Here is a 72,089-nt window from a genome sequence, read left to right on the forward strand (position 1 = left end):
TTAGGAACAAACTGTCGCCATCCTAAAAAAGAAGGTATTGAAACATAGAGCAGGCAAAGAAAAGAATGACATTCTTAGAGACCTGATTAGAAAATAAAAACGTAAAAACATTCTTTCTCTTGACCATAATGTCAGACTGTAGCATGGGTGAGGAGGACGATGCTTTTTCCAGCTCAGCACAATAAGAACTGATGCACAGAGAATATCACTATGAGTATAGCATAGAGGATGTCAGAGGATAAGTCTTCCAATGAACAGAAGAAAGCCAGATGGAAGCATGATGGACAATTCTGCCCCATTTTCCTGCCACTTGAACCATAAAAGGGAATTTAGGGGGCCAGGGTTCCAGTGATTGACTTGGATGTGATGAATTTTGGTTATTGGTTATCAACTGTTATGTAATAATTTGCCCCAAAACTTTGTGGCATAACTTAGCAAATATTTATTTATTTATTATTTATTTTTAAATTTTTTACAGACTACATTTTCATTCATCATATACAAGTGGAGTACATCATTTGGTTTCCATGGTTGTACACAATGTAGATTTATACCTTCGTGTAATCATACATGTACATAGGGTAATTATGTCTATCTCGTTCCACCATTTTGCATACCCACTCTCATTTCCTTTTACATAATCCAAAGGTTCTCCATTCTTCTCTCACTTTCCGCATCCCCCACCCCCATTATATATCATTCTCCACTTATCAGGGAAAACATTTGGCCTTTGGCTTTTTTGGTATTGGCTTATTTCACTTAGCATGATATTCTCCAGTTCCATCCATTTATTTGCAAATGCCATAATATTATTCTTTATGACTGAATAATATTCCATTGTGTATATATACCATATTTTCTTTATCCATACATTTGTTGAGGGGTACCTAGGTTCATTCCACAATCTATCTATTGTGAACTGAGCTGCTATAAACATTGATGTGACTGCGTTACTGTAGTTTGCTGATTGTAAGTCCTTTGTATACAAACTGAGGAGTGGGATAACTGGGTCAAAAGGTAAGTCCATTCCAAGTTTTCTGAGGATTCTCCACACTGCTTTCCAGAGTGGCTGCACAAATTTGCAACTCCACCAGCAATGTAAAAGTGTGCCTTTTTCTCCACATCCATGCCAACATCTATTACTGTTTGTGTTCTTGATAATAGCCATTCTAATTGGAGTAAGATGAAATCTTAGAGTTGTTTTAATTTGCATTTCTCTAATTACTAGAGATGTTGAACACTTTTTCATATATTTTTTAATTGCCTGAGTGTCATCTTCTGTAAAGTGTCTGTCCAGTTCCTTGGCCATTTATTGATTGGGTTCTTTGTATTTTTGGTGTAAAGTTTTGTTAAGTTCTTTATAAATTTTGGAGATAAGTGTTCTATCTGAAGTGCATGTGGAAAAGATTTTCTCCCACTCTATAAGGTCTCTCTTCACATTCTTGATTGTATCCTTTGCTGAGAAAAAGCTTTTTAGTTTGAGTCCATCCCATTTATTGATCCTTGCTTTGATTTCTTGTGCTTTGGGAGTCTTGTTGAGGAAGTCTGATCCTAAGCCAACATGATGAAGATTTGGGCCTAATTTGTCTTCTATTAGGTGCAGGGTCTCTGGTCTAATTTCCTTTATCTTTGATCCATTTTGAGTTGAGTTTTGTGCAAGGTGAGAGATAGAGGTTTAATTTCATTTTACTGCATATGAACTTCCAGTTTTGCCAGCACCATTTGTTGAACAGGCTATTTTTTCTCCATTTTATGTTTTTGGCTCCTTGGTCTAGTATGAGGTGACTGTATTCATGAGGTTTTGTCTCTGTGTCTTGTATTCTGTGCCATTGGTCTGCCCGTCTATTTTAGTGTCAGTACCATGCCATTTTTGTTACTATTGCTCTGTAGTATAGTTTAAGGTCTGGTATTGTGATACCTCCTGTTTCACTTTTTCTCCTCAGGATTGTTTTTGCTATTTGACGTCTGGTATTCTTCCAAATGAAGTTCATGATTACTTTCTCTATTTCTATGAGGAATGTCAATTTAATTGGAATTGCACTGAATCTGTATAACACCTTTGGTAGAATGGCCATTTTGACAATGTTAATTCTGCCTATCCAAGAACATGGGAGATCTTTCCATCTTCTAAGGTTTTCTTCAATTTCTTTAATGTTCTGTAGTTTTCATTATAGAGATCTTTCACCTCTTTTGTTAGATTAATTTCCAAGTTTTTTTATTTTTTTTGAGGCTACTGTGAATGGAGTGGTTTTCCTAATTTCTGTTTCAGAGAATTCACCATTTATGAATAGAAATGCATTATATTTATGTATATTGATTTTATATCCTGTTACTTTGCTGAATTCATTTATTAGTTCTAGAAATATTCTAGTGGAGTTTTTTGGATCTTCTAAATATAGGATCATGTCATCAGCAAATAGAGACAGCTTTAGTTCTTTTCCTGTTCATATCCCTTTAATTTATTTGGTCTGTCTAATTGCTCTGGCAAGTGTTTCAAGGATGATGTTGAATAAAAGTGGTGAAAGAGGGCATCCCTGTCTTGTTCTAGTTTTTAGAGAGAATGCTTTCAGTTTTTTCCATTAAGAATAATTTTGGCTTTGGGCTTAGCATAGATAGCCTTTACAATGTTGAGTTAATTTCCTACTATTCCAATCTTTTCCAGTGTTTTAAGCATGAAGGGGTGCTGTATTTTATCAAATGCTTTCTCAGTCTCAGTTGAAATAATCATGTGATTCTTAACTTTAAGTCTGTTGATGTGGTGAATTACATTTAATGATTTCTGGATGTTGAACCAACCTTGCATCCCTGGGATAAACCCCATTTGATCATGTTGTATTATCTTTTTAATATATTTTTGTATGCAATTTGTCAGTATTTTGTTAAGGATTTTTGCATCTATGTTCAGCAGAGATATTGGTCTAAAGTTTTCTTTCCTTGCTGTGTCTTCGTCTGGTTTTGGTATCAGAGTGGTACCAAAGAATGAATTTTGATATCAGAATGAATTTGGGAGGGTTCCGTCCTTTTCTATTTCCTGAAATACTTTGAGGAGTATTGGTATTAGTTGTTGTTTAAGAATTCAGCTGAGAATCCATCTGGTCCTGGGCTTTTCGTGGTTGGTAGGCTTTTGATGGCTTCTTCTATTTTGGTGCTTGAAATTGATCTGTTTAAATTGTGTGTGTCTTCCTGATTCAGTTTGGGAGGATCATATGTGTCTGAAAATTTGTCACTGTCTTCAATATTTTCTATTTTGTTGGAGTATAGATTTTCAAAATAACTTCTAATTACGTATTTCAATGGTATCTGTCATCATCTTTCCTTTTTCATCACAAATTTTAGTAATTTGAGTTTTCTCTCTCCTTCTCTTTATTAGTGTGGCTATGGGTTTATCAATTTTGATTGCTTTTTCAAAGAAACAACTTTTTGTTTTGTCAATTTTTTTAATTGTTTCTTTTGTTTCAATTTCATTAATTTCAGCTCTGATTTTAAATATTTCCTGTCTTCTATTTTTAGTGTTGATCTGTTCTTCTCTCTCTAGGGCTTCGTGATGTATTTTTAGTTCATTTAGTTGTTGACTTTTAATTTTTTTAATGTATGAACTCAATGCAATGAACTTTCCTCTTAGTATTGCTTTCATAGTGTCCCAGAGATTTTGATATGTTGTGCCATTGTTCTCATTTACCTCTGAGAATTTTTTTTTATTTCTTCCCTGATGTCTTCTGTTATCATTGCATCATTCAATAGCATATTATTTAGTCTCCAGGTGTATGAGTAGTTTTTGTTTGTTATTTTATAATTAATTTCTAATTGCATTCCATTATGATCTGATAGGATACAAGGTGGTATCTCTATTTTTTTGTATTTACTAATGACTTCTTTGTGGCATAGCATATGGTCTGTTTTGGAGAAGGATCTATGAGCTGCTGAGAAGGAATTATATTTGCTTGATGATGGATGAAATACTCTATAAATGTTCATTAAGTCTATATCATTGATTATATTATTTAGTTCTATAGTTTCTTTGTTCAGATTTTGTTTGGAGGATCTGTCCAGTGATGAGAGCAGTGTGTTAAAGTCCCCCACTATTATTATGTTTTGTTCTATTTGTTTCTTAAAATTAAGAAGGGTTTATTTGATGTACATAGATGCTCCATTGTTTGGGGCTTAAATATTTAAAATCATTATGTCTTTCTGTTTTATGCTTCCCTTAAGCAGTATAAAATGTCCTTCTTTATCCCTTCTGATTAACTTAGGTTTGAACTCCACTTTATCTGATATGAGGATGGAGACCCCTGCTTTATTACTGGGTCCATGTGCATGGTATGTTTTTCCCCATCCTTTCATCTTTAGTCTGTGGATGTCTTTTTCTGAAATGAGTCTCTTGAAGGCAGCATATTGTTGGGTCTTTCTTTTTAATCCAATCTGCCAGTCTATGTCTTTTGATTATTGAGTTTAGGCCATTGACATTCAGGTTTATTATTGAGATATGATTTGTATTCCTGTTCATTTTGGCTTTTTTTTTTTTTTTAACTTGACTTGGTTTCTCCTTTGATTGGCTTTTCCTTTACGGTAGTTCCTCCCTTTTCTGACTTGTATTGTTGTTTTTCACTTCCTCCTTATAAAATATTTTGCTGAGAGTGTTCTGTAGTGCAAACTTTCCATTTGTAAATTCTTTTAACTTTTGTTTATCTTGGATTTTATTTCATCCTCGAATTTGTAGGTTAGTTTTGCTGGTATAGGATTCTTGGTTAGCATCCATGTTCTTTCAGAGCTTGAAATAAATTTTCCCAGGCCCTTCTTGCTTTTAGAGTCTGGGCTAAGAAATCTGCTGACATCCATATTGGTTTCCCTTTATATTTAATCTGACGCTTTTCTCTTGTAGCCTTTAAAATCCTATCTTTATCTTGTATGTGAGGTATTTTCATTATAATGTGTCTTGGTGTGGATCTGTTGTAATTTTTTGGACCTGGTATTCTGTAAGCCTCTTGTATTTGAATTTCCATTTCATTTTTCATGTTTGGGAAATTTTTTGATAGTAGTTCATTGAACAGATTGTTCATTCCTTTGGTTTGTATCTCTGTGCCTTCCTCAATCCCAGTAATTCTTAAATTTGGTCTTTTCATGATATTCCATAATTCTTGGAGGTTTGGTTCATTACTTCTTAATATCTCCTCAGTTTGTTCAACTTTATTTTTAAGATTAATTATTTTGTCTTTATTGTCTGAGATTCTGTCTTCCACAAGATCTATTCTGTTGTTGATGCTTTCTGTTAAGTTTTTAATTTGGTTTATTGTTTCATTTCAGGTGTTTCCATTTGGTTATTTTTTCAGTATCTCTAACTCTTTATTGAAGTGTTCTTTTGCTTCCTGCATTTGCTCTTTTAACTCTTTACTGGAATGATCATGCATTGCCTGCATTTGCTCTCTTATCTTGTCTTTTGTTTCATGGATCATTTTAATTATGCAGATTCTAAATTCTTTTTCTGTCATTTCTACTGTCATGCTGTCATTGGATTTTATCAAAATAGCATCTTGGTTTGTTAGGGTCACTTTCTTCCCCTGTTTTTTCATTTTGTTTCTGAATATTCCCCTCTAGCAGTGAAGATCAGAGGTATTGAAGTTTCCCCCTGCGGGCTTATTGTGACCCTGCAGTTTTCCAGTACCTCTCCTTTGAAGGGGAGATCAACAATAGCAGCACCCAATACAGAGAAATTGCAACCCTGAACCACACCGCCCCTATAAAGACTTTAACATTATTGTAATAAACAGGATGAGTTCGATTCTATTTACAGTATTTCTAGTTGTGAACAAAGAATATGGGGAAGGGTGTAGGATGTAACTGAGTAAATAGAGATATCTGTCAAAGGGCCTCCAGTCTCATGTAGGTGCCTCGGGAAGGCAGTCGCCCTTCCAATGATGATGGCCACACACTCAGGAATAATTCAAAATGCCTTCACCAGCCTTCAAAGAAGCTGGGGATTCCCAGCAAGGGTGCTCTGAGTCAGCACACGTGGCAGGTGCAGTGTCCCTCTGCAGTGGGTGGGGGTGCGCTGGGCGGGCTCAGCAACCGGCGTCTGTCTGTATTGTGTGCAAATATTTATTATCTCATAGTTTCTGTAGAACATGAATTTCAGTGGTATGGAACAGTGTCTCTCATGAGGTTTCAATAAGCATCCCCGTTGAGGGCTCAGCAGGTGGACAATATTAATCCTGCCTATTCAAGTACATGGGAGGCCTTTCCATCTTTAAGGCCTTCTTCAGTTTCTTTTTAATTGTGTAGATATTTCACCTCCTTGGTTAGAATTATTCCCAAGTATTTCATTTTATTTTTTGAGGTTCTTCTGAATGGGATAGTTTTTCTTTCTCAGAAGATCCTTATTGGACTATAGGAAAGCTATTGATTTATGAATGTTGACCCTGCATACTGCTATTCAGTGAATTTGTTTGTCAGCTGTAGACGTCTTCTGGTAAAGTTTTTTAGTTCTTCTAGATATAGGATTATGTCATTAGCAAACAGATATTTGGACTTCTTTTTTTCTATTCCTTTAATTTTCTTCTCTTTCTTGATTGCTGTAATTAGAATTTCAAGAACAATATTGAATAAGAATGGTGAGAGTAGACATCCTCCTCTTGCTCCTGGTTTTAGAGAAAATGCTTTCAGTTTTTCTCCACTCAGGATTATGTCAGCTTTGGATTTGTCATATATAGCCATTATAATGCTGAGATAAACTTCTATCCCTGGTTTCTCCAACATTTTTAACATGAATAGGTGCTGGATTTTGTCAAAGATTTTTGCTGGATCCATTCAGATTCTTTTCCTTATTTTCTTTGTTAGGCATTTTGCTTATGATGAAGAGGTCATTTTTTGACCTTGTTTATTTGGGTTTCCATTTGAGTCCATAGTATGTAGATATCCACCTCATTTTTAAGGTTTGAAAATTTTTACGCTTTTATTTCACTGAAAACTTTTTGATGCCTTTAGTCTGCATCACCATTTCTCTTCTATCCCAGTGACTCTCAGATTTGGTAGCACTCTCGTATATTCTTATCATGGTCTTTAACTGTTTTTTCTTGTATTACATATTGAGTATTCAGGTTTGTATACCCTGTCTTCAAGATCCTAAGGTCTGTCTTCAAGGCCTGACATTCTATTTTCTACATAATTTAATCTGTTGGTAGTACTTACAAAAGACTTTTTTATTTGATTCATTGTGTCTTTCATTTCCAGGAGTTCTGATTAGTTTCTTTTCAGTATCTCCATTTCTTTATGGAAATGGTCTTTCACCTCCTGTGTTTACTGTCTTAATTCATTCCTTAATTTTTCTTTGAGCTCATTGAACATTTTAGTAATCATTTTTTGTGTCTTCCTCTGGTATTTCATCCACTTCCATATCTGTGGTTTCCTTTGTTGGGGGATTATAAATTTTGATAGGGGAAGGGAAACATTTGCCTATTTCCTCATGTTTTCAGAAGCCTTGGATTAGCACATCTGTTAGATGGATTTATCTTCCTCTTTTACATGTGTGTCCTTTGGTATGTAGTTGTCTTATTTTTCTTGACATTTTTGTTTTTGCTGTCTAAGCTGATGTCAGGAATGGGACCTGAGATCACACTCTGACCATTCCTCTGTGATGTCATCATTGGTTTGGGGGTTTTGCCTCCTCTATTCTATATGTTGAAGTATTGTTGGAGTTTGAGTGGGGCAAGTTTGTGCATGGAGTGAGGTTCACTGTCACTTGACTGAGTTGTAATTATAACTCACTAGAAGTATCTCTAACCTATGAACTTGTATTATCCCAATCACTTCCTAGGCCCTCTTAGCAAAAAGGGTAGCAAGAATAGGAGTAATGTTAGCAACCTGTATATAGCCTTAAAATAAATGTCTAGAGCATACTATGGCATCTATAATATTGATTGTCATCTAAAGAGGAATGGGGGATCAGCATTTAACCTCACCACCAACAATAAACAGCCATGAACTAGATCTAGTATTAAATAGCAGGTTTCATCTATGTCATCCACTATATTAATAACCTCTACAATATGAATGGTAGGGGTAGAAATTATATGAACTAAATAATTCTAGCACATATTAAAAGCATAGTTCCTTAAGTGAGGAGAAAATGAGGTAGAAAGCCAAAAGAAAGTTTGAAATATTTAGAAAGTGAACAGAGAAGAAGCAAAAGAAAAGTAGCAAATGACAGCTATGAGGTAGGAGGAAGAAGACATGAATAAAAGTAATTAAAGGGAGAGAAAGAGGTAACAAGATAATTTGGCAGGCGATTAGAAGGGAAAGAAAGTGAAGACAGAGTAAAAAGAACAAAAATAAAGGTAATAACAAATAAAAAATTAAACGAGAACAAACCCACATAAAATTTTACCTCTTCAAAGTCAAAACAAGGCTAAATAACAAATGGGTAAAGAAAAAAAGCATTAAAATGAAAGAAAAAACATATGTATGTATATATATTTTGGAACCTATCAGTGCACCAAGAAAACACACACACACACACACACACACACACACACATAGAATGAAAAAAGGGGAAAAAAGGAAAAAAATCTTCTTGAAAAATGGAGGGCTTATTTCTCATGAAGTGGTCAAAACAGTTGGCAAGATGAAATGTCCATTGCTTATTCTACTGTGCAGTTCTTTGCACTTGCCTTTGGGCTATGTACCTCTTGGATCAAGGGCTAGGGTTGTTAAATCTGACCTCTGTTTTTCTCACCAAGCTGCCTATCAGTATGGCTTGGAATGTAAGTTGCTTGTCGTTGCTCTCAGCTTCCTATCTCACGGTATAGGGTAAGATAGACTGGGGAGTACTGAAATTGAAGTTTAGTCCGGATGGAGTAGATGTGTGTACTCCCAGAGCAGCAATGATGTAGAGTTCTAAATGGGAAGTTCCAGCAACTGGGATTTACTTCTCTATCCTTTGGAATTTGTCTGGGTCTCAGGGACCTCCTGAAATTTTCACTTAGAATGGGTAATCCAAGTTTCCACGGGGCTCATATATTTCACTGTGGATGTAAATTTTTCAGGATCAGAATTAAAGTGCAGATGTGCCTGTCTGACCAGTTTCTCTCTTCTCTCCTGCTGGTTGCATGGGCTGCCATTATTAAAGGACACTCAGACCCTGTCTCCCCTTGGTATACCCAGCCTGGATCACCCTGGTGGCAATCCTCTCTGATCCAAGGACACTTTGGTCACTCTATTCCAAGGATACTCTGGACCCTAAAACAGGTGTCTGCTGGGGCAAGCTGGCAATATCCTTTAAGAACTTTCAATCTCCTGCCTCTGCAAGCTGCCACACAGCCACTTACAGATGGTCCTGCCATGACTATCCAGAGATTCTGATCTCTTCAATTATTGACTTGCCCCGCTGTCAGTGCGTCAATTAAGATCAGCCCCGCCTCTGTATTTCACAGGTTCTTCCAAGTCAAATTTTTTTGCAGTACTTTCCTCTCTTTCTGTCTGTGTTGCTGCTCTTCTCTGCAGTGGGCTAAACTGGCATGTCTCTAACATATTATTTATTGCTCTATGTTCAAAGTTTCTGAATTTCTGTGTCTCTATGATTATTTTACTGTTCAGTGAATTTCAGTAAATTCCCTCAGTCACCCACCTTGTTGAGAAGCAATACTGCTGCTCAAATCTTCAACTGAGCAAATATATTACTTCTATCTACAAAATAAACATATTGACCACTTTTTACAAGCTCTAGAAGTCCCACTGTGGTCCAAGCCACCAGTTTTTGTCTCCTGGATTACCGCAGCAACTTTTTAATTGCCCACATGTGGTGCCCTTTGACCCTTGCCCCATACAGTGTATTGTTAGCACATCCTGCAGTAATCCTGTTAAACAAACCAATTTATATCACTTCTCTGCTTTAACTTCCCAATGCTCTCTGTTTCACTCAGAGGAAGAGTCTTGGCCCTTAAAGTGATGCAAGTTGTCCTGCACTGTCTGGCTTTTACCTCTTCACTGACCCAATCCCCTACAGTTCTCCCTTTTGCTCATCCTGCTTCAGCAGTATTTCCCTGTTACACATGTTCAGTCATACTAGGCTGGTTTTACCTCAGCATGTGATCCTGCTGCCTAATATTCTGCTCTTAGTGCTCTATGTTCTCCCTCATTTCCTTCAGATCTGACTCCAGTACCATGTTCTAAGTGAGACCTACCCTAGTTACTTTATTTAAAATTGTTCCCCTGAGAATCCCAAGGTATCTCTCTTCAGCTTTGTTTTCTCTAAAGCAATTATCTATCATCATCTAGCAAATCATTTTACTTATTTTTATAGAATGTTACTATGAGGAAAGAATTTTTTATTGTTTTATTTTTAGTATCAAGGATTATTTTTGACACACAACCATCATTTAATAAATGCCCCATTAGTTTCTTCATCCTCATCTTTGTGGAAAGCTCTCTTTCTCTTCTCAGAGCATACAAATCCTCAGTTAACTCCTACAACCTTACTAATCAAGACTAGTCTATTCAGAAGCCTCTGAGCCTTACACAAATCTTTCTCACTTCGAATTTGCTTAGCACTCATAGTCATAGCACGGGTTACATTATTACACACTATCTCTGTCCATTTTCCTCCACTTCACTCCTACATTGTGTCTCACTTGCCTAAACAGATCCTTAAGAAATCATATTCACTTCCTTTTTTTTGTCTACTCTTTTGCCCCTTTGCAATTATGCAACATGTACTTTATAGACTCTGTTTCACAAACAACTATTAACCCACAGAAATGAACTTCCTAACCCCACACTTCTAATGGAAGATGCTACATCAGAACAACACAATGTTTTGTAGAGGACATACAATCATTTTCGATTTGTACAGTAATAAGTTCCAGGAAAAACCAGCTGAGCTACACAAGCAACTCTGTTCTAATATTCAAACAGTTATTATATTCTCTTTAGGAAATGGAATTCACTTTTCCACATGGGCTGGAAACCCTAAGATGTAAAAAAATATTTAAAATTCTCCCCTGAGATTTAGCTCCTTGCCATTATATTCTCAATTATTTCAGCATTGTGTAAGGCATTATAAAATGCTACAATTTATATATTCCTGCAAGCATCTCTCAGAGTGTTTGCCAATTAGTTCTTTTCTGAACCTGCTTATGATACCCCTGAAAGTAAGAAAGAAAAATGCCTTTATATGCATCCTAAGTATAAGACAGTATCAAAATCATTCATGTCAGCTAAATGTTATCATAAGAACAGCTCTAAATTTTCTGATATTTTGAAATGTAGAGAGCTCATCAAATGATTGTACGAAGGCTACACATAGATTATTTTTCCTTCTATGAATTTAACATAATTCTGTACTTTATTCTAAGTTAATCTCCTTATTAGATCATGACTCAGATTTTGCTTAGGGATGATATAGATTGAAATTACCTCAATCAACTAATCTTTATCTCTCTTATCTTGCCTTGAATACATACCATACATGTCTATTTTGATTCCCATCAGTTTTTTTTAGGTTTTAAAAACTTATGTAACTACAAATCCTAAACACTGAATCAAGAATACTAGTGCTTATGACTAACTCATCTTGGGGCAAGAAAATTTGTATTTTAAAAAGAAAGCGGAGGTTTTATAAAGATATAGTCACATGTTAACACTGTCATTTGATAGCATCTGACTCTAGGTCAGAGTTCCTCTCATTTGTAAATAATCTCAAATACAATCTTCTTTGTGATTTCTCTCACCCCCCATAGACACACAAACTCCTTTACCTGCTTATGTTAAAACGTTTGTTAACTTACTCTTTTAAATAATTTTACAGAATGGATATAAGAATAAAAAATATTAACCCTACAAACCAATTTTATTTAATTTTACTGTAAGTTTCTGAGATATAATTGGAATTTGTTGCTTTGTCTTCATTTTTACCATTAGTAAAGCATAATATTAAGGACTGTCAAGACAAGAATTCATCACACATAACTACACACACACACACATTTATATATATATATATATATATATATATATATATGAATGATTGAGAGCTTAAAGGATCTCAGAGGTAGTCTAACCCATTGATTTATGACTTTCTGCATGCCAGCATACCTGAAAAACATGAGTCATCGATAGAAGTCATAAGGGCAGTACATTAGCTTATTATTGCTGCTATAATAAACTACTGCAAATTTTGTGGCTTAGTGCATCATCAAATTATCATCTTACAGTTCTATAGGTCAGGAGTCTGAAATACACCCCATGGATCCATACTGCATTCCTTCTGAACTATCTGGCAGGTAATCTGTTCTTGCCTTTGCCAGCTTCCAGAGGCTTTCCCCCTGCTTTCTTTGGCTTGTGATCATAGCACTTGGACTGCTCCTTCTCTTACTGTGATACTACTGACTTCCTCTTATAGGGACCCATGTAATTACTTTGGACCAACATGTATGATCCTGGATAATCTGCCCTTTTTAAGATTCTTAAACATGTCTGCAAGTCCCTCTTGCAATGTATAGTAGAATTCAATTAGAAAACTTGACATATTAAAATTATTAAGTAGAGTTCAATCAGCATCTGATAAATCTGTTTTGAGACTGTAATAAGTACTCTTCTTATAAGTAATAGTTCTTAATTAGCCTGATGATGTCATTAACAGTGCATGCCACTCTCACTCTAGTAACTGGAATCCTGTGAACATATTATATCTCTTTCTCAACATTCTGTAACTTGATAGGGTCATGTTATGTACTGTAAAGGATAAGACATTTTGACACAGCATCACAAATTTGAGAAGACTTAAAGTCCAATTGTTTTATAATGAACTTTCCCTAGACATTTTTTATTTAGTAATTTTAAACCTCCATTGAAAATTTGCTCAAAATTTAAATTTAGTTGTTGTTATTGTGGTACTGGGGATTGAATGCAAGGCAGTTCACCACTGAACTACACCCCAGACTTTTTTAGTGTTTTTTTATTTTGAAGCAAGATCTCATTAAGTTGCCAAGGCTGGTCTCAAATTTTGATCTTCCTGCCTGTGCTTCCAGAGAACTCAGATTACAAGCTTATGCCACCACACCTGGTTCAAAATTTCTCCTTTAATTTAATTTAATTTAATTTAATTTCTCCTTTAATTTTATTTTCTCAGGTATTTTATCACAGCAATAAAGGCTGACTAACAGTTCCTAATTTTAAATATGCTTAAGAATTTTTCCAATCTAGGATTAGGATTCTGAGAGTACATGCTTTGATTCTTCCACTTCCACCTGACCTGAAATTAATGTTTTAAAATCTCTTTTTACTGATAGGCTAAGCACAAAGAACAGAGAAAAAACTATTTCATATGGAACTTATGAGTCAAGAACTTGTTATCATATCATTCTAATTAAATAGAAATTTCCTACTAAGAGTTAAAGTCTCCCTTCATCTCCTCTTCTTAACTACAAAAAATTAATAGATTAATGAAGTTGAAGAACTAGAAAGGACCATAGAGATTATTTGGTCAAAAGCTTTCATTTTATGGGGGTCTAAGAATATAAGAGAAAAATTAAAATGAGTAATGTAATTTTAGGAACCTGAAAATCCTTCAATCCCAGAATTTTCTTTTTACTCTAGACCTAAAACATTTGATATTGAATCACAAAAATAAGATACATTTTCAGTTACTCTAAGCTCTTTCCTCTAACTGCTATATTCCTCAGGAGGAGGCAAGTATGTGTTAATCATCATACAGGCCTTGATGATTACTGTAGCTCTTTTTCTAATTTTTTTTTTTTTTGCTGTTGTTTTGCTGCCAGCTGAAGATAGCCTTATGAACTTAACATATTTGCAATGACTGTTCTACAAGGAATGTTTATGTATTTCTGAACTACTCTGCTTATTCAGTTGACAGACCTCAAGTTCACATCACATTCTTCTTGAGTTGCTATTCTTTTTCTTAAAAAAAATAAATAAATAAAAGCTCTGAAAGAAAAAAATGTAAGCCCTTCCTAGATTTTACAACCATCTCTACTGTTTTTCCCTGTGTGGTCTTGATTAAGTCACTTCAATACTGTGTTTGTCATCACCTGTGAAAGGAGAACTATAGCAAATAGGTAGTGGAATAATAACAAATGAAGGTAGGCTTAATATATAACTATATAATGTCATTACTGTCATTTCCTATTTCCAATTAGAAGCGTTTCCTTTTGGGATGGAGTCCCTATAGATTTTCCACAAGCCTGAAGCCAGGCCCTATCTGATTTTCCAATTTCACTGACTCCTTGCATGCTCAGTGCTCTCCACCATTCCAGGAAGTGATTGCCCTGAAATCACACAATTAAGAAGTATCCCCTTAACTTTTTCTGTCCCTCTGATTTTAAAGTCTTCTAAATTTTAAATTGATTCTCTTTGTTACTTATTAACACATGAGTGTGCAGGTGTGACCCCACATATGTTCAACGTGATTGAGTGCCTTTTTTGTGTTAGGTGATTTTACATAGAACGTCTTGTATAAATCTATGATCCCCATGTAAATCTGGAAGCAGATGTCATTGTATCATATCAATGATGACCAAGGTTCATAGATACTAAGTGAGTTGCCTAGAGTCATTCAAATATCAGCATCATGGTCAGAATGTTAACCTATATTATCAATGGGTTCCTCAAAGTTCTGAACACTAGATTCTGTAGAGTGTTAGCCTATTAGCGACAACACTTTAAACCCTCTTTGGTCCCATTTTTTAAAATTATTTTTTATTTAGCTTTTATTTTTTTACAGACTGCATTTTGATTCATTCTACACAAATAGGGTACATCATTTCATTTCTATGGTTGTACACAATGTAGATTCATACCATTTGTGTAATCGCACATGTACATATGGTAATGATGTCTGTCTCATTCCACCATTTTTAATACCTCCTCCCTCTCATTTCCTTCTACATATTCTAAAATCCCCCATTATTCTCTCATTCTCCACCCCCCCCCACACCCCATCATATATCATTCTCCACTTATCAGGGAAAATATTCAGCCTTTGGTATTTTGGGCTTAGCATGATATTCCCCAATTCCATCTATTTATTTGCAAATGCCATAATATTATTCTTTATGGCTGAATAATATTCCATTGTGTATATATACCACATTTTCTTTATCCATTCATCTGTTGAAGGGCACCTAGGTTGCTTCCACAATCTAGCTATTGTGAACTGAGCTGCTATAAACATTGATGCTGTGTTACTGTACTTTGCTGATTTTAGGTCCTTTGGATATAAACCAAGGAGTGGGATAACTGGGTCAAAAGGTAAGTCCATTCCAAGTTTTCTGAGGATTCTCCACACTGCTTTCCAGAGTGGCTGCACAAATTTGCAACTCCACCAGCAATGTAAAAGTGTGCCTTTTTCTCCACATCCATGCCAACATCTATTACTGTTTGTGTTCTTGATAATAGCCATTCTAATTGGAGTAAGATGAAATCTTAGAGTTGTTTTAATTTGCATTTCTCTAATTACTAGAGATGTTGAACACTTTTTCATATATTTTTTAATTGCCTGTGTGTCATCTTCTGTAAAGTGTCTGTCCAGTTCCTTGGCCATTTATTGATTGGGTTCTTTGTATTTTTGGTGTAAAGTTTTGTTAAGTTCTTTATAAATTTTGGAGATAAGTGTTCTATCTGAAGTGCATGTGGAAAAGATTTTCTCCCACTCTATAAGGTCTCTTTTCACATTCTTGATTGTATCCTTTGCTGAGAAAAAGCTTTTTAGTTTGAGTCCATCCCATTTATTGATCCTTGCTTTGATTTCTTGTGCTTTGGGAGTCTTGTTGAGGAAGTCTGATCCTAAGCCAACATGATGAAGATTTGGGCCTAATTTGTCTTCTATTAGGTGCAGGGTCTCTGGTCTAATTTCCTTTATCTTTGATCCATTTTGAGTTGAGTTTTGTGCAAGGTGAGAGATAGAGGTTTAATTTCATTTTACTGCATATGAACTTCCAGTTTTGCCAGCACCATTTGTTGAACAGGCTATTTTTTCTCCATTTTATGTTTTTGGCTCCTTGGTCTAGTATGAGGTGACTGTATTCATGAGGTTTTGTCTCTGTGTCTTGTATTCTGTGCCATTGGTCTGCCCGTCTATTTTAGTGTCAGTACCATGCCATTTTTGTTACTATTGCTCTGTAGTATAGTTTAAGGTCTGGTATTGTGATACCTCCTGTTTCACTTTTTCTCCTCAGGATTGTTTTTGCTATTTGACGTCTGGTATTCTTCCAAATGAAGTTCATGATTACTTTCTCTATTTCTATGAGGAATGTCAATTTAATTGGAATTGCACTGAATCTGTATAACACCTTTGGTAGAATGGCCATTTTGACAATGTTAATTCTACCTATCCAAGAACATGGGAGATCTTTCCATCTTCTAAGGTTTTCTTCAATTTCTTTAATGTTCTGTAGCTTTCATTATAGAGATCTTTCACCTCTTTTGTTAGATTAATTTCCAAGTTTTTTTATTTTTTTTGAGACTACTGTGAATGGAGTGGTTTTCCTAATTTCTGTTTCAGAGAATTCACCATTTATGAATAGAAATGCTTATATTTATGCATATTGATTTTATATCCTGTTACTTTGCTGAATTCATTTATTAGTTCTAGAAATACTCTAGTGGAGTTTTTTGGATCTTCTAAATATAGGATCATGTCATCAGCAAATAGACACAGCTTTAGTTCTTCTTTTCCTGTTCATATCCCTTTAATTTATTTGGTCTGTCTAATTGCTCTGGCAAGTGTTTCAAGGATGATGTTGAATAGAAGTGGTGAAAGAGGGTATCCCTGTTCTATGTTTTAGAGAGAATACTTTCAGTTTTTTCCATTAAGAATAATTTTGGCTTTGGGCTTAGCATAGATAGCCTTTACAATGTTGAGTTAAGTTCCTACTATTCCAATTTTTTCCAGTGTTTTAAGCATGAAGGGGTGCTGTATTTATCAAATGCTTTCTCAGTCTCAGTTGAAATAATCATGTGATTCTTAACTTTAAGTCTGTCGATGTGGTGAATTATATTTAATGATTTCTGGATGTTGAACCAACCTTGCATCCCTGGGATAAACCCCATTTGATCATGTTGTATTATCTTTTTTTTCATATATTTTAGTACATGATTTGCCAGTATTTTGTTGAGGATTTTTGCATCTATGTTCATCAGAGATATTGGTCTAAAGTTTTCTTTCCTTGCTGTGTCTTTATCTGGTTTCGGTATCAGAGTGATACTAGCCTCATAGAATGAATTTGGAAGGGTTCTCTCCTTTTCTATTTCCTGAAATACTTTGAGGAGTATTGGTATCAGTTCTTCTTTAACGATCTTATAGAATTTGACTGAGAATCCATCTGGTCCTGTGCTTTTCTTGGTTGGTAGGCTTTTGATGGCTTCCTCTATTTTGGTGCTTGAAATTGATCTGTTTAGATTGTGTACACCTTCCTGATTCAGTTTGGGAGGATCATATTTCTCTAAAAATTTGTTGATGTCTTTGATATTTTCTGTTTTGTTGGAGTATACATTTTCAAAGTAGCTTCTAATTATGTTATGTGTGTCTGTCGTGATCTTTCCCTTCTCATCATGAATTCTAGTACTTTGAGTTTTTTCTCTCCTTCTCTTTGTTAGTGTGGCTAGGGGTTTATCAATTTTGTTTACTTTTTCATAGAATCAACTTTTTGTTTTGTCAATTTTTTGAATTGTTTCTCGTTTCAATTTCATTAATTTCAGCTCTGATTTTAATTATTTCCTGTCTTCTACTCTTTTTGGTGTTGATTTGTTCTTCTTTTTCTAGGGCTTTGAGGTGTAATGTTAGGTCATTTAGTTGTTGATTTTTTCATTTTTTAATGTATGAGCTCAGTACACTGAACTTTCCTCTTAGTATTGCTTTCAGAGTGTCCCAGAGATTTTGATGTGTTGTGTCATTGTTCTCATTTACTTCTTATTTTTAAAAATATTAGATTTTTTTAATGTTCATCTAGAATTCTTTTTTTTTCTTTTTTTTATTGTTCAATTTATATTGTAAACAAATGGGGTAGAACTTGTTTCTCGGGTTGTAAATGAAGTAGAGGAATACCATGTCTGTAATCATACATTTACATAGGGTAATGGTGTTTGATTCATTCTGTTATTTTTCCCTTCATTCCCACCGCTCTCACCCCTCTTTTCTCTCTATCTAGTTCCTTCTTTCTCCATTCTTGCCTTTCTCCCACCCCCCATTATGTATCATAATCCACTTATCAACGAGATCATTCTGCCTTTGGTTTTTTGAGATTGGCTTATCTCACTTAGCATGATATTCTCCAGTTTCATCCATTTGCCTGCAAATGCCATAATTTTATCATTCTTTATGGCTGAGTAATATTCCATTGTATATATATATCACAGTTTCTTTATCCATTCATCAATTGAAGGACATCTAGGTTGGTTCCACAATCTTGCTATTATGAATTGAGCAGCTATGAACATTGATGTGGCTGTATCTCTGTATTATGCTGATTTTAAGTCCTTTGGGTATAGGCCAAGGAGTGGGATAGCTGAGTCAAATTGTGGTTCCATTCCAAGTTTTCTAAGGAATCTCCACACTGATTTCCAGAGTGGTTGCACTAATTTGCAACCTCACCAGCAATGTATGAGTGTACCTTTTCTCCCACATCCTCGCCAATACCTATTGTTGCTTGTATTCTTGATAATAGTCATTCTAATTGGGGTGAGATGGAATCTTAGGGTGGTTTTGATTTGCACTTCCCTTATTACTAGAGATGTTGAAAATTTTTTCATAAATCTGTTGATTTCTTGTAGATCTTCTTCTGTGAAGTATATGTTCATTTTCTTAACCCATTTATTGATTGGGTTATTTGTATTCTTGGTGTAAAGTTTTTTAAGTTCTTTATAGATTATGGAGATTAGTGCTCTATCTGAAGTGTGTGTGGCAAAGATTTTCTCCCACTGTGTAGGATCACTCTTCACATTGTTGATTGTTTCCTTTGCTGAGAAAAAGCTTTTTAGTTTGAATCTATCCCAATTATTGATTCCTACTTTTATTTCTTGTGCTTTGGGAGTCATGTTAAGGAAGTCTGGTCCTAAGCCAACATGATGAAGATTTGGACCTACTTTTTCTTCTGTTAGGTGCAGGTTCTCTGGTCTAATTCCAAGTTTCTTGATCCATATTGAGTTGAGTTTTGTGCAGGTGAGAGATAGGGGTTTGGTTTCATTCTGCTGCATATGGAATTTACAGTTTTCCCAGCACTATTTGTTGAGGAGGCTCTTTTCTCCATTGTTTGTTTTTGGCACCTTTGTCTAGTATGAGAAAAGTATATTTATGTGGGTTTGTCTCTGTCCTTTTTTCTGTACCATTGATCTATCTATCTATTTTTGTGCCAATTCCAAGCTGGTTTTTTTTTGCTATTCCTCTGTATTATAGTTGAAGTTCTGGTATGGTGATACCCCCTGCTTCACTCTTCCTGCAAAGTATTACTTTAGCTATTCTGAGTCTCTTATTCTTCCAAATGAATTTCATGATTGCTAGCTCTATTTCTATGAGGAATGTCATTGGGATTTTAATTGGAATTGCATTGAATCTGTATAGTGCTTTTGATAGAATGGCCATTTGGACGATATTAATTCTGCCTATCCAAGAACATGGGAGATCTTTCCATCTTCTAAGGTTTTCTTTAATTTCTTTCTTTAGTGTTTTCTAGTTCTCCTTGTAGAGATCTTTCACCTCTTTTGTTAGATTGATTCCCAAGTTTTTATTTTTTTTTTTTTTGAGGCTATTGTGAATGGGATAGTTTTCCTAATTTCTCTTTCAGAGGATTCATTACTTATGAATAAAAATGCATTAGATTTGTGAGCATTGATTTTATATCCTGCTACTTTACTGAATTCCTTTATGAGTTCTAGATGTTTTCTGGTGGAATTTTTTGACTCCTCTAAATATAGAATCATGTCATTGGCAAATAGACATAGTTTGAGTTCTTCTTTTCCTATTCTTAATCCTTTAATTTTGTTGGTCTTTCTAATTGCTCTGACTAGAGTTTCAAGGATGATGTTGAATAGAAAGTGGTGAAAGAGGTCATCTCTACCTTGTTTCAGGTTTTAGGGGGAGTGCTTTCAGTTTTTCTCCATTTAGAATGATGTTGGCCATGGACTTAGCATAAATAGACTTTACAATGTTGAGGAATGTCCCTACTATCCCTATTTTTTCTAGTGTTTTAAGCATGAAGGGGTGCTCTATTTTATCAAATTCTTTTTCTGCACCTATTGAAATAATCATGTGATTCTTAACTTTAAGTCTGTTGATGTGGTGAATTACCTGTATTGATTTCCAGATGTTGAAACAACATTTCCAGATGCTGAACCAGCTCTCTTTCTTAATATTAGTCATTCTTGGGTCCATCATCCAATCTCATGTCTGTAAAGACAGTCTTTACACTGGAACTACCAAATCAATATTTCCAGACCCATCTGTTCCCTGAACATCAGACTTAGTCCATTGCCTGTTCAACATCTTCACATGGAATGATTGTAGGCATCTTGTATTTAACAAGTCTTAATCTATACCTTATGATCATCCCTAGTACAAACCTTCAATTTCACAATGTAATTGGCTCCCATACTGCATATGATGGAACTCTCTAACGTCCATTGAATTCAACCTATAAAAGCATAGTCACCCTTGATACTTCCCTTTTTCTCATAGCCTACATCCTGCCTGTAAGAAAATCCTACTGGTTCAATCTCGAAATATATTCAGAATCTAACCATTTATTACCTCTTCAGTTATTGTACTGATTATTCCACCATTAGCTGGGAACTATTACTGACATTACTGTAATTGCCTACTAATCCTCCTGCTTCTGTCCCTAACTGACTAGCATCTAATTTCACCAATGTTGCTATCACTGTCATAGTAAAATGTAAATCAGGTCATGTCAGAACACTGCCCAAAACCCCCCAATGTTTTTGTATCTCAGAGTAAAAGCCAAAGAACTGGAAATATATTCCCTACTAAGTCTGGCATTATCTTCATCCCTCCCTCATCACCTCTGAATTTATCTTCACCTACCCTCCTCATGCACTCCCTTCCAACCATCCTGACTTCCTTATAAATCTTAAACATGTTAGACATCGTCTGACCTCAGTCTTGCTCCCAGACATCCATACAGCATACTACTTCCCCTTTTTAAGGTTTTTACACTCTTGTCAAATTCAACTTTCTGGGAAACCTTTACAAATGTTCAGTCTCTGTCCCCTGAAAACTTGACTACCCCACCTACCTGATTTATTTTTCTTATATCTTATGTGTAATTTACATTTTGCACAGGCATTTATCTTCCCATGGGAATGTGTAGGCTCCAACGGAGATGGAAATTTTTGTTGTTGGTCCATTCACTGTTATATTCCAGCAATTAGCACAATGCCTGGTACCCAATACATACATAATTTTATAGTTAAATATTGATTAAGGACATCTTTTTTACCATAACTAATAGGGATCATAAATTTTACATATTACAATATACTGATTCTTTTTGTTAACCAAGGTTTTCTTCATTGAACATTCTTTCACCATATTTTTAATTACTGTTGTGTGTTATGCATACTGTTAGAAGTCAGATATTCTGGGGAGCAAATGGAGACATAGGTTTCCTCTTGTGGAGCTTATATAGAGAAAGACATTAATTAAATAACCCTGTGCAAATTTTCTGTGTTAATTGATCTAGATAGTTTGTGAGAAAGTAGATTTACAATACCTAAAGAAGTCAGACATAGATTGAAGTAGGCAAAACTTAAATTTTATTTGAGCTGACATCAGAAGTTGAATAGTGAAGTAAGATTTCTGGTGCCAGAAACAGTAAGTGCAAAGGCCATGTGGTGGTGAATACATGAAACTAAAAGGAGATCCATGTCTAAAGTGGAACACGAAAACTGAGAGGAAGAATAAGACCATAGCACTAGATCAGAGAGGTTCACAGGTATCATATAGAACATTTTAAGGAGTTAGTCTTTATCCTGAGAGCAATGGGGAATCCATTAAGGACATGTAAGCAAGAGAAACACCCCTTTGGACTTGTATTTTTAGGAAATGATTCTAAATGTAATATGATAAGAGACTGAAGGAGAGCCTGACTGGATATTGGGAGACTATTATAAGAATTATTATTTCTGTATTTCCATATGAGAATTTCTTATAGCAGTCTCAGAAAACTTTTTTCAAATCCCAAGAAAACTCAGTCAAAGGGTCAGAAAAATGGGAAAATATTATCTCCTTTGAGATTAAAGTTTAATGATCAACATAGAGATGGCCAGTTTGAAAGAATCCACTGGCATCAAATACGAGCAAGAGCAGGAAATGCTGACAAACCAAGTAGACAGTGAGAGTTGACATTTCTAAAGCTGGAAGGGGAATCCATAGGGGAGAAGTGGCCACAATCTAATGAGTCTGCCTTCTTGTAGCTCTTGTCACATCATAAGTATGTTTATGTGGCCCTGTCTGCTGATAAGGGTGAGTTTTTTTTACAAACAAAACTATTAATAAATGTAGATTTACAGAATCCTATGTGACATTCTATAACAAGTTTTAGATGCAGATTCCTTAAATTAGTAATTACAAAATGTGATTCTTAATAGTGTCATTAACCTTGTTTGGAGATCCAAATTCATGTTATTTGAATACTTTCTAATAAATGATTCACTGACATTTTCTAGTGTTTGACGATTTGCTTTGGAATAAAGTTCAATGTGAACTCATTAACAGAAGTACAAAGTGAACAAGAGGAGGATGCTGTGGAACATTTCAACACAGAATCAGAAACTAAAGTTTGAATTAGTGAAAACAGTATGGTTTCATGGCCAAACCAAAATTAGTACAAGTGGACACAACACTTTGATTGATAAAAGATAAAATGAGTTTATAAGAAGCATCATGTACCTTAATAGCAATTTGAAAATGCATCTAGACATACTTTTAAAGGTTTGACCACCAGCAGGGCATGGTGGCACACTCCTCTAATCCCAGCTATTCAGGAGGCTGAGGTAGGAGACAAGCAGGTTCAAGGCTGGTCTTGGCAACTTAGTGAGACCCTGTCTCAAGATCTTAAAAAATAAACTTTGGGATGTAACTCAGTGGTAGACCACCCATGGGTTCAATCCCTAGTACCACACACAGACACAGACAAAATGACTCCCATTGAGCAATGTAAAAATAATTTTCAACATCTACAATATTTGTCATGAAAATATTAGATAACTAATACTTTGTGTATTTTTAAATTTCATCTCAAGAACAACCTTTAATTATTGTATATTTATGATTTCATATTTCAATTTTAAAATGATTTTTATTTGGCATTTATTTTACATTACTATTCCCTTTTTTGATGTTTTGTTAGTCAGATGTCTTTATCAGACAGATATCACCATTTACATATTTAAATATAGAATATTTTTACAATATGTTGGGTTCATTATAATCATAAGACATTCATTTATTTTTATTACTTTATAGGACACCTCCAAATCTTGTAACATGTTCCTGACACAGAAAAATGATACACTATTTTTATCATGACCATTTATTATTAAATATATAGAGGTATTATTAAAATTATTATTACAACCTCCTTTCCCCCAAAACCACATAAAGTGTTATAAAGAAAGGTTTCAGAATTTCCAAAGAATTATTATTGACAACTGTTTCTCATTCTCAAATACTGAAGATCACATCTTTTAGAAACTTGGAAACAGCAGAAATGTAGGAAAGAGGCAGTAGTAACTTCAGTGATAATGGTAGCAGTGGAAATGGAAATCGACAAATGCAAGAAATATCCAGGAAGTAAAATTCACAGGAGTGGTAGACAGCTTGACATGGGGAATGAGATAGAAAGAATGTCAAGAATACCGTATAAGTTTCTAATTTTTATGATGGAGCATGCCATTCAATAAGGTAGAGACCCCACAAAATTTCAAGTGTGCATAGAAGAACAATCTTATAAGAGATGTGGATACAGTGCTAATGTCTATCACCACAGGATTGGGGTCAAGAACAAGAGTTCAATTTTAAACACAATGAGTGTGTGATATGCATTTAAAATGTCCAAAGTAATGTGGTAAATGGGCCATTGGATTTGTGAGAGGTCTAGGCTAAAAAAATAAGTAGTCACTGACATAAAGGTGGTTTTTTGAAGTCATGGACAGGGAAGAAACTGCAAAAGGAGATCATGTCTGTAGATATGCTGTAAGATCACATTTCTCTATGATACACACACATGCATGCATACATGACATATTCAGTCATGACTTCTCTCCTGTGCCATCTGAAATTATAAGTATTAAGAGAAATGGAAGAGTGTCAGACTCTCTTCAGTGCCTTAGAAATATTGAAAAGGCAATATTGACTGGAAAGCAATTGGAATTTTATGTCTGTCAAAAGGCCACCTGCCTTTTGAAACCCCTGACATCACATGTGATCTCTCTGCCTTTTGAATTCCATAACATTTTATTTAGCTCTCCTTCATAATATATTTCATATTCTGCTCTAACATTCAAAGTGTTTATATGCTGGATTTATTCCTCCTGGTAAACAGAAAGCCTCTCGAGTGGAGATCTGTTTTCATCGTTTTTATAACCATCATAATACCTACCACCATACCTTCTACAGGGTTATCCAAAAAAAAAGAAAAGTAAAAAGGTTGTTGCATAAACACATTTCCCTAAATAAACTATATGCTCTCTTAGGACAGATAATATGCCTTTTATTTGCTTTGCTTTCTACCTAGCACAGTGGTTTCTATGTAGTTGATAAATGTGTTGATAGGGTAATTCAGAGAAAAAGTTAAAACCTTCAGCCCATTATTTTTAGAAATTATGTTGCTTCCACCTGAAAATATATGTACAGAAACACCTGATGCATGCCCTTCATTTCTCAGTAATACAAACCTAAATGTCCAAAGTTGTTAACTATTACCAGGTACAAATAAAAAATGTCTGCTTTCTCTTATCTCCAAAGTCTCAGAAAAATAAGTTACTGATTTTTAGGATAGTTTATTCTCTGGAAGGTATTCTATGTATCTGGAATCCCATATTCAAAACTTTATAGCTACTGACCAATTATTTCAAAGTGAATTTTGAATGTCTTCATATGTGAAGTACTTGCACATTTATATATATTCTAATATGATCATTATTCAGAGAATCATAAGTAACAGTAATTTATAAACTTTTTATATATAAAAAATATTAGGAATATATAGATTCCAGGTGATTATATGTTATATAGATGTGATATATATGAAGGTATAATATAAATGTATATTTTAACTTTTTAGCACCCCAAATAAATTCTTGAATTGTAGAGTACAAAAATATGATAAGGTGAATATTTAGGTAAAACAACTTACCTTGTAAGATTGTTAAAAGTATCAATGTAAACATGATGCTTAAATGTTATGAAATTGCATAAATATTACAAATATGTGAGAAAAACAATAATATATGAATTATCTAGGCTGAACAGATAAAAACAATAAAGATACTATTTTTATTTGTTTATTTTACAGATTTTGAAATAAAGTCAAAGTTGTAGAACTCAGTGTTGTGGTATTAAAGACACAAAAGTAATTCAGCTAGTTAATAAATATTGCATAATCTTCCAGGCCTATTGATAAATCAGAAATTAATTCCCACCAAATCTGCCTTCTGGGACAGATTTCTACTTTCATTCACATGTCTTCCACCCATTGCTTTATAAGTTCAATATAAATGAATATGTATAAACTAATATGTAAACATGTACTTTAAAATATTTTAAAATTACTATATATAAATAAATGTAGCCACCATTAACAAGTTTAGCATGATAAATTCAACAGCCCTTTAGACATTAACTGGAAGGGAGGTAGGATAAAATAAGACAGTAGTGAAACAAATTCATGAAATTCATCTTTTACCCTTAATTACAAGTTAAAATTTTAAAAATTATACTTTAGTGATATACTGCAAATCTTTATTAAGCTCTTACTATATACCAGTTACTACTCTATGATAAAAAAATGAAAAGTGTTTAGTTCTTACCCTCAAGGAATTTAGACTCTGATCCCACTGGAATGACACATACATTGAGGATTTATTCTTTGCTTTCACCAAAAACTTGTCTTCCTTATTTTTGTAAGGAAATGCTCACTTCCTTAGAAAATGCAAGCCCCTTACAAAATGTCCCCCTTGCACAGTAAGTTAATTGTAGCTCTATGCAGAACATTTTATTTAGCAAGGTAGATAAATTCTGACTTCTTCATTTGGGAAGAAGACAGCCTGAGGTGAATCTGTCATCTTGAAATATGCAGAAATAACCCACTGCCATACGGATCCCAACAACAGACTAGCTGTGTCATTTTTAATTACCTCAGTTTTAGCAGTTTAAAAAAAAAAACAAAACCTCCCCCTTTTTTACATCCATCCTGACTGATATCTCCTGAATGCATTAAGCATGGTTCTCCAGGCCCTCTGAGATATCCAGTCACATATAATGAACTATAATGGAACTAGCTGCTAAACTAAGCCTGATAATCCCAGCCCTTGAGAATTATCCATGCTGGAAAGGCATGGAGTAATTCCTAGTCAGATTCTAGCTCAGCGTTGACTGCTGAAGTAAAATCATTTCCAATTGCCAACAATGTCTAAAGAGAATCACATATGCTCACCTTATCACACCCACGTGCATACATGGAACAGACAGAACATGCACATACACATATGTTATTCCTGGATCAAAGCAGAAATATACTGACTGAACAAGTAAATAAATACCATGAGGCTGAAAGTTGGCAATGAATGCTTACAGAGTTAGAAAGAATTTTGGCTGACAATATAAAACTTAAATGTCTTCATTTCATTTGGTAGATGTTATTTTAAGAATTATTTTTTCCCTGTCCCAGTTCCATCACCCACTCAGCAACCCCTGTCAGTTCTTTACCATCACCTACAGAGATCTTGCAGATATCACAGAGTTAAGCGTTTTGCTGTTGACCACATTTTATTTCCAGGAAGCAATACAGAGAGGTTTGATCTTTGAGTTAGACGTGCTGGGTAGGAGCCTAAGCTTTATTCTTTACAAATTTGGTAAACTTGAGCAAAAAGACTAAGTTTCCTCATCTCTGAAAATGACTTGTACAATAACTAACTGTAAAAGTTGTAGAAGAAGAGGAAAGTAGGTAAAGAATATTTTCATAGCAAAAACTGTCCACAAGGTCATAACTTGGTCCCCACAAGAGTTGTAATGTTACAGAATCTTTCTCTCAGTCTCCAACTTGCAGGCTTAAGCAACACGATGTGATACTGACTGGGTCTTTTAAGATATTTTCGCATTAGTTGTGCATGCAGAAACTGAATTTAATTCCTATTCTTAATTTAAAATGAAAAATTAGAACTACCGGGGGTACTGGAGACCTCTGGCTAGCATACTCCCTCCTAAGCCAGAGTCCATGGGAAGACAGATATTATTAGAAGAGTGCTTTCTAAATATACAGAACACTTAATTATCTGAGACTAGATATTTGAGTACAGCACACTCACACCTGAGAAAACATCCTCATAACAAAGTTACTTTTGCCATGAAGAGTGAATAGGTTAAGTTTTTGGACACTTCCTTTTCTAGATAGCTTTTATGGGTCACGGACAAAGACAGCCTCAGTGATGTTCCTTTGTCTAGGTTTCTCAGTGGCTTAATTCCTTCAAAATTATTTTTTCTTTCCTTATTAAATTTAATCAGGTTGATAATTTTACACTGCAGCCAAGTGTTGTGACCTGGAAACATTTCATACTCTATATGTAGATTTTGCATATCTTTGTTTTGATTTATTGCATGCCAATTTTAAAGGCACTCCTTGGAGGAATACCATATTTCCAAATTTTGTGTACATTTGAGAAGTTTAGAATTAGAGAGGGTTGGCAACTAAAGGTACAGAATCTCTTTGATTTGTTATGAAGATTAAATAAACTGTATGAACATTTTATGAGCTATGTGCTTTGTATGATGAAAAGCACTAAAGGAATATAATTCGGTAACAGTGGTGTTCAGGCATTTGTCCTATGGGATAAAAAAAATCATGTATTTGAGGGGCATGTTTTAGTTTTAAAGGTTTTGTTAATTGAACAAGTTACATGTATTTAAAGTGTGCAGGTGTTAAATTTTGACACATGTATACATCCATGGACTGTGTAATGAAAACGTGTTCAGATATACACATTTATCTGCCACCACTCTAGCACTGCTGTACAATATTTCCCTTCTACCCTTCCCTGCCTTGCCTTCCCCTAGACATATGCTGATCTTTTGTCATAAAAGATTAATTTGCACTTTTGAGAATTTTTTATAAATAGAATCATGCCATATACTATATATTCTATTATTTTGTCCAGCTTCTGTCAGTCAACATAATTTTAAGATTTATCATGTTGTCAAATATAATTAACTTCTTTTTATTGTTGTCTGGTATGCCATTATATGTAGATACTATCTACCTCTTCACTTGTTGATGGACATTTGAATTATTTCCAGTTTTTGTTTATTTCAAATAAGCCTGCTATGTATGGGTACATGTTTTTTATTTTTTAGGAAAATACCTACATGTGACAGGTCACATTTAGGTATGTGCTTAGTAAAGTTTTAAAGAAAATGTCTTAACTATTCTGAAGTGTTTATGTGATTCTTTATTTCCATTTGACATTCCCATTTACCAGCAGTGTATAAGAGTTCTCATTCTCCCGTGTCATTCCTAACACTCAATATTATCAAGTCTATAATTTTAGCCTTTTTAATAGACATATGGTGGTATCTCATTGTAACTTTAATTTGTATTTCCCAAATAATTAATGATGTTTCACCTTATTATTCACCTGCTTTATGTTTGGGGACAGAATATACCTGTTTGTATCTTTTGCCTACCTTGTTCTTGGAATTTTGTTTTCTTACTAGGGTTTGAGAGTTCTTTGTGTATTTTTAGATATAAGTCCATTAAATACATGATTTAAAAATATTTATCAAATATATTTTTCATTTTGTCTTTTCAGTATCTTAATAGGGTCTTTGAGAGAACAGAAATTTTATGTTGTGAGGAAATGTAATATGTAAACTTACTGTTTATGGATAATGCTTTGGGAGTTATATCTTAGAAAAACTTCTTAATACTAGAAATAGCAATATAAACAAAAATTTTCTTCTGTGCTTTCTTCGAGAAATTTTATAATTTGGGGTCTTATATCTTGAATTAGTATCCACTTCTAGTTCAATTTTTGTATAAGATGTGAGATATGAATTCATGTTCTTTTTGTACTTTTGTTTTTTGTTTTGTTTTGTTTTGTTTTACTTCTTAGGTGTTTATTCAAAAGTTATTTTAAAAACTGCCAGGCACACTGCCAGGCATATGCCTTCAATCCTAGCTACTGGGAGATGAGAATAGGAGGACTACAAGCCTTAGACCAGTCTGCATCTAGCAAGACCCTGTCTTAAAAGAAAAAAAAAGGAATTGGGTTGTAGCTGAATGAGAGAGTACCCCTGTGTTCAATACCTCCTTGCTTCTAATTCATCATGTACACTCTTCAAAATATAGGACTCTTCACTTATATTTTCATGAAAATTTGAGGACATACATAAACATTGAAAGAATTGTACAATGCACACCCACCTATCCACTCAGATTTCATAATTTAAGTAGTATTAAGTTCCCCGTATCACATATACATCCCTCTATCCGTTTATTAGTCCATCTTACTTTTAATGCATTTCAAAGTAGATTGTAAACAGTAGTATATCTCACTCCTAAACTTAGAGAAAACATATATCAGAATAATTTTTTTAATTTTTAAAATTTTATTTGTTCTAATTAGTCGTACATAACAGTAGAATGAATTTATACTTTTTGATAGATCATACATAAATGGATTATAATCTCTCATTTTTCTGATTATACATATTGCAGGATCACATCAGTCATACAGTCCTGAATGTACATGAGGTAACAATGTCTGTTTCACTCTATTATCATTCCTCCCCCGTTACCGATTCCCCTCCCTTTACTCCCCTCTACCTAATATAAAGTAACTCTATTCTTCCCTAGCATCCTCCCTATTGCAAATCAGCTTCTGCATATCAGAGAAAACATTCAGCCTTTGATTTTTGGCTTATTTCACTTAACATGATATTCTCTAACTCCCTCCCTTTACCAGCAAATGCCAGAATTTCATTCTTCTTTAAAGCTGAGTAATATTCCATCATAGATACACACCATATTTTCTTTATCCATTAATCTGTAGAAGGGCACCTAGGTTGGTTCCATAGTTTAGTTATTGTAATTTGAGCTGTGATAAACTTTGATGTGGCTATGTCACTGTAGTATGTTGATTTTAAGGCTTTTAGGTATAAACTGAGGAGTGGGACAACTGGATCAAATCGTGGTTTCATTCTGAATTTTCTGAGGAATCTCCATACTGCTTTCCATAATAGTTGCACCAATTTGCATTCCCACTAGCAATATATGAGTGTACATTTTTTCCCCACAAAAAGCAGTAATGAAATTCATTAGAAAAATAAGAGACCCAGAGTAGCTAAAGCAATCCTTAACAAGAGAAGTGAAGCAGGAGGCATCACAAACTGTACAACAGAGCTATAGTAATAAAAACACGGTATTGGCATCAAAACAGATGCGTAGACCAAAGAATAGAAGACACAGAGACAAACCCACATAAATACAGGTGTCTCATAATAGACAAAGGTGCCAAAAATATTAACTGGAGAAAAGATAGCTTATTCAACGAATGGTGCTGGGAAAAATGGAAAGCCACATGTAACAAAATGAAATTAAACCCTTATCTCTCACCTTGCACAAAACTCAACTCACTGTGTATCAAAGATTTAGGCCCTAGAACAGGGTAGACGCAAATTCTCACCATGTCAGCCTAGGACCTGAGTTACTTAACAAGACCCCTAAAGCACAAGAAGTTAAATCAAGAAAAAATAAATGGGATGAACTCCAACTAAAAAGCTTTTCAGTGAAAGAAACAATCAACGCAAAGAGAGAGCCTACAGATTGGGAGAAAAGTCTTTATTTACCACATGCACCTTAGATAAAGAGCATTAATCTCTAAGATATATAAATAACTCAAAAAAACACCAAAAAACCAAATAACCCAATCAATAAATGGGCTAAGGAACTGAACAGACACTTCATAGAAGAAGATACACAATCATTCAACAAATATATGAAAAAATGTTCAACATTTCTAGCAATTAGAGAAAGACAAATCAAAACTAAGATTTCATCTCACTCTTATCAGAATGGCAATTGTTCTTTTTTTCATAGAGATCCATTTATAAGTTTCTTTCTCCACTGAATTTCTTTTGTATCTTAGTTGTAATCTACTTATCCACATCACATATAGATATAACTATTTTCTCAACCCTCTACTGTTTTGTTAAAATATGTGTCTACCATACACCAATACTACTTTGTTTTGATTACTTAGCTTCATTACAACTCTTAGAAAACAGGTAATATTAGTCTTTCACCTTTGTTCTTCTCTTGAAAAGTTTTGGCAGTTCTAAATCCTTTGCATTCCTGCATGATTTTACATCTAGACATTACTTCTGTATTTTTTAATTTAATAATATTTTGATCAGAAAAAAATATTTTGTGTAACTTGAATTACTTTTAAATTTGTTGAGATTTATTTTATGACCCAGAATATTTTCTAACTTGATAAGTGTTTCCTGTGCATTGGAAAACATGTGTATTTTCCTAAATGCTCTATAAAAATCAATTAAATAAACTTGTGGATGGGGTTGTTCAAATCTGTGTCTGTACTAATTTTATTATGTTTGTCCTATAAATTATCAAGAGAGAAATATTAAAATATACTATTATACCTGTGAAGTTTTCTATTTCACTTTGTACATAGCAGTTTTTTTTTATTCATCTATTTCATAGCATAGCTAGTTGATAAACATTTAGGAATATTATGTCATCTTAAATCATTGTTCACTTAATTATTGGGAAATAGTTTTCTTTGTCCCTGGAAAATTTTTTGTTTGAATATCTGCTTTGGTTGATATTAATGTAACTATTCCACTCTTTATTTTTAGTAGTAGGATGGCATAAATTTTTATATTCTTCATTTTTATGCTATTTATTTGGTATGTGAATTACATTTTTTTCTAGGCACCTAATAATTGGATCTTAATTGCTATACCCCACCTCTAGGAGTCCTGCTTCCAAGTCTAATCCTCCCACCTTAGTAACTGTCACCATCCTGAGGGTGGAGTTACCAGCAAACACGATGAGAAGGGAAGGAGAGAAGATGTTGATCTCCAACAGAAACAATTGTTCATTTTCCCTTCAAGACTCTTTTCTTTTTTTTTTTTTCCAATTTTTCTTTTTTCTTGCCTGCTCCCACATCCCCAATATTGTTGAAATCAAGTACTTTTCATGCATCAGGCTATTGAGGACTGGGGGTTTGAATAGTATATTACAGTTTGGTTGTAGGTTCTTTTATTTTTTATGTTTTTTCCTTTTCTTTTCTATATTTTCCTCTTATGTATCTTTATCCTAGGAGTCTCTTTCTCTCTTTTTTCCTGCTAACAGCCAACTTCTTCTGATTCCTCTTTCATTCTTCCTATGATCTAACACCTCTATATTCTCACCCCTACCTCATTAACATCATGTCTTACACCCCTTCCCTGTTCTCTCTGTCCATCATTAGAAATTGTAGACCTAATTGCAAACCTAATGTTTGTGTTGTAGATAACATTCAAACACATGATCTTTGCTTATTATGACAAAACTGTACGTTTTAATATGGGCTGTTTGGTTTAATGTTGCATCTTATTTGCATTGGGTGCTGTTAATATAACAATAAATCTATAGGGTGGAAACTGTAATACCTCAGATCCACACTTCTAGAGGGGAAGACACAGGAACAACATGAAAAAACAAGGGAAGAAAGCACCTCAAACAAACCAAGGTACTATATTAAGAGAATTCACTGACAGCACAGTAGAAGAAATGTCAGAGAAAGAATTCAGAGTATACATAAATAAAATAATCTGTGAAGTGAAGGATGCTATAAGAGAGCAAAAGCAGGCAACAAAAGATCACTTCAATAAAGAGTTACAAGAGCAAATGCAGGAAGCAAAAGATTATTTCAACAAAGAGCTAGAGATTCCAAAAAAGAAAAGCAAACAGAAATCCTTGAAATGAAGGAAACAACAAAATTAAAAACACAATAGAAAGCATCACCATCAGAGTAGATCACTTGGAAGACAGAACCTCAGACACTGAAGACAAAACATTTAATTTTGAAAATAAAGTTGACAACATAGAGAAGATGGTAAGAAGCTATAAACAGAACTTCCAAGAATTTTGGAATAACATGAAAAGATCAAATTTAAGAATTGTTGCACAGAGATAAAAAGGAATGAGATATTTAATGAGATAATATCAAAAAATTTCCCAGACTTGAAAAATAAAATGGAAAATCAAATAAAGGGGCTTACAGGATACCAAATGTACAGAATTACAACAGATCCACACCAAGGCCCATCATAATGAAAATGCCCAGAATACATAATAAGGATAGAATTTTAAAGGCTACAAGACAAAAGTATCAGTATACATATAGGGTGAAACCAATTTAGATATCAGATTTCTCAACCCAGACCCTAAAAGCTAGAAGATACTGGAATAACATATACCAAGCTCTGAAAGAAAATGGATGCCAACCAAGAATCTTGTATCCAACAAAACTAACCTTTAGGTTTGATGACAAAATAAAAACATTCCATGATAAACAAAAGTTAAAAAAATTTACAAATAGAAAGCCTCCACTATGGAACATTCTCAGCAAAATATTCCATGAGTAGGAAAAGAAAACAACAAAGAAAATCAGCAAAGGGAGAAACTACACTAAAGGAAAAGCCAATCAAAGGAGAAACACAAGTCAAGTTAAAAATCAGATATAAGTCAAAACTACCAGGAATACAAATCCTATCTCAATATAACCCTGAATATTAATGCCCTAAACTCATCAATCAAAACCATAGATTTGCAAATTGGATTTTAATAAAAGACCCAACAATATGCTGCCTTCAAGGGACTTATTGGAAAAGACATCCACAGACTGAAGGTGAAAGGATGGGGAAAAACATATCATACACATGTACTACATAAAAAGGCAGGAGTTTCCATCCTCATATCAGATAAAGTGAACTTCAAGCCAAAGTTAGTCAGAAGGGACAAAGAAGAACATTTCATACTGCTTAAGGGAATCATACATCAACAAGACATAACAACCATAAATATATATGCCCCAAACAATGGAGCATCTATGTACATCAAACAACCCTTCTCAATTTCAAGAATCAAATAAACCAAACATTGAGTTTGGTACTGGGTGACTTCAGCATGCCTCTCTCACCACTGGTTACATCTTCCAAACAAAAAGAACAAAGAACAAAGGAACTATAGAACTCAATAATACAATCAATAATTTAGACTTAACATATATAGAATATTCCATTCATCAAGTGAATACACTTTTTTTCTCAGAGTACATGGATCTTTCTCTAAAATAGACCATACGTTATTCCACAAAGCAACTCTTAGCAAATACAAAAAAAAAAGAGAGAGAGAGAGATACTACCCTGCATTTTATCAGTGCATAAAGGGATGAAATTAGAAATAAATAATAAAAAAAAGAAGCTACTCCAACCACTAGAGAGTAAATAATATTCTATTCAATAACACATGGATAGCAGAAGACTTTCAGGGAGGAGATAAAAAAAATTCTTAGAGGTAAATGAGAATTCCATACAACATACTTAAATCTTTGTGACTCTATGAAAGCAGTAGTAAGAGGAAAGTTTATTGCCTTGAGCTCATTCATTAAAAGAGCAAAAGGTCAACAAATAAAGGCCCTAACACTACATCTCAAAACCCTCAAAAAGAACAGATCACCAAAAGTAGTAAAAGACAGGAAATAATAAATATTAGAACTGAAATCACTGAAATTGAGACAAAAGAAACAATTGAAAAAATTGGTTCATTGAAAAAAATAAATAAAATTAATAAGCCCTTAGTGAAGCTAAAGAAGAAGACAGAAACTCAAATTACTAAAATTTGTGATGAAAAAGGAAATACCACAACATACACTATTGTAATAGATAAGATAATTGGAGGGTATTTTGGAAATCTATACTCCAACAAAATAGAAAATCTCAAAGACATTGACAAATTTCTCAAGACATATGATCTACCCAGACTGAATAAGGAGGACATACACAATCTAAACAGATCAATTTCAAGCAATAAAATAAAAGATGCTATCAAAAGCCTTCCAACTCAGAAAAGCACGGGACCACATGGATTCTCAACCGAGTTCTACCAGACCTTCAAAGAAGAATTAATACCAATATTCCTCAAAGTATTCCATGAAATAGAAAAGGAGTGAACCCTTCCAAACTCATTCTATGAAGCTAGTTTCACCCTGATACCTAAACCAGACAAAGACGCATCAAGGAAAGAAAACATGTCTAATGAACATAGATGCAAAAATTCTTAACAAAATTCTGGAAAATCACATGCAAAAAATGTGCAACATGATCAAGTGGCGTTCATTCCAGGGATGCGAGGTTGGTTCAACATCCAGAAATCAATAAATGTAATTTATCACATTAATAGACTTAAAGTTAATCATATGATCACTTCAATAGATGCTGAGAAAGCATTTGATAAAATACACAACCCCTTCATGTTCAAAACACTACAAAAAATAGGAATAGTAGGAACATGCCTCAACATTTTAAAGGTTATCTGTTCTAAACCCAATGCCAATATAATTTTAAATGAAGAAAATTAAAAGCATTCATCTAAAAAGTGGAACAAGACAGGGATGCCCTCTTTCACCACTTCTTTTCAACATAGTTCTTGAAACTCTAGCCAGAGGAATTATATAGATGAAAGAAATTAAATGTATGCAAATAGGTGAAGAAGAACTCAAAAATCCATATTTGCTGATAACATGATTCTATATTTAGAAGATGTAAAAAATTTCACCAAAAAACATCTAGAACTAATAAATTTAGCAAAGTAGCAGGATATAAAATCAACACACATAAATTTAATGCATTTCTATTCATAAGTGATGAATCCTCTGAAAGAAAAATTGGGAAAACTACCCCATTCATGATATCCTCAAAAATAAAATAAAATACTTGGGAATAAATCTAACAAAAGAGGTAAAATACCTATACAAAGAAAACTACAGAACACTAAAGAAAGAAATTAAAGAAAACCTTAGAAGATGGAAATATCTCCCATGTTCTTGGATAGGCAGAATTAATATTGTCAAAATGACCATGTTACCAAAGGTGTTATACAGATTCAATGCAATTCCAATTTAAATCCCAACTTCTTCTCTCATAGAAATAGAGAAAGCAATCAAGAATTGATCTGGAAAAATAATAGACCCACAATAGCCAAGGCAATGCTTTTCAAGAAGAGTGAAGCAGGAGGCATCATAATACTGGAACTTAAACTATACCACAGAGCTATAGTAACAAAAATGGAATGGTATTGGCATCAAAATAGGCAGATAGGCGAATGGTACAGAATAGAAGACAGAGACAAACCCACAAAAATAGTTACCTCATACTAGACAAAGGTGCCAAAAACATACAGTGGAGAAGGGATAGCCTCTTAAACAAATGGTGCTGGAAAACTGGAAATCCATATGCAGCAAAACGAAATTAAAACCCTATCCCTGACCTTGCACAAAACTCAAGTCAAAAATGGATCAAGGTCCAAGGAATTGAACCCAAGACCCTGCACCAAATAGAAGAAAAAATAGGCCCAAATCTTCATCATGTGGGCTTAGGACTAGACTTTATTAAGATTCCTAAACTGCATGAAATAAAATCAAGCATCAATAAATGGGATGGATTCAAACTAAAAAAGTTTTTTTATCAGCAAACAAAACAATCAATAATGTGAAGAGAGAGCCTACAGAGTAGGAGAAAATCTTTACCACATGCACTTCAGATAGAGCACTTACCTTCAGAATTTATAAAGAACTCAAAAAACTTTATGCCAAAAATACAAATAATCCAATCAATAAACAGGCTAAGGATCTGAGCAGACACTTCACAGAAGCTATACAATCAATCAATAAATATATGAAAAAATGTTCAACATCTCTAGCAATTAGAGAAATGCAAATCAAAACTATAAGATTTCATCTCACTCCAATTAGAATGACTCTCATCAAGAATACAAGCAACAATAAATGTTGGTGAAGATGTGGGGGAAAAGGTACACTCATACATTGCTGGTGGGGTTGCAGCCATTCTGGAAGGCAGTGTGGAGATTCTTTAGAAAACTTGGAATGGAACCGCCATTTGATCCAGCTATCCCCACTCCTCAACCTATACCCAAAGACTTAAAATCAGTATAGTACAGTGATGCAGCCACATCAGTGTTTATAGCAGCTCAATTCACAATAGCTAAATTGTGGAATCAACCTAGATGTCCCTCAATAGATGAATGGATAAAGAAACTGTGGTATATATTCACAATGGATTCTTACTCTTGGACTTATTGAAAAATAAAACTATGGCATTTGCAGGTAAATGGATGGAGTTGGAGAATATTACATTAAGCGAGATAAGTCAATCCAAAAAAACCAAAGACCAAATGTTTTCTCTGATAAGTAGATGCTGATACATAATGGGGGTAGGGGGTGGAAGTAAAGGAAGATTGGAGGGACTTTGGATTGTTCAGAGGTGAATGAGTGGAGAGGAGGGGCCCGGGGATGGGAAAGATGAACATCATTATCCTATGAACATGTATGATTGCAAAAATTGTGGTACTCTATATTGTGTACAACCAGAGAAATGAAAATTGTACTCAATTTTTGTACAATGATTCAAAATATAAAAGCAAAAATAATGTCATAGGCTCTCTATCCCTATGGAAATGACCCTCATTCTTCCTTGATGTGTATCTACTTTCCTAAATAAATCAGGGGAAGAACAATAATACTAGAGGAAGAAGGACTTATTTTTGTTCATGGTTTCAGACAATGCAGTCCACAGCCACCAGTTCCACTGTTCTGAACCCAAGGTGATACAAACAATAATGGCAGAAAGACATAGTGGAATACAGCTGTTCAGCTCATGGCAGCTAGGAACCAGACAGAGAGGAAGGGTCTGGAGAGAAGATACACTCAGGGCACACCCACCTACTTTCTCCAACTATGTTCTTCCCAATAGTCCATTCAGACTTCAATGGATACACTCACCAATGAGGTCAGAGCCCTTATGATCTAGTAACTTTCAAAAAGGCCCACCTCTGAACATTGCTTCTTGGGTTCCATGCTTTCAATATGAGATTTGGGAGACATTGGAGATCCAAACCATAACTCTATCATTTTCCTTCTACCTGAATTTCTTCCTTGTCTGTGGTAAATCCCTTAAAGTTCTGTATGTCTAAAAAAGTTTTGTTTTACCATTATCTTTGAAAGGAATTGTGTTGAGTATGGATTTTAGGTTGAAAGATTTCTTTCTATTTTTATAAATTATTTTTTCATTCTTTTCTTTTTTTGTTTGTTCTAATTAGTTGTACATAACAGTAGAATGCATTTATACATTTTGATAAACCATTCATATATGGAGTGTAATTTCTCATTTTTCTGATTGTACATATTGTAGGATCACATGGGTCATTCAGTCTTATATGTAAATGAGGTAATAATAATAATGTCTGTTTCATTCTACTATCCTTCCTACCTCCATACCCTCTCCCCTCCCCTCACTCCTCTCTACCTAATATGAAGTAAATCTATTCTTCCCTAGCTGTCCCCCCCATATTGTGAATTAGCATCTACATATAAGAGAAAACATTCAGCCTTTAGTTTTGGGAATTTGACTTGTTTCACTTAACATGATATTCTCCGACTCCATCCTTTTACCAGCAAATGCCATAATTTCATTCTTCTTTACAGCTGAGTAGTATTCCAGCATTCATATGTGTGTGCGTGTGTGTGTATGTATGTGTGTATATATACATATATGTATGTGTGTATGTATGTGTATGTATATGTGTGTTTGTGTGTGTGTATATATATATATATATTTATATCACATTTTCTTTATCCATTCATCTGTTGAAGGTCACCTAGGTTGATTCCATAGTTCAGCTTTTGTGAGTTAAGCTGCTATAAACATTGATGTGACTGCATCACTGTATCACTGTACTGTGTTAATTTCAAGTCCTTTGGGTATAAACCAAGGAGTGGGATAACTGGGTCAAATGGTGGTTCCATTCTTGTGCCTAAGTCTTTAATCCACAGTGAGTTGAGTTTCATGCAGGGTGAGAGATAAAGACTTAATTTCATTTTGTTACCTGTGGCTTCCCACTCTTCCCAGCACCATTTGTTAAATAGGCTATCTTTTCTCCAGTGAATATTTTTGGCACTTTTGTCTAGTATGAGATATCTGTATTTTTGTGGGTTTGTCTTTGTGTCTTCTATTCTGTACCATTGGTCTACATATCTGTTTTGGTGCCAATACCATGCTGTTTTTATTACTACAGCTCTGTAGTACAGTTTGAGGTTAGGTATTGTGTTGCTTCCTACTTCACTTTTCTTGCTAAGGATTGCTTTGGCTATTCTGGGTCTCTTATTTTTCCAAATGAATTTCATGATTGCTTTTTCTAGTTCTATTAAGAATGTCACTGGGATTTTAATAGGAATTGCATTAAACTTTTGGTAGTATGGACATTTTGACAATATTAATTCTGCCTATTCAGGGGCATGAGAAGGCTTTATCTTCTAAGGTTTTCTTCAATTTCTTTCTTTAGTATTCTGTAGTTTTCATTGTAGAGGTCTTTCACCTCTTGTTAAGTTGATTCCCAAGTACTTTAATTTTTTGGAGGCTACTATGAATGGGGTAGTTTTCTTTATTTCTCTTTCAGAGGATTCATCACTTACGAATAGATGCATTAGATTTATGCATATTTATTTTCTATCCTGCTATTTTTCTAAATTCATTTATTTTAGAAATATTTTTGGTGGAATTTTTTGGATCTTCTAAATATGAAATCATGTCATCAGCAAATAGTAAAACTTTGAGTTCTCCTTTACCTATTAGTACACCTTTAATTAATTTCTTTTCTCTACTTTAGAGACATTCATTAATTGTCATCTCACACTGAAGACAAATCTGAAGCATACTTATATTCATTACCATGTATATATATGTCTTTTTTCCTTCTGGATTCTTTTAAGATTTCCTTTTTGTTGCTGATATTTGATTATGATTGTTCTTGCAGATTGACATTGTTAAGCTAGTTGGAACTCTGTGTTTATGCTTTCATGAGTATTTGAAAATTTTGGCCATCATTTCTTTAATTACTTTTTGCTTTCCCTCCCACTACCCTGTTCTCTCTTTGTAAGACTTCAATTAAATGTATATTGGGCTGCTTGAAGTTGCCTCATAGCCAGCTGATGCTTTATTACTTTTTCTTATTATTCTTGTTTCCCTCTGTTTTTCAGTTTTGAGAATTTGTTACCATATCTTTAAATTTACTAATACTTTTTTTTCCAACTCATTAATCCTTTCCTGTATATTTTTTATCTTACTTAAGTTTTCATCCTAAAATAAGTATGGTATTTGTTATATCTTCTAATATTTTTCTTAATTTTTGAATGTATTACATAGAATTATTAAAACTTCTAATATTCCATTCTAGTAATTCTAAAATTTATGCATGTTTTGTTTTGGTTTTAATTGATTACTTCATCTCCAAATATGGTTTCTATTTTTCTGTCTTATTTTGCATGCCTAGCAATTGTTTATTAGAATCTACATATTGCATATTTTACTGATATTTTTCAGGTTAGATATTTTTATATTCTTACAAATATTCTTGGGCTTTGTTCTAAAATGCATTTCATTTACTTGGGATCAATGCAATACTTTCTGTATTGGCTGTAAGATGTGGTAGACTAAATCAAAGCAGTACTGAATATAGGACTAATTATGCTCTGCTACTGAAGATAGACCATTCTGTATATTCTTAGTGGTAATGTGTATTGTTAGATTTTCCACTCTGTCTATTGAAACAGGCACTGTTTTGGGCTCTGTGTGAGTGGCAAGCACTATTATTTCTAATAATTTCCTGTGTACTTTTCACTAGTCTTGGTTTTTTCCTCAAACACATGTTTTTATTAGTATTCTATTTAATACTTGAGTGCAACTCTCTGCAGCTCTCTGGGCTTATTTTTCTGTGTAGTATTCTCTTCTCTCTGATTCTGTAACCTGTGGTCTCTGGTTTATTTTATTGTTGCAGACTTGCAGCTCTGTCTCTGAAATTGAGGAAATTTCCCAGGCTTTCCCAGGATTTTCCCTATAGTAAGTTTGTCTAGAAACTTTTCCAGTGGGAAGCTATTGTTTCATGTTTTGTTCATTTTGGAGTTTTTTCTTTGGTTTTATTAGTTTTGTTTTGTTTTGGTTTTGGATTTCAGGAAGGTAATCCTGATTTTTATCACTGGTTCTTGTCTGGGGACATAAATATTGACATGTGGGATTTTAGTAATATATATTTATTTTATTCTTCATAGCCAAAAACTGAGGGCAGAAAAGAGAGCTGATGGGTTTTTTCTACTGTATATTGGAGATGAAATTTTTGCCTGGGGCTTGAACTTTCTCAGGGTTCTGATTCTCTTAACTAGCATAGATAAACCCTGAGGCCCACTGCTTATTCTCTTGCATATTAAGACAACAATCTAGGTGATACGGACATTCTCCCTCAGTACGTTTATACAAGTAATTCCATCATGTATAGTTAATGAACAAATTGACTTAGGTGTCACTGTGAACATGTCATCAATTCTTAAGATGTTTTCTTCTCTACTTTGTTAAAGGAGAACACATTTGGAGTCAACCTAGTTTTGTGGACAAAGGAGTAGGCTCCAGAGAGTACATGTTAATCTCTTCCAACACCTGTTAGTCACCTATGCTGGTTCTGGCAGGAATACTATGGGGGAACTCTACAGAGCAAGCATTTTTTCAATTTCTATCCCCAGATATGTTGACAGAACATATTGGGAGGCAGAACAGGATGGTAGCAAAGTAAAACCTTCCAGCGATCATCTCACCACAGAAATATCAATTTGAACAGCTATTCACTTGGGGAACTTCCATCACATAAGCTAAGAAAATAAAATTAAAGATCAAGATAACTGGTTTTAACATAACAGAAAAGACCATTGAATAAGGCTAGAAGAGAAGAGTGGCCTGTGTCACTCTTCCCTGTGACTCTAAGCAGCACACGCTGGAGCGATACTCCATTCTTTTGGGGGAGGAAGAGACTAAAGTGCAGTTCTTAGGTTTAGAACTCAGTACTAAGTTTGCCATGGCAAAACCTAGCACTATGGAGAATCTCACTATTTCTGCCTTCAGGCCAGTGCCTCTGGACCTGTGATAGCCTGGTGACCAAAGGATCAACTCTACCACAGCTTCCACAATCTTGGGCAGCACAACACAAAGAAAGACCGCATTCACTGGGAAGTGTGATAGGGAAATAAACACAGGAATTTGCCTTGGAACTCAATGCCAGGCCTGGTATCTCAATAATCCATGTCCCCAGGTCAATGTCTACAGATGGAACCTCTGGACCAACTCTGATGCCAGGCAGAGTCCCATACCCCCACCAGATAAACTTGTATTCTGGCCATCATCATCTTGAGCTGGCTGGCTGCATCAGTCTTGGGCCATCAGCATACCACAGCAGCAGGCAGACCACAGCAGCATCGGCTTTCATCCTGCCCCTGTGAAGTGCAGGGCTCAGCAGAATGTGGGCTCTGAACATGACCCAGCATTGTGGTATTGGGTATCAGAGGACTGCTCAGGTCTGTTCCCCAACCCAGGTAACACAATACAGAGTTATGCTGTGTTTGGGGGAAGAAGAGAGGAGCCATGTCAAATCATTACACAGAAGCTGTTTTAGCCAGCTTTTTTGCTGCTGTGACTGAAAGATCTGACCATAACAGAAAGAGTTTATTTGAGGACTCATAGTTTCAGTGGTCTTAGTCCACAGCAGGCCAGCTCCATTCTTCAGTGCTCAAGGTGAGGCAGAACATCATGGCAGAAGAGTGTGGCAGAGGGAAGCAGCTCACATAGCAGAGAGAGGGAGAGAGAGAGATTCCACTAACCAGATGCAAATATATACCCCCAAGCCAGGCCCCGTTCTCACCTCCTCCAATCACACCCTACCACTTCAATTACCATTCAGTTAATCCCTATCGGGGATTGGGTTCACTGATTCAGTTGAGACTCTTATAGTCCAATCATTTCTCCTCTGAACCTCCTTGCATTATCTTACATATGAGCTTTTTTGGGACACCACATCTAAATCATAACAGAAGCCTAAGGCTGGTCCTTCCACAATGATGCCCAATACCAAGCAGAATTGTGGAGTACCTGGCCATAGTCAAGTAATTGTGGATGGAGCATATCAGTCTCCCCTGGACCCAAGTATGAGTTTTGTAAAGACAGACTACCCTTTTTATTTTTTTAGTGGTTCTTTTTAGTTATGCATGAGAGTAGAATTCATTTTTGGAAAATTGACCAAGCATGGAATATATCTTATTCTAGTTAAGACCCCTTTCATATGGATTTACATGATGCTGGGATTCACTATGGTGTATTTAATTATGTACAGAGAAACATTATTTTGGATTCATTCTGCTATCTATCCTCTGTCTATTCTGCTCCTTTTCCTTCATTCTCCTTTGTCTAATCTACTGAATATCTGTTCTTCCACTCTCCCCACTTATTGTGGGTTAGCTTCCACAAATCAGTAAAAACATTCAATCTTTGGTATTTGGAGGACAGACTTTCTTCACTTAGCATGTTACTCATCTATTAATCAGGAGTTATCCTAAAATCATTCTTCTTTATGGCTGAGTAATACTCCATTGTGTATATATATCACAATTTCTTTATTCATATTCTGTTGAAGGGCTACTATATCCATATTCTGTTTTGAACTACTATAATTATTGTTATGGCTGTGTCACTGTAATGTACTGATTTAAAGTCCTTTGGACATATGCTTAAGAGTGGGATAACTCGGTTAAATGGTGGTTTCATTACTAGTATTTTTGAGGAATCTCCATATTTCTCTTCATAGTGATTGTAGCAATTTGCAGCAATGTATGAGTGTTTCTTTCCCCTTGCATTCTTTTTTTCTTATTGTTTCTCTGTTTGTACATGGCGTAAAGGCATACCATTTGTGTAATCATAAATTTACATAGGGTAATGTTGTTTCATTCATTCTGTTATTTTTTCCCTTCCCCCTCACCCCTCCCACCCCTCTTTTCCCTCTATACAGTCCTTCCTTCCTCCATTCTTGCCCCCCTCCCTAACCCTAACTCTAACCCTAACACTAACCCCTCCCACCCTCCATTATGTGTCATCATCCACTTATTAGTGATATCATTTGTCCTTTAGTTTTTTGAGATTGGCTTATCTCACTTAGCATGATATTCTCCAATTTCATCCATTTCCATGCAAATGCCATAATTTTATCATTCTTTATGACTGAGTAATATCCCATTGTATATATATACCACAGTTTCTTTATCCATTCATCAATTGAAGGACATCTAGGGTGATTCCACAATCTGGCTATTGTGAACTGAGCAGCTATGAACATTGATGTGGCTGTATCTCTGTAATATGCTGATTTTAAGTCCTTTGGGTACAGGCAAAGGAGTGGGATAGCTGGGTCAAATGGTGATTCCATTCCAAGCTTTCTAAGGAATCTCCACACTGCTTTCCAGAGTGGCTGCACTAATTTGCAGTCCCACCAGCAATGTATGAGTGTACCTTTCTCCCCACATCCTCGCCAACACCTATTGTTGCTTGTATTCTTGATAATCGCCATTCTATTTGGGCTAAGATGGAATCTTAGGGTGGTTTTGATTTGCATTTCTCTTAGTACTAGAGATGTTGAACATTTTTCCATATGTTTGTTGATTGCTTGTAGATCTTCTGTGAAGTGTCTATTCATTTCCTTAGCCCATTTGTCGATTGAATTATTTGCATTCTTGGTGTAGAGTTTTTTGAGTTCTTTATAGATTCTGGAGATTAGTGCTCTATCTGAAGTATGATTGGCAAAGATTTTCTCCCACTCTGTAGGCTCTTTCTTTGCATTGCTGATAGTTTCCTTTGCTGAAAGAAAGCTTTTTAGTTTGAATCTATCCCAGTTATTGATTCTTGCTTTTATTTCTTGTGCTATGGGAGTCCTGTTGAGGAAGTCTGGTCCTAAGCCGACATGTTGAAGCTCTGGACCTTCTATAAGATGCAAGGTCTCTGGTCTGATTCCGAGGTCCTTAATCCATTTTGAGTTTAGTTTCGTGCATGGTGAGAGATATGGGTTTAGTTTCATTCTGTTGCATATGGATATCCAATTCTCCCAGCACCGTTTGTTGAAGAGGCTATCTTCTCTCCATTGCATATTTTTGGTCCCTTTGTCTAGTATGAGAAAATTGTATTTATTTGGGTTTGTGTCCATATCCTCTATTCTGTACCATTGATCCACCTTTCTTTTTTGGTACCAATACCATGCCGTTTTTGTTACTATTGCTTTGTAGTAGAGTTGAAGATCTGGTATTGCGATATCTTCTGCTTCACTCTTTCTGCCAAAGATTGCTTTGGCTATTCTGGGTTTTTATTCTTCCAGATGAATTTCATAATTGCTTGCTCTATTTCTACAAGGTACATCATTGAGATTTTAATTGGAATTGTATTGAATCTGTATAACACTTTTGGTAGTATGTCCATTTTGACAATATTAATTCTGCCTATCCAAGAATATGGGAGATCTTTCCATCTTCTAAGGTTTTCTTTAATTTCTTTCTTTAGTGTTCTGTAGTTCTCATTGTAGAGGTCTTTCACCTCTTTTGTGAGATTGATTCCCAAGTATTTTATTTTTTTTGATGCTATTGTGAATGGGGTAGTTTTCCTAATTTCTCTTTCTGAAGATTCATAACTTAAGTATAAAAATGCCTTAGATTTATGTGCATTGATCTTATATCCTGCTACTTTACTGAACTCACTTATGAGTTTAAAAGTTTTCTGGTGGAATTTCCTGGTTCCTCTAAGTATACCATCATATCATCAGCAAATAGGGATAGTTTGAGTTCTTCTTTTCCTATTCGTATCCCTTTAATTTCTTGGTCTTCTAATTGCTCTGGCTAGAGTTTTAAGGACGATATTGAATAGAAGTGGTGAAAGGGGGCTTCCCTGCCTCGTTCCAGTTTTTAGGGGGAATGCTTTCAGTTTTTCACCATTTAGAATAATATTAGCCATGGGCTTAGCATAGATGGCCTTAACAATGTTAAGGAATGTTCCCACTATCCCTATTTTTTCTAGAGTTTTGAGCATGAAGGGGTGCTGTATTTTATCAAATGCTTTTTCTGCATCTATCGAAATAATCATGTGATTCTTGACTTTAAGCCTATTGATATGGTGAATTACATTTGTTGATTTCCTGATGTTGAACCAACCTTGCATCCCTGGGATGAAACCCACTTGATCATGGTGCACTATCTTTTTAATATGTTTTTGTATGCGATTTGCTAAAATTTTGTTTAGAATTTTTGCGTCGATGTTCATTAAGGATATTGGTCTGAAATTTTCTTTCCTTGATGTGTCTCTGTCTGGTTTAGGTATCAGGGTAATATTGGCTTCATAGAATGAGTTTGGGAGGGTTCCCTCCTCTTCTATTTCAAGGAATACTTTGAGAAGTATTGGAATGAGCTCTTCTTTAAAGGTTTTGTAGAACTTGGCTGAGAACCCATCTGGTCCTGGACTTTTCTTTGTTGGTAGGCTTTTGATGACTTCTTCTATTTCATTACTTGAAATTGGTCTATTTAAATTGTGTATGTCCTCCTCGTTCAGTTTAGGCAGTTCATATGTCTCTAGAAACCTGTTGATGTCTTTGAAATTCTCTATTTTGTTGGAGTATAGATTTTCAAAATAGCTTCTAATTATGTTTTGTATTTCACTCAGTCATGTCTGTTGTGATATTTCCTTGTTCATTCCAAATTTTAGTGATTTGGGTTTTCTCTCATCTTCTCTTTGTTAGTGTGGCTAAAGGTTTATCAATTTTGTTTATTTTTTCGAAGAACCAACTATTTTGTCCATTTTTTGTATTGTTTCTTTTGTTTCAATTTCGTTGATTTCAGCTCTGAGTTTAACTATTTCCTGTCTTCTACTAATTTTGCTGTTGGTCTGTTCTTCCTTTTCTAAGGCTTTGAGCTGTAGTGTTAGGTCGTTTATTTGTTGAGTTTTACTTCTTTTATTAAATGTGCTCCATGAAATAAATTTTCCTCTAAGTACTGCTTTCATAGTGTCCCAAAGAGTTTGATATGATGTTTCTTTGTTCTCATTGACCTCTAAGAATTTTTTAATTTCCTTCCTAATATCTTCTGTTATCCATTCAATCATATAATAGCATATTGTTTAATCTCCAGGTGTTGGAGTAGTTTCTGTTTTTTACTCTTTCATTTATTTCTAACTTCAATCCATTATGATCTGATAGAATACAAGGTAGTGTCTCTATCTTCTTGTATTTGCTGACATTAGCTTTGTGGCATAATATATGGTCTATTTTAGAGAAGGATCCATGTGCTGCTGAGAAGAAAGTGTATTTGCTCTTGGTTGGATGGTATATTCTATATATGTCTGTTAAGTCTAAATTATTGATTGTGTTATTGAGATCTATGGTTTCTTTGTTCAATTTTTGTTTGGAAGATCTGTCCAGTGGTGAGAGAGGTGTGTTAAAATCACGTAGTATTATTGTGTTATGGTCTATTTGGTTTCTAAAATTGATAAGGATTTGTTTGACATACATGGATAAGCCACTGTTTGGGGCATAGATGTTTATGATTGTTATATCTTGCTGATTTATGCTTCCCTTAAGCAGTATGAAATGTCCTTCTTTATCCCTTCTGACTAACTTTGGCTTGAAGTGCACATTATCTGAAATGAGGATTGATACTCCAGCTTTTTTGCTGAGTCCATGTGCTTGGTATGTTTTTCCCCATCCTTTCACCTTTAGTCTATGGGTATCTCTTTCTATGAGGTGAGTCTCTTGCAGGCAACATATTGTTGGATCTTTCTTTTTAATCCAATCTGCCAGTCTATGTCTTTTGATTGATGAATTCAGGCCATTAACATTCAGGGTTATTATTGAGATATGATTTATATTCCCGGTCATTTGGTTCATTTTTTAAATTTTATTTATTTATTTATTTATTTTGACACACCTTGGTTCCTCCTTTATTTGACAGTTCCTTTAGGATAATTCCCCCTTTGCTGATTTGCTTCTTTGTTTTTTATCTCTTCCTCATGGAATATTTTGCTGAGAATGTTCTGTAATGCTGGCTTTCTTTTTGTAAATTCTTTTAGCTTTTGTTTATCATGGAAGGATTTTATTTCATCGTCAAATTTGAAGGTAAGTTTTGCTGGGTATAAGATTCTTGGTTGGCATCCATTTTCTTTCAGGGCTTGAAAAATGTTGTTCCAGGCCCTTCTAGCTTTTAGGGTCTGGATTGAAAAATCTGCTGATATTCGTATTGGTTTCCTCCTGAATGTAATTTGGTTCTTTTCTCTCACAGCCTTTAAAATTCTGTCTTTATTTTGTATGTCAGGTATTTTCATTATAATGTGCCTTGGTGTGGGTCTGTTGTAATTTTTGTATTTGGAGTCCTATAAGCCTCTTGAACTTGATTTTCCATTTCATTCTTCAGATTTGGGAAATTTTTTGATATTATTCCATTGAATAGATTGTTCATTCCTTTGGTTTGTTTCTCTAAGGCTTCCTCAATCCCAATAATTCTCAAATTTGGCCTTTTCATGATATCCCATAGTTCTTGCAGATTCTGTTCATGATTTCTTACCATCTTCTCTGTTTGTTCAACTTTGTTTTCAAGGTTAAATATTTTGTCTTTAATATCTGAGGTTCTGTCTTCCAGCTGTTCTATCCTATTGGTTATGCTTTCTATGGAGTTCTTAATTTGGTTTATTGTTTCCTTCATTTCAAGGATTTCTGTTTGGTTTTTTTTCAATATCTCTAACTCTTTATTGAAATGATCTTTTGCTTCCTGAATTTGCTCTGTTAACTGTCGATTGGTGCTATCATTCAATACCTGCATTTGTTCTTTCATCTCATCATTCAATGCCTGCATTTGCTCTTTCATCTCATCGTGTGCTTCCCTGATCATTTTAATTATGTACATTCTGAACTCCCTTTCTGTCATTTCTTCTGCCATGCTCTCATTGGATTTTATTGATGTAACATCTAGATTTGTTTGGGGCATTTTCTTCCCTTGTTTTCTCATAATGTTCAGGAATCAGTGGATCATTAAGATATTGCAGATTTCCTCTATCAACTTATAATGTCCCTGAAGATTGCTAGTATATCCCCTCTTATCCTTCAGTAGCCTGAAGTCTTGGAGGAAGTTGATAATGCGGTGCTCCACAATGAAGCTCCCTCTCTAGGGTTGGTGTCCCTCAGGTGGGTTATATTCCCTGATAGTTGGCAGAGGTGCCTCCACTTGTTGACCAATGGTCATCCAAAGGGGAACAAGGCTGTGGGCTGAGGCAAGGCCTGTTTGAGCCTGTGTCTCTGGTTTTACCATCCTTGTGTGAAAACCTCACCCGGCAGGGAAGACTCATCCGGTGGGGAGGTCTCGCTGGTCAGTTCCTCTCCTAGAGGTTCCCCTCAATCTACAACTACCGCCTGGGCTGGGCTGTCTTCCTCGGCAACGTTCCCAGGAGTCCGGACCTACCTCCTGGGCCTGGGATCCTCACCCTTCGCAGACGAGTCTCCTTAGGCTGCCTCTCCTCAGAGAATCTGCCCACAGTCCTGGAAACTTCGCTCCGCCCTTAGGCGTGTCTCTGTGCGGCTCTTCCAGCAAGAAGCCAGTCCTGGGACCCTGCTCTGCACCTAATCACCTGGCTATGTGGCCCGTACTCTGAGCCGCCACTTGGAGCCCCGTACAATAGCTCTGAGACCCAGAGACCCGCCACACACCTCTTCTTCCGGACAGCCACCCGGTGTTCCGAAGCAGTCACTAGGAGTCCAAGCAACTCACTTCGCGTCTCCACCTCCCACCAACCGCCCGTAGCCCTAGGCAGTCACTCCGAGACCAAGCGACCCACCACACTCCTCCTCCAGGCAGGCCACCGTTGTTCAGGAGCAGTCGCTTTGAGTCCAAACAACTCACCACTCGCCTCCTCCTCTGTCAACCGCCTGTGGCTCTGATGCAATCACTCCTAGACCAAGCGACCCGCTGCGCTTCTCCTCTTCCTCCGGGCAACCCCCTGGTGTTCAGAAGCGGTCGCTCTGAGTCTAAACAGCTCGCCACGCAGCTCCTCCTCAGGCAGCCGCCCAGAGCCCCAGTGGTTGCTCCGAGTCCAAGCGCTGTGCTGAGCCGCCTCCTCTACGATGATCCCAGTTGTCGGTGTTTACCGCTCCAGCGGGGGGGGGGGGTTGTCTCGCCGAGCAACTCTACTTCACAAAGTTCCCTGCTTTCCAGGGCTACCGCCCCATCCGGGACACCTCCCCAACGGGAGAGACTCACCCGGCGGATTTGAGTTGGTCCCAAGTCTCTTACTATCTCCTCTTTTGAATCCTGCGTCCTGGAGCAACATGAAATGCAGCTCCCCTCTAGTCTGCCATCTTGAAAACCTCTGACATCCCCCTGCATTCTTGACAAGAATGTTAATTACATTTATTTTTACTTGATGATTGCCATTCTGACTGGAGTGAGTTGAAATCTCAAAGCAGTTTCAATTTGTATTTCTCTAATCACTAGAAATATTGAAAACTTTTTCATATATTTGTTGACTGTTCATATTTCTTTTTCTGAGAAGTGTCTGTTCAGTTCCTTTGCCCATTTATTTATTGGGTTATTTATTGTTTTGATGCTAAGTTTTTGAGTTTTTTATATATCCTGGAAATTAATACTCTATCTGAGGTGCAGGTAGCAAAGACTTTCTCCCATTCTGTTGGCTCTCTCTTCATGTTCTTGATTATTTCCTTTACTCAGAAGAAGCTTTTAATTTTAATGAAATCCCATTTATTGAATATTGATTTTACTTCTTGTGCTTTATGAGTCTTGTTAAGAAAGTCGTTTTCTGAAACAATGTCTTGGAGTGTTGGACCTACATTTTCTTCTATCATGTATAGGGTTTCTGACCGAATTTCTAGGTCTTTGATCCACTTTGAGTTAAGTTTTGTGCAGGATGAGAGGGGTTAAATTTTATTATACTGAATATGAATTTCCTGTTTTCCCGGCAGCATTTGTTGAAGAGGCTATCTTTCTCCGATGTATATTTTTGGCACCTTTCTCAAGTGTGAGATAACTATATTTTTGTGGGCTTATCTGTGTGCTTTTTTTCAGTTCCATTGGTCTTCTTGCCTGTTTTGGTGATAATACCATGCTGTTTTGGTTACTATAGCCCTGTAGTATAGTTTAAGATCTGGGAAAAGTGATGACTCCTGCTTCACTTTTCTAACTAAGGATTGCTTTGACAATTCTGGCCCTCTTATATTTCCAGATGAATTTCATAACTACTTTTTCTATTTCTATGAAGAATGTCTTTGGAATTTTCATGGAAATTGCATTGAATCTGTATAGCAGTTTTGGTAATATGACCATTTGTTAATATTAAATCTGCCTATTCAAGAACATGGGAGTTCTGTCCATCCTCTATTTCCATCTTTAGTGTCCTGTAGATTGCACTATAGAGGTTCTTCACCTCTTTTGTTAGATTGATTCCAAAGCATTTTATTTGGGGGGTTGCTATTGTGAATGGGACAGTTTTTGTAGATTTTTCTTTCAGTTAATTCTTCATTGGAGTTAGGATCACAATTGATTTCTGGGTGTTAATTTGATATCCTGCTAATTTGTTGAATAATATAAGTTCTAGAATTTTTCTGGGGGAGCTTTTTGGTTCTAAATGTAGGATCATGTCAATGGTAAATATGGATAGTATGAGCTCTTCATTTTTATTTGTTTCCATTTTTGTTTTCTCTTTTGCCTAGTTGTTCTGGCTAAAGTTTCAAGGACTGTGTTGAATAGAAGTGGTAAAAGCGGGCATCACTGTCTTGTTCCTGTTTCTAGAGAAGATGCTTTCAATTTTCTTCCAGTTTGAATGATATTGACCTTGGGTTTGTCATATATAGCTTTTACAATGTTCAGTGTGTTCCTTCTATCCCTATTTTTTCTAGTGTTTTAAATATGATTGGACACTGTATTTTGTCAAATGCTTTTTCTGCATCTGTTGAGATCATCATGTGATTCTTGTCTTTAAGTCTGCTTATGTGGTGAATTGCATTTATTGATTTCTATATGTTGAACTAAACTTGCATCCCTGGAATGAAACATACTTGATCATGGTGCACTATATTTTTAATGTGTTTTTGTATGTGGTTTGCCAATATTTCATTAAGGATTTTTACATCTGTGTAAATCATGGTTATCAGTCTGAAGTTAGCTTTCTTTGATGTGTCTTTGTGTGGTTTTGATGTCAGACTGATACTAGCTACTTAGTATTATGTTTAGAATAGTTCCATCCTTTTATATTTCATGGAATAATTTGTGAATAAGTGGTATTAGTTTTTTGTTAAAAGTCTGGTAGAACTCTGCTGAGAATCCATCTGGTCCTGGGCTTTTCTTTGTTGGTAGGCTTTTGGTATTTCCTTCCATTTTCTTTCTTGAAATTGGTCTGTTTACATTTTATATATCTTCCTGGTTCAATTTGGGTAGGTCATATGTCTGTAGAAATTTATCAGTGTCATCAAGATTTTTTAGCTTATTGATGTATACATTTCTAAAATAGTCTCTGATTATCCTTGTAATCAGCAGTGTCTGTGGTGATATTTCCTTTTCCATCATGTTTTTTTAACAATTTGAGTTTCTTCTTTCTCTTAGCTTGGCTAAGAGTTTATCAATTTTGTTATTTTTCTCAAAAAAAAAACTTTTTGATAATTTTTTGAATTTTTTAAAATCTCAATATTATTGATTTTGGTTCTGATATCATTTTCTTTCTTCCATTGAATTTGTTGTTGATTGTTCTTTGTCTAGAGCCTTGATATGTGATGTTAGATTATTTATTTGGTATCTTTCTATTTTTTAATGAAAGAGTTCAATGCTATGAACTTTCCTTAGAACTGCCCTCTTAGTGTCACAGAGATTTTGATATGTTGACTCTCTATTCTCATTTGCTTCTAAGTTGATTTTTTGTTTGTTTGTTTGTTTCACCCCAATTTCTTCCTTTCTCCATTCAGTATTCAATAATTAGTTAGTCTGCAGGTATTAGAGTAGTTTCAATTTTTTATCTTATTGTATATTCCTAATTTCATTTCTCTATGCTCTGATAGAATGCATGATATTATCTCTATATTTTTGTATTTACTAAGAGTTGTTTTGTAGTCTAAGACATGGTGTGTTTTAGAAAATGTTACATGTGCTTCTGAGTGTACTCAGTCATTGATGGATGAAATATTCTATGAGTCTGTTAAGTCTAAAGTATTAATTATATTTTTTAGTTCCAAAATTTCTTTACTAATTTTTTATTTTGAAGATCTACATAGGGATGAGAGGGACATATTAAAGTCATATGGTATTATTGTATTGTGGTCTATTTGATTCTTGATTTTGAGAAGAATTTTATGTATGTAGATGCTCCACTGTTTGGGTCATAAATATTTATGATTGTTATTTCTTGTTATTCTATGATTCCGTTAAGTAGTATGAAGTGACCTTTATTGTCTCTTCAGATTAACTTTGGCTTGAAGCCCTTTTTATCTGGTATGAGAATAGAAACCCCTGCTTGTTTATGAGATCCATGTGAGTGATCTGTTTCTCCCATCCTTTTACCTTCAGCCTGTGGGTGTCTTTTGCCTATGATATGAGTGTCTTGAAGACAGCATATTGTTGGATCTTGTTTAATCCAGTCTGCGATCTTATGACTTTTGATCAATGAATTTAGTCTATTAACTTTCAATGTTATTATTGAGAGATGATTTTTATTTCTTGTCATTTTTATTTATTTCTAGTTTTTATGTTTAATTAGAGTGCCCTTTGCTTGACTATTTTAGTGTAGGTTCATCCTCTGCTAGTTTTCATTCTTATTCTACATTTCTTCTTCATGAAAAATTTTATTGAGTATATTTCATAGTACAGACATGCTAGTCATTAATTAACTTTTGTTTATCATGAAAGGCTTTATTTCATTTTCAATCTGAAGCTAAATTTTGCTGGGTATAGTATCTTAGTTGGCATCTGTTTTCTTTCAGAGTTTAGTATATATTATTCCAAGACCTCCTTGCTTTTTAGGTTGTGGTTGAAAAATTTGCAGAAGTCTGGATTGATTTACCTCTAAATGGGATCATTTGTTTTTCTCTAGCTGGTTTCAAAATTATTTCCTTATTCTGTAGGTTAGGCTTTTTCATAATAATGTGCCTTGGTGTGGTTTTATTATAATTTTGTATATTTGGGATCTTGTAAGCTTCCTGTATTTGATTTTCCATTTCATTCTTAAGGAAATATTCTGATATTATTTCATTGAAAATATTGTGTATTCCTTAAATTTGTATTTCAGAGCCTTCATCTATCCCTGTGAATCATATATTTTGCCTTTTGATGTTATCCTATATTTCTTGAAAATTCTGTTCATGGTCTCTTAACATCTTTTCTCCATGATCAACTTTATTTTCAAGATTATATACTTTGTGTTCCTTGCCCAAAATTCTGTCTTCCAAATTGCTAGTCTATTTGTGGTCCTTTCCATTGAATTTTTAATTTGATTTATTGAATCCTTCATTTCAAATATTTTTAATTTGTTCTTCTTCAAGATCTCTATCTTCTTATTGAAGCGATCTTTCACTTATTGTATTTTCTCTCTGATTCCATTATTTATATCATCTTTTAACTTACAGATCAGTTAAATTATGAATTTTCTAAATTCTCTCTCACATTTCCTCTACTGTGGTCAATGGAGTCTGTTGTTGAGGCATTCTGTTGTTGTTTGGAATGGTTTGTTTCCTTGCTTTTTCATATCATTTGTATGTCTGTCCATCTATCTGATTGGATCTGAAGCAAGTGGAGTTACTACCCTATGAACTTCTAGTGTCCCTGTTGATTTCCAATACCTCATGGGTTAGAGGGAGCCAAATAATAACAATACTAAGTAGTTGGTTCCTATTATGATATATTCAATGTTAATTGTCACAGTAACAGAAATGGTAGGATTAACTATTTCCATCAGTAAGAACAGTAAATAATCATGAATTACGTCTGGAATACAAATAATAGGTGTTACTATTGACTTTGATAGTATTAATTATCAGTACAGCATTAGTGGTGGACTCGCATTATATACACCAAGCAGAACTAAGAGACATCATTACCCTATATACATGTTTGATTACATGAATGGTGTGAATCTACATCATGCACAACCATAGAAACAAAATGATGTACCCTATCTGTGTACAATGAATCAAAATGCAGTCTGTAAACAATTTTTAAAAAGTAAAAAAAAAAAAAAAAAAGAATAGTTTATTATAAGTAATGATGGTGGGATAGAGGGTGGAAAATGGTTTGCAATTTCAGGAGATGAATGTGGAAATTTCAAAAGTGATACAGAAATGTGGAGGGACAGGAAAACTAGAAATAAACAAAGAGGAAACACAAGAACAATACAGTTTGGCTGTTAGAAAGAGAAAAGGGAGAAAGAGAAAAAGGGGAACAGAATTGTGAAGAGGATAATATAAAACAAAGTCTAGAGACTGGTGTGGTGGCACATGCCTGTAATCCCAGCTGCTTGGGAGGCTGAGGCAGGAGGATCACAAGTTTAAAGACAGCCTCAGCAACTTAGGGAGGCCCTAGGTAACTCAGTGAGACCCTGTCTCTAAATAAAATACAAAAAATGACTGGGGATGTGGTTTAGTGCCCCAGGATTCACTCCCCAGTACCAAAAGAGAAAAAAGAAAACAAAATCTAAATATACTAATCAAAAACCCTAACCTTCAGCAGCTAGAACAAAGAAAAATGAATAACTTCAGAGGAAAAAAAAAAGTCAGAAATGATAAAACAGAAACAAATACGTATATTTATAAATTCCCATGAATCATTCAGCACACTAGGAAACACACACACACACACACACACACACACACACATACACACACATACATACATATACAATTTTTAAAAGTAAAAATGAATCTTGGCAGACGCTGCCGCCACAGACTCCACTGCCATCACCCGGAGGTCTTCTTTTGTAGTGCAGCTGTCCCTAATGCTACTGTGGTGGATACCCTGAGGTCTTTTCTCCAGGTGCCACTGCCATCGATGCTGAGGCCACTGACAGAGATCACCTGGAGGTCTTCTATCTGGGTGCTGCTGCAACGGTAGCCATAGCTACCACCTCTGCCACCGCCACTCCACTGACCGCCCCCGCCCCGACCTGCTGCCAATGTCACATTCTTCATAGAACTAGAAAAAGCAATCATGAGATTCATTTGGAAATATAAGAGACCCAGAATAGCCAAAGCAATCCTTAGCAAGAAAATGAAGCAGAAGGCATAACAAACAGAGCTATAGTAATAAAAAAAAAATGGTATTGGCACCAAAACAGACACATAGACCAATGGTACAGAATAGAAGACACAGAGACAAACCCACATAATTATAGTTATATCATACTAGACAAAGGTGCCAAAAACTCACTGGAGAAAAGAGTCTATTCAACAAATGGTGCTGGGAAAACTGGAAATCCATATGCAGCAATATGAAATTAAACCCCTATCCTGCATGAAACTCAAAGTGGATCAAAGACTTAGGTACTAGCTCAGAGACCCTGTACCTACTAGAAGAAAAAGTAGACCGAAATCCTCACCATGTGGTTTTAAGATCTGACATCCTTAACAAGACTCCTAAAGTACAAGAAGTAAAATCAAGAATAAATAAATGGGATGTACTCAAACTAAAAAGCTTCTTTTCAGTGAAAAAAAATCAATAATGTGAAGAAAGAGCCTAGAGAATGGGAGAAAATCTTTACCACAGGGAACCAGATAAAGCATTAATCTCTAGTATAGACAAAGAACTCAAAAAACTTAACACCCCAAAGAACTCAAATAATCTAATCAATAAATGGGCTAAGGAACTGAACAGACACTTCACAGAAGATATACAATCAATCAATAAATATATGACAAAATGTTCAACATCTCTAGCAATTAGAGAATACAAATCAAAACTAAGATTTCATCTCACTTCAATTAGAATGGCAATTATTGAGAATACAAGCAACAATAAATGTTGGTGAGAATGTCGGGGAAAAGGTACACTCATACATTGCTGGCAGGATTTCAAAATGGTGCAACCATTATGGAAAACAGTATGGAGATTCTTAAGAAAACTTGAACTGGAACCACCGTTTGACCCAGGTATCCCACTCTTCAGTTTATCCCAAAGGACTTTAATTCAACATAGTACAGTGATGCAGCCACATCAATGTTGATAGCAGCTCCACTCATGCTAGCTAAACCTATGGAACCAACCTAGATGCTCTTCGACAGATGAATGAATAAAGAAATGTATATATGCGTATATATATATGATGGAATATTATTAAGTTTTAAAGAAGAGTGCAATTATGGTATTTGCTGGTAAATGGAGGGAGTTAGAGAATATCAGGCTAAGTGAAATAATCCAATCCCAAAAAACCAAAGGTCAAATGTTTTCTGCGATATGCAAATGCTAATTCCCAATATGGGGGGGGTTTTGGGAAGAATAGAGTTATTTAGAATAGGTGGAGGACAGTGAAGGGAGGGGCAGTGGTATGGCAGTAGGAAGGGCAGTAGAGTGAAACAGATATTATTACCTCATGTACATGTATGACTGCATGACCAATGTGATCCTACAGCATGTACAATCAGAAAAATGAGAAATATACTCCATTTATGATTTATCAAAATGGATAAATTTATTCTATCAAGTATAACTAATTAGAATAAATTAAACAATAAAAAAAGAAAAGAATCTATGCAATCAGGGATTATTTCTATTCCAGTGTGCAAAAAAGTCATTGAGAATGTTTGCTGATTGTACCCAACTATCAATAGTCTTTCTTTCCATTTCTTCTTAAGGTATGTACTGTGCAAAAGAGTAGGTGCTTTGGGTTGTAAACCCCTTTCTTTTTATTGTGTTCAAGATGCCAGCTGGAGTTCAAAAACCTCTGCTTCTCTTCTCTTTGCTAAGATGAAGTTTTGGGTAGGAACTACCTACAGCTCTGCTCCGCCATGTAATCGCAGCTGGATCCTGTGAGATGAGTACCCATAGTGGAGCTCTTGGGGGCGAGGCTTAGGTGTAGTTAGGTTCCACATGCTTAATTATGCTGCTAGTTCTCTGAAAGTATTAAATTAATGCACCTTTGGAGCCACTCAGATGCCAGAATACACTGGGAAACTGTACCCCAAGAGTCTCCCCAGGGATACATTCATAAGATGAAGGAGCCAGTCCCATGTTCTTCCCAGCCTGCCTGGGTCAATCTCTGAGTGCCAACGCACCCACCCCTTCGGACTCTTGACTTGTATTTTTCCTAGCCTCTCAGGGTTGGTACCCAAATGCAGATTCACCTGCCCATTCAGATTTCTGATTCTCCACAGCTGATCCTGTGTCTTTCCTGTCTCCCTGGGTAGATATCTAAGCAGATACACCTGCCAGTTCAGACTCACAGATTCCTTACTCACTGGCTGCAGCTGTTCTTGTGAGAGACTGAACTCAAAGGTGGGAGGGGGCCGGATTCTCCCTGGTCTCTTTGAATTGTTTTCCCCCTGAACAAAGTGCCTAATTTTCTCTGGATTTTGCTAGTCTCTGCCTAGCTGGTTTCACATGACTGGTTTCTGTCTGTACTACGCATGGGAGCTAGCCCCATTCTCCTGGATCCAACTTCTTGGTTCCCATATCTGCTGACCACCACAGTGCTTTCAGCTCAAGATGCTTCCTGCCATGGACTATTGTTAAACATGGGGCATCAGTTGTGTACCAATTGATTGTGTCCAAGAGCCTCTGGATTGGCCTAGGGCAGGCTGTTGCTCTGATCTCAGGATTTTCCATGCTAAGACTTTTTGTTGTATTTCTCAACTTTTCCATCCTTGTGTGTTAATTCAGCTGTCCCTGCAAGCAGCTTAGCTTTATTATTTTCCCTTTTTCCTTCTTTATCAATCCCCAAAGTCTGTCTCTAAGGCACTCTGGCTCTCCAGTACTGAGTTTTAGTGAATTCCCCTTCAACCGCCTTACAGAGAAGTGTTCTCTATGCTTGAATCCTGTTCCAGAGCTTCAGGAAATACTGCTATCCCCCAGTCTGCCATCTTGTCCCAGACTACCATTTTTAGGCACTCCCTAGTCCAGCCTAAATAATTCAGCAACCTGAATTTGGAACAACCTTGGGCCTGGACCATGCTCCTAGTGCTGAAATAGTGACATCACACCAACCTGATATAGAGTACCATCTAGTGCTAAAATACTGGCAGTGACCACAGGCTCTCTGGGGCATCTTGCTTACAATTTCTGGAAGAACATACAAAGAAGGCCAAACTATAAAGACTGGAATAAATACCTACATTGTTAATTTACAGACATTGTGGTATAATATCAAGATCTTCTAGGGAACCATGATTTCACTCACTGGATAAAATATGGCACTAGAAACTAATCATATGGTAGCCAATATGTGAGAACTCTTAGACATAGAATTTTCAATAACTATTTTAAGGAAACTAAACAAACTTCAAGAAAATACAGAGAAACAATTCATTACTCTATCAGAGGAACTTAATAGAGAAACTGAAATAATTTTTTTAAAAAAAATCAAACAAATCCTTAAACTGAGAAGTATAGTAAATGACATGAAAATATGGTAGAAGGTGTCAGTAGCAGAATAGATCAAACTGAAGAATTAGTAAACTCAAAGACAATACAAGAGTAATGATGTCTGTCTCATTCCACCATTTTTCATACCCCCTCCCTCTCATTTCCTTCTACATAATTCAAAGTTCCTCCATTCTTTTCTCATTCCCCACCCCCCAACCCCCATTATATATCATTCTTCACTTACCAGGGAAAACATTCAACCTTTGGTTTTTTTGGGATTGGCTTATTTCACTTCACATGGTATTCTCCAATTCCATCCATTTATTTGCAGATGTACATGTATGATTACACAAATGGTATGAATCTACAACATATAGAACCATAGAAATGAAATGATGTACCCCATTTGTGTACAATGAATCAAAATGCAGTCTGTAAAAAAAATTTAAAAACATAAATTTTAAAAACTGAAAAAAAAAGACAATAGAGAAAATTTAGGAAAAAAGAATGAAGAGGAATAAAGAAAGCTTACGGGAACATTTGGACACCATTATAAGAGCACATATACAGGTTATTGAGGCTCAAAAGGAACTTGAGGATGGTGAAGGGGTAGAAGGCTTATTCAATGAGATAGAAACAGAAAACTTCCCAAACTTAGATAAAGATACAATCATCTAGATACACAAAGGCCAAAGGTCAACATAGTCAACCAATCTACTCTAAGACATATTACAATCAAATTATCAAAGAATAAAGACAGGATTTTCTAAGCAACAAGAAAAAGAAATAATACATTAGAGTGTTTGTTTTATAGCATCTTTCTCAAGCAGAAACCTTATGAGCCAGGAGAGAGTAGGAAAGTGGTGTGAGATATTTACAGAAGGAAAAAAATGTAAATCAAGACTGTTATGACGGTAAAGCTCACACCTGTAACCCCAGTGGCCTGGGAGGCTAAGGCAGGAAGATTGTGAATTCAAAGTCTACCTCAGCAAAAGTGAGGCACTAAGCAACTCAGTGAGATGCTGTCTCTAAATAAAATACAAAATAGGGCTTGGGATGTGACTGAGTGGTAGAGTGCCCTGAGTTCAATCCCCAAGTACCCCTCCAAAAAACATTCCCAAACAAAAGCGGAGAGAATTTATCACCACCAGACCTGTCCTGCAGCAAATGCTAACGGGAATCCTTCAAGCTGAATGAAAATGACACTAAAGAACAAGTGGGAAATCTTAGAAGGTATGCATATTTAGAGGGGTGTGATTTGGCCTACCATATGCATAAGATGCTTTTCTTTCATTTTGTGTTTTCGAGACTAGTTTAGCTTGAAAATACTTTGTTTCCCTCAGAAAACAAACACATTAGGACCAGCCTGATATTTAACATTGATAAAAAGGAACAGAGTTAAAGTCCATTATAACATTTTTCTCCTTAGAGCAGTACAAATGCTCTAATTATTGGTAACAAAATACATATGACATTAGAGAAACTATATTTATGAAATAGTAATGTGATATATAATCTTACATAGATCATACCCTCTGTCAAACACTAACCAAAATGTTAGATACCAGAAAAAATGATGTTCCATAAATGATAGTAGCAGGGAAGATATATTTCAAATATCTGTGCAATTAGGTTGAACTGTATGAAATCATCATTTTTTGTAGGTAAATGTTTAATACAATTAATTCCATATAATTCTTTATATAAGCATCTTTTACTATATTTTATTATGAGATATTGCAAATATACAGAAACAGGAATACTAAAATGCACATCCATGTAACCATCACCAAGCTGTAGGGAATACTACATATGACGAAGTATATTTTCCTTTTGATATTTTTAAGATAACTATAAAACTACAGTGGAAAACCCAGTGAACCCCTCTTTCAATCCCAATCTCACTTAGGGATCTCTAGAAAATATTCTTTACAGTTTTTTTTTTCTCCCTACATAGTCACAAATCTTTCGTTTTGTGAAAAAAAAAATCAGCGTGCACTTTCTTTTTGTCCATTGTGCCATCCAGTTTTTTTTTTTCATTAAAAAAAAAAATCATACCATAATGGTTAAATCAGATTCCCCTCCTTATATAAGATGAAAGGAAATGTAAAACTATTCTCAATGACTTCTTATAAGTGACCTGATTTCTCTATTCATACTGATCCAACAACTCAGTCATCTTTAGGCAAATAATCTGAAGCTCTGTGAAAACATTCTAAGAGTAGAATGAGAAACATCATCTTCAGATAAGATGATACAATTTGTCTAGAATGGTTAACTTATTTTTATAATTTTATCCTTATGTGTTTCCTACATATAGATACTCTCTCTTTTATGGATTTTTTTTTCTCTTTTTGTCAACTTACCCCCTTAGTACTCAGTATATAATCTATGGAACTAACTGCCCTTCTTGTTCATGCCATTCAGGGCCCTGTCTATGAAAAACACAGTAATTGCTCAATGTAAATAAAAATCACTCATGAATGTAAATAAAAAAAACTTTCATAGGATTCTGGGGGAAAAAGTCAAGAAATTAGGTTGTAACTTATTTTTATAGAGTAGAACTGTTCATATCCTAATGTGTGTACTTGTACAATTATAACTACAAAATTTCCAATACAGTTGAACTCACCCTTAAAGAAGAAATAGTTCAAGCATTCTTTCCAGTATCTAATTTTGACTGAAGTTCAAATCATTGCCTTCTGTGTATGTACACATAGCCATTTCATCTTAAATTATTCTGGCAGCCTTCAAAATTTAGTGAAGGATAGAAAAGTTTCTTCTGGAAATGAATGAAAACCTGCAGTTTCTAGTGAAGGATATTCTGGTTAGAGTTTAAAATTCTTCAAACTTGTATTTGGCATTTCAAGTCCACAAACTTTTTTTTCTTTTTCAAAGCTTTCCTTGCCAAGGACTTCCTGCATTTCAATTGTGATAAAAAGAATTTCAGAAACCAGAAGGTAAGAGAAATGGCTTTTGAAGAATAGACAAAGTGGAATATTTGATTACTGTGTTCTAATATCTACACTTTTAAACTAGAATTTGGGGGAAAAAATGGCAGTGGCTTCTTCTAATGCAAAGTACCATTTATTTACACTGAGATAATTTGAAAACTGATGAACTAGTTATCACCAAACTTTCCAGTGTAATTTGTTGTCAGTCTTAGAGTAAATATGATTGTGGTCTTTACACTCTTAAGATGTATATGCGGGTGGTATCAATACATAAAGTTCTGATAGAATTCTACACTAGCTTATGTTAAAGAGCTTTCATTTGGCAAGCAATTTGATATCTATTGAGATTTTGTAATTGAGTGATTCAATCTTTAGAATAAATGGTCATAAGTAAGAACCTGAGAATGAAATTTCCCAAAATCTCAGTTATAATAATCTTGTTCTCCAGATATCATCATTTATGTTTTCTGGCATATTACCTCTGGTTCACTGACTCCAACAAGTAGGATCTATAATCCAGTGACTCCATCACTTCTTTCTGCCTTTTGTCCTCCTTTTCCTACTCACCTATCTAAATTCCATAGTCTCTCATAATACCTTACCTCTCTAGCTTCACCGTTTGTCTTTAGTGCACCATTGAGATCCACCCTTCAGGAAAGAGACTTTCAATCATTGAGATGCTAAAATTGTTGGTTTTGTTTGGCTCACAACTGAATCTCTTGCATAAAAAAATCGCTCTCCATGACTTCTGGCTTACTTAAGGTTACAACTCTTCTCCATGGGCACCTGACTCCAATAACTGATTGATGAGACCAGTGACCCAAATGTTTTTCTTCGGTTTAGGGGCCATTTTAGCTCTGTCTTCCCAGTAGGATCTGGTAAGAACTACAATCATTTGCAACCACATGGCATTTCTACTTATCCCTCTGCCTGATCCTACTACCCTTAGTATTTTGCAGGTTTACTCCCCAGATTGCTGCCCTATAAAGCACCTGCACACAAATCTCCCATCTGAGAGTATGTTTAGTAGGAAATGATGCTTAAGTAGTTAGCACAAAGTTGTTCTGGAAAGCAGATTGAAGAGTTAGATCTTGGACTAGAATCATCTGTCTCCAAGCTGGCAGTGAGGAAAACATCATTGGTTGGAGGTGGAGTTATAACTTCTGGCATGATACAGTGGTGTGATCATAAAACTGCCATTGGTAATAAACTGAGATGGTTTTCCCATGGGACAGAGTACAGTGACAGGTACAATGTCTCAAGTATTTGAGAGATATAGGAAAATACTCATTGTTAGAATTATAGAGTTTGATGGCTGTTGCTGGAGGCTATTAAATTATTCTAGAAAGGCCAACAGTAATTAATCATCAGTGTAAAGAATACAGTTGAAAATCTCCTTGGCTACATGCAATGAGGTTTTCATCTAATGCAGCTGAAGAACAGAGAGCTGAGAATAGGCCTGGGACTTAATTGGTAGTGGAGAACCATATAAAGTTGAATCCTAAAACCTGGCAAGTCTGCCACACCAGGTTTACAGACTTGAATGAGAAGTAATATGATTCTGAGATTTGAGATGGAAACATACAGGCATTTGACATTTTTGAATGCTCAAATTTCCCTGCACATTCTGGGAAGACAGATGTGGACCACATCTGTTAACGTTTACTGCTCTCCCCTGGTTTCACTACAAACTCACTAAGACTTCTGGCAGAGTTTATTTCCTTATAAATGTGGCAGAGCTGAGTTTCTCTTTCTTTTTCTTTTTTTTAAGCAGCCAATGGCTGTGCTCAACTACTATAAGCTACCCCTCATTCCTTTCCATGTGTCAATAGCTGGTTCACAGAAGACTGGACTGTCAAGGCCAGAAAATGAAGAAGACTGAGTCTAGCAGCAGTATAGTCTTAAATATTCTAAAGTTATCACAGGAATGCCATCCTATCATGTTTGCTATGTTCTCTTTGTTAAAAGCACATCATAGGTGCATGGATGATCTACCTATTATTCTTTGTACAGCATTACAGGAGACATAAATATCAGGAGGTAGGAATCATTGTGGGTCACTTAAGGGTCCACAGTACTCCCTTGCTGTCTTTTCATAGTAAGTGAACAAATGCAATGGTCAGTGCCCATTAGGGACAGAGTGACTAAGAGTTCAGACTTCTAGTGGGTTATGGTTAGATTACCTCCACTAGTTTAGTCCTCAAGACTTACAGAGTTGTTAGTTAAGGATAATAGTAATTTCAAATAGGCAATAGAAGATTATTACTGTTAATATCAATTGTGACCCCAAGATCAGCCATAGCAGCAAAAAAAACAGTTGTTCATCCCATCAATCTTCTTCCAAGAAAAGAGACAGTCTGAATTCTTCAGGAACCATTCTCAGATAGGGAAAATTCATTATACAAAGCAACTGGATTTGCGTGGCACAGGGAGTGGACAGTAATGAATACTATAGTGTGTTTCCCAGCACCCCCCCTCCCCATTAGTAATGAAAAGTAGTCCTTTCCCCAGCTACCAGAGTGTCACCAACTAATGACTGACTGCAGACTCCCTCCCCCAACATTGCCCTCAGTCAAAGGGAACTGCCTTACCCAGAGTTGCCCTCCATCTCAAGTGATGTCCTACATCCAGTGACTGTCTGATATCAGGCTACCACAGTTCTCTACCCCCTTTCCTCAAATGTAGATGTATTTTAGGAGTCATTACATTCAGGCTCCTAGGAATTCCTGAATTGCCATACCAAGGATCAGTTCAACTCTTCCTCCTTTACAAATCTGCTGCCTTTACTTCCTTAGAAGTGTTTTTCACAAAAGCACTCTCTGTAAAACCACCCATATGCAGATATATACCTCAGAGTCTGTTTCCCAGGATACATACCCTATGACATGTCTAAACCACACCCAGGCTAAATGTAGATCACTTCTCACTTCATGTTCTCCTTCACATAGTTGATGATGGCTAGAGAGAAATACACAGCAATGTTTGTTTCACATAAGGGTTTCACTTTAAAACTCATGATCACTAATCTTAATGCTGCCAAGAAATCTTACTCTATTTTCCTTGTGGATTTGTCCATCTCGTACTCTCAAGCTACTATTTCGTATCTTTCCCTCTCAATTCTCCAACACCCTTATCTCTGTTCTTACTTTCAGCTTATATCTTTTTACTTTAACGAGAATATACAAGCATTAATAATAGAATTTGGATTTACTACCACCATCTCACTGATCAACTGCCTGGTTTTATGCCTATTAGTCTTTATACTTACGCTCCTGTCAATGGCTAATTTTCTATACAAGTGAAGTCTTATTCTATCCCTTTCCTTAAGAACATTACTCTACAAATTCTCACTTCTCCCTGTGCATTATACTATTTTGCCTCTCTATTCTATCTTCCCCATCTGTACACAAACATTGTGGTTTATTTCCTGACCCCCCTTACCACTGTATCTTCCAGTTACTGCCCCATTTTCTGCTATGCTCTCAGGTAAGATTCTCAAAATTTTGTCTATATTCTTTCCTCAATTCTTCCCTTAACTTTGTTTCTTGAGTCCACTCTTTAGAAACCACCCTTTTAAAGGTCACCAATGAATACCACATTACTAAACCCAACAGACAGTTTTATTTTTAACTTTTTAAATTTTATTTGTTCTAATTAGTTGTATATAACAGTAAAATGCATTTATACAATTTGATAGATAATACATAAATGAAGTGCAATCTCTCATTTTTCAGATTATACGTTTTGCAGGATCACATTGGTCATGCAGTCATATATGTACATGAGGTAATAATATCCATTTCACTCTACTATCATTCCTTCCCCCATACCCCTTCCCTTCCTTCACTCCCTTCTACCTCATCTAAAGTATATATACACACACACACACACACACACACAACCACATTTTCTTTATCCATTCATCTGTTGAAGGGCATCTAGGTTGGTTCCATAGTTTATCTGTTGTGAATTGAGCTGCTATAAACATTGAAGTGACTGTGTCACTGTAGTATGTTGATTTTAAGTCCTTTGGGTATAAACCAAGGAATGAGATAACTGGGTCAAATGGTGGTTCCAGTCCAAGTTTTCTGAGGAATCTCCATACTGCTTTCCATAATAATTGAACCAATTTGCATACCCAAAAGCAGTGGCCATACTACCAAAAGTGAGATACAAATTTAAGGCAATTCCTATTAAAATCCCAATGACATTTTTAATAGAACAAGAAAAAGCAATCATGAAATTCATTTGGAAATATAAGGGACCCAAAATAGCCAAAGCAATCAATAGCAAGAAAAGTGAAGCAGAAGGCATCACAATACCAAACCTCAAACTATACCACAGAGCTGTAGTAACAAAAACAGCATGGTATTGGCACCAAAACAGATATATAGACCAATGGTACAGAATAGAAGACATAGAGACAAACCCACATAAATACATGTATCTCATAATAGACAAAAGTGCCAAAATCATTCACTGGAGAAAAGATAGCTTATTCAACAAATGGTGCTAGGAAAAGTGGAAAGCCACAGGTAACAAAATGAAATTAAACCTCTGTCTCTCACCCTTCATGAAACTCAAATCACAGCGTATCAAATATTTAGGCACTAGAACAGGGTAGACCCAAATCTTCACCATGTCAGCCTAGGACCTGACTTACTTAACAAAACCCCTAAATCACAAGAAGTTAAATCAAGAATAAATAAATGGATGAACTCCAACTAAAAAGCTTCTTTTCAGCAAAAGAAACAATCAAGAATGTGAAGAGAGAGCCTACAGATTGGGAGAAAAATCTTTACTACATGCACCTCAGATAAAGCATTAATCTCTATGATATATAAAGAACTCAGGGGGTATAAAAAATGGTGGAATGAGACAGACATCATTACCCTATGTACATGTATGATTACATGAATGGTATGAATCTACATTGTGTACAACCATAGAAATGAAATTATGTATCCCATTTGTGTATAATGAATCAAAATGCAGTCTGTAAAAAATTAAAAACTAAATTAAAAAAAAAGAATTCAAAAAACTTAACACCCTAAAACCAAATAACCCAATTAATAAAGGGCTAAGGAACTGAACAGACACTTCACAGAAGAAGATATACAATCTATCAACAAATATATGGAAAAATGTTCAACATCTCTAGCAATTAGAGAAAGGCAAATCAAAAATACTCTAATATTTCATCTTACTCCAATAGGAATGGCAATTATCAAGAATACAAGCAACAATAAATGTTGGCGAGGATGTTGGGATGTGTCCTACAACAGACAGTTTTAAATCTTCACTTTGTACTGTCTGGAGCATTGATACAGTTAATCATCCTCTCTTTTCTTGAAACACTTTATTCACTAGGTATCTAGTATGGTAGATCCTGGATATCCTTCTACCTCATTGTCATCTTAGTCTTTTCTACCAATTTCCTTTCCCATCTTCATAGTGTCATATTGATGAAATATCTTAAGACTCGTTCCATTGACCTCATCTTTCCTATATTGAGGCTTCCCTCTCTGATAAACTCATGCAACTTTATGACGCCCCCCCCAAGATAAAAACTGATGACTACCATACTTATATTTATCCAGAACTTCCTATATACCCTAGACTCATGTATGAAACTGCCCTCGCAATATCTATATTTGAATGTTCAGCATACAACTCAAAATTTCCAATTCTAAAATCCAGTCTTTTATCCCCAAACCACCTCCTTCTACACCTCTGTTAATAACTACTCTGCCTTTTTGTTTTCTTGGTCTAAAAATCCAGGATTTAGTCTAGAATGTACTCATTTACATGTTATATGTAATCTGTCTACAAATTTATCACTTGCTATTTTTCAAAATGTATGCAGAATATGACCACTTATCATCATCTCTGCTACTTCCCTATTCCATATCACTATTTCTGCCCACTTGATCATTGCAGTCACCTCCTAATTGTTTTTCCTGATTTCATTTTCCTGTTGGCTATTATTAATAAAGCAGCCAGAATAATTCTTCTAAAACAGAAGACTCATTATGTTATTTATCTACTCAATCCCTTCTAGTAGCTCCCTGACTATTCAAATTAGAAGCCAAACTCCACTGAATTATTGATTTGCCTTATACATCTTGGTGTATACCCTTAGTTCTCTGAATTCATATCTGAGAATCCTCACCCTGCTATTTTCTACTAGCCATGCCATTCTCATATATCCATGCATTCCTGAGCTTTAGGTTTTGTAGTTAAAATCCTCAGCCTATAAAGCTTCCTCCCAAATAACTGCTTCACTTTTTCTCTTCTTTTTTTAACCAAATGTTGTCATCTCAGTGAGAACTTCTCTAACCACATCCTGTCCCATCCTATATGCATGCTTCTTATCCCCCTTTTTATTCTATCTTTACAACACTTTTCACATTCTAACATACAAGGTTCCCTTAATATCTCTGGGAAACTGGTCCAGGACCTCCAAGGATACTAAAATCTGAGGATACTTAATCCCTTTATATAAATTGTATTATATTTGTATATGATATATGCATATCTTCTGGTGTACTTTAAATAATCTTTAGATTACTAATAGTACCTAATATAATTTAAGTATTATAAAAATTGTTGTTGGGCTGTATTACTTAGGAAATCATGACAAGAAAAACAGTCTGTACATCTTCAGTACCGATGTAATCTTTTTTGAATATTTTTGATCTGCTCTTGGCTGCCTATATCAATACAAAACCCATAAATATGGAGGACCAACTGTACCATAATTTAGTTCTTGCTTTATGTTATATGCCTCCCTAACTAAACCTAAGTTCCATAAGATCAGAGATTTATTTATTTTTTGTTCAGTGTTTGCATTCCTAAGGACCAGAAGAGCACGTAGCAGATAGTAGATATTCAGTGTTTGCTGAATAATCAGTAAAGGAATAAAAGAATGAGTGGATTAGTGAATAAATAAAACCAACTCCTTCTGTATTAGTCAAAATCCCAGAAAAAAAAAAAAAAGTGGGGAGATTAAACTGTTAAAATTGTATGGCAGAATTGAAGTGGACCAAGAAAAATGGTATGATACCCAGGGCCAGAAACTGTTAGAGTTGTTATCCCTGTACCTGAAGGATCAAGGAAAGAATCAGACACCAGAATACAAAGAGAGTAGCTGTAAGATGAAGCTACCCAACATAAGGTGTGGCCTTCAGTAGGAGGACACAGAGGCAACACAGTAGAAGGATCAGGAAAGTAAATGCCCTGGTATCCCAAACTGATGACTCTTATTAGCTAAATCCAACTGTAAGTCAAAGGACAAGGAAACCTCCCAGAATACTTTCTAACATTAGAACCCAAGAACAGAATAGAGTAGGGATTGTTGGAAAGTCTAAACAGGAAAATAGAAACCATCCTCTATATCTGCTTTTAACTTCTATCACAGTTTCTTATAGGATGAAATAGATCAAAAGAATTATTTTAATATTAGCATACATTTGCTATAGAAGATAAATTTCATTAATACTAGAAACTTTGTATCTACAAAAAATTTTTCCCATAGCATTTTAGTACATATTTCTTTCCTTTTAAAATAAAAACGGTCAAGCCTTAGAAGGTTTGGATTTTTTTTTTTCACTTTAAATCACTACAGTTCAGATTGTTTTCCCCAAATCAAATACTAACCTTTAAGAGAATGTCTAAAGGCTACATTCTTTGGCCTGTTCTATTTAGATGACTAAAAGAAATATCATTGAAATTTGCTGAAGGCATCTTTGGAAATTTTGAAATCTGTCTTATTTTCTCTTTAATAGAAGCAAAGTAAAATCAAAGAAAATGAAGCAACAGCCCTGCTGTGGAAAGATAAAACTCAGCTCTGGTTAAAAATAGCATCTATAACTGCCGATGAGAAAAGAGGCACATCTGGTAGAAAGAATACATTTATCAGGTGACACATTTGAGAAGGTGCCTGAAGCATTTAGGACATCATAACAGTACCAATATGATGATACCTCTCAGAAGTTGGAGTAGAAAATAAAGAATGTTACTCACAATATTTGAGGCATAATGTAAATGATCCTAGCTTTCTGTCCTATAGGATTGGGACTTTCTGTTTGTAAAAGAAACTTGCCCTGTCTTTCATTTAACCTTTACTTTAAAGGGGCTTTAAAAAAAGAAAAACACAAGCCTACAAAGAAAGTGCAATTTGGGAATTGAAAAGGAGGTTATATAAATCGAACCAGTCTTTAGAAGGACTTTGGTTCATTCTGGAGACTCAAACTTGAGTTCTGTAAACCTAGAGTGAAGGCATCATATGAAATTGGGTAATAATTGTAGAAAATTGTATAGTGATTTTTGGGGTGCCGTTGAGTGTGCTGGTGCTGCTTGTGCGTCCAGAAAAAAAAAGCACTTGTGGAAATACTGAGAGGGCTGTTGGTGTTTCTCTTCTGAACATTGTTGCTCTGCAATGTGTCTCTCTTGTTCATGTTCTGAGCTCTTGGGATTTGTGACTTATTTCTACTTCCTTCTGTTTCTCTCTTTCAGTGCAAACCTGCTACCTTGTATTGCCTCTGTGTCTTTAATTTCCTCCTTACTCTTCTTTATCAATAAATAATTCTTGTGCTCAGTGTGGTAGTTACTATTCATTTAATAAATGTTCATGGATTTCCAGTAAATCCCACTGCCAAATCACTTAGTCATTTTTCATCCTTTCTGTGAATCTTGTGGCATCTCTGAATCAATGACCCCAAGTGACTCTGAATTGTCCTTACCCATCTCAGAATATCATAACTGTAACTGGACAAAAATTTATCTTTCTCACTTCTCTTTAGCCTCCAAACTGACTTTAAAACTCTATTTTCTTTTTCTACATACAGCCCAAACCTCTGCTTCTGCCTGTCCAGTCTTGTAATTATCCCATCTAAACTTACTTCAAACCCCATTATATCTGCTCTGCTTAGACCTTACCAGGTTAGCTTCTCTAAATTGTCTACAAAATTTGGTGATAGTATAAGGAAACTCTACAGCAACTTAGTTTGGGGGAGCTATTAATTTGAAATTCACTGCTTATCTCTTGATTTAAATATGCATTTGCCTATGGAAACAACTATCTCTGTGGGAGTTCTGTTCCATTATTGATCATATTTAACCTTGATTACAACCCTGCAAAGTACTTGTTATTCT

This window comes from Sciurus carolinensis, chromosome 4, assembly GCF_902686445.1.
Source record: "Sciurus carolinensis chromosome 4, mSciCar1.2, whole genome shotgun sequence".
NCBI lineage: Eukaryota > Metazoa > Chordata > Mammalia > Rodentia > Sciuridae > Sciurus > Sciurus carolinensis.